The 60,948-nt window shown below is 41.2% G+C and overlaps 1 protein-coding gene across 3 annotated transcripts; it reads left to right on the top strand.

Moving 5' to 3' along the window:
• Window positions 1-25,788: 25,788 nt before the first annotated feature.
• Window positions 25,789-56,735, top strand: MOCS1 (molybdenum cofactor synthesis 1). 3 transcript variants are annotated; one of them, XM_056357127.1, is made up of 11 exons: window positions 25,789-25,952; window positions 33,574-33,706; window positions 34,451-34,618; window positions 39,448-39,612; window positions 44,373-44,434; window positions 45,633-45,744; window positions 46,057-46,169; window positions 46,855-46,965; window positions 47,773-47,893; window positions 49,264-49,311; window positions 53,420-56,735. In XM_056357127.1, the coding sequence occupies exons 1-11, from the start codon at window positions 25,830-25,832 to the stop codon at window positions 54,289-54,291; spliced, it is 2,028 nt and encodes a 675-aa protein (XP_056213102.1). In that variant the 5' UTR covers window positions 25,789-25,829; the 3' UTR covers window positions 54,292-56,735. The 3 variants fall into 3 exon arrangements, with proteins under 3 accessions (XP_056213102.1, XP_056213103.1, XP_056213104.1); XM_056357129.1 differs by having other exon boundaries at window positions 25,791-25,952; window positions 49,264-49,326; window positions 53,420-53,559; XM_056357128.1 differs by lacking the exon at window positions 49,264-49,311.
• The last annotated feature ends 4,213 nt before the right edge of the window (window positions 56,736-60,948 follow it).

A 60,948-nucleotide genomic window follows, 5' to 3' on the forward strand; every position in this document is an offset into this window, starting at 1 on the left:
TCTTTTAGGGAAATCGAGCAAATACTGCTTTTTTTTTAAATTTTTATTATTTCGTCTTTTTTCCAGCAGGCTTAATATTGATCCATAGGGTAAAGATTCTGTCCAATTCTTTTATGGTGTAACATCATGCCAAAATCTAACCATTCACCCCTTTACTGAAACTTCCCTCTGTGCCCTCTTCTTTTTTTAAGACACAAAAATTATTGAAAGTGCTGAAAGGGAGAGGGTTTTGCAGCAGACATGAGTGTACAATCTCTTTGGTTCTCTCCCTGATTGTCCTCCGATTTGCTGTGTTACTTTACAAATAAGGTGGTTAGATCTCCCTGTGCTTTGCTTGCTTCTGCTCTGTAAAATGGAGGTAATTAAAAACACCTGCCTCATGGGAATGCCTTACACTGATACTTAATGGATTAACATTTGTAAAGCTTTCTGAAAGCCTTAGATGTGGATCTGTATAGAAATTCAAAACATTGTTATCTTGCAGGATAATCAGGCATTTCTCAAGGCTGATCCTGCTTTATTCATAAGTGAAAGATGGTAAAATGTAGGGATAGATACATCACTATAATTCAGATAAAGCAAGTGGTTGTGCTTCTAATAATATCATCCTGTCCTACACGTCCTGCTTATATCTTAACCTGAGACCAGGAGTCCTAGTGCATGTAAGGGTAACCTAGGACTTAATGACACAAGTGCATGTGTTTGGGTTTTTTAAATTCTATGATACGTGTCTGAGAAAAGGCATATTCTGGTAAGAATCCAGAAAAAAATATGTGATTTTTCTCCATGCAGTGGACATGCTAAGAGAAAGCAACTTTAGCAGACTTTCTCCCCATAGCTGTGGCACCATGTCATCTTTCTAATTTACAAGTGATGTCCTCTCCTAGCCCCTGGCGCTAAGAACACTTTTAACTCTGGCCATCAAAGTTGTCCCTTGGTTCTGACAGTAAGGGCTTGTACACTTTAAAGGATAAAAGGTCTAATCCTAGTTTTCTGTTTATATGTAGATTATGTAGCAGGTTTGTCTGCTGTACAGGAAATAGGGAGGCCTTCACACAACCTCTTAAGTATATAACTGAGACCTAGAAGGTCAAATATGTAAATAGCACAGCCGAAGTCTTCAACACATGTCAGATTACACAACTGCAAAAAGAAGTAAACGCTGCATCATCAGACCATGCATCAGTTTAGGCAATCCCTGCACTTTCACGTAAGTGAAAGACACTCAAATTAAAACCAGATTGTCCTATAAATGTGCCTTGTGGCTCTTGGCAATATCATGATTTTGGAATACAGTTTTTTTAAAGATATGAACCTTTTTCATTCCTGTTCTAACTCTTCTGCTGCCTTCTTCCTTCCTTAAAACAATCATTCCATTCTGTTTGTAATCCTGCCTTACACAGGCAGATGAAGTGACTCAAGTCCTTTCATGTTTGTTATAAATGACAAAAATATTCAGCTAAAATGTTACAAGCAATCACAAAACCACTGATAATCTTAAAACCAATAAGATAGTTGTGGTGAAGAGCCTAAAGGAGGTGAAACAGAACAATCTCAGGCTGAGAAAATAACAACTACTAGGAAATATTCAAAGATTTTAATTTGTTTTCAACCTTTAAAAAAAATAAAGTTGAGAGAGATGAGCTTTCTAATGAATAAAAGATTTTCTATATATACCAAGGGAAAATGAGAAAAGTCGACTTTATTTTTAGCAGAGATTTAGATTTAATATAGAGTTGCATAGTCTAAGGCAGACTAATGAAGTGCTAGGCCAGGCAATCTAGAAATGTGGAATCAGTTTCATAAGTAGCTTAAAAGGAGAAGCTAAACAATCCAAGGATGGTTTCCAGCTAGTTGGTCTTGTATGGGAGTTGAAGGCTTGAATGTTTTTGGCTTGTTTCTAGCCCCCCCGCCATGTGATATACCAAAGAGAATCCTGTGTGTTCTTTTCAACAGTAAGCAGTACAACTGATGTAGGAAGTGTGATATTTGACAAAGCACATGAATCTCAAGACATGAGCAAAGATGCAAGACATTTAAGACATTTCAAGATATACTTAAATTCTTATTGAAATCACTTCAACTATTTCAGTAACAAACAAATAAGGGGAGCCTGTCTTTGCAATTATCTTCAGTTTTACTTTGGAATAAATGAATAATGCATATGGTGGGTTTGGGTTGTTTTTTTAAAATGATGTGCTGTGAAACATTTAGCCGTGATCTTGACTTCATTATAGGAGGGAAAAAGAGCACGCATTCAAGTGTTTTACTGAATGTTGCTTTTGTTAACTTATATACAAGCAGATTCAAGAGTATACAATGCAAAAAGCAAATACATATTGTCGTTAAAATAGATTCGATTGGGAATACCTACTCACCATAGTTCTGAGTATTATGGTAAGCCTATTGACTTGAGTAAGGAAACTTAAATCCTTAATGTTCATTAAATGTCTTACTGAATCACTGCCTATAATGAGAAGACTAGGAGATGCTTTCTTTCCTTTTTGGAAAAGGGGTTCTGTGAATTCTCCAGAGTCAAATGTATGTGTCCACTGAAGCCTTTGCAAACTATCTTTTGAATTTTGCACAATGATTTCTAACTCAGTTTTGCAAATTGCTGTGTATTACTCAGTAGGTGTGCATTCCTACCATTACAACTTGTGTTAAATCCTACTGATGTCACTGGACTTACCCTGAAGAGGAATTTGGACCAAGGGGTCAGAAAATAGCAGTGCAGTGTACTTGGGGACTTTGATCTGATGAGGAAATAATCATTGTTAGTTCTCTGGTGTCTTGTTCTGGTTGCATGCAGGTTTTGCACAGGAGTCATTCTGCTGACTGCATTGAACTTGGACCAGAATCAAACTTGTTCCTTCTCCTATTGCATATTTGGATACATTAATAAGTGTTTATTTTAGGGGGAGAATGTTGTTGAATTTCAGTCCCTTCTAAACTGTGGGATTCAATGGCTAACACGAGCTAGATCCTGGTCATGCAGAACATTAAGCAGTATGGGTTTAATAATAGTGTTAAAAATGAGTCACTTAACAAAGGCAGGGAGTGATTAGTATAGAACAGAATAAATGGTACTCAGCTAAAAATATTTTCCATTTCATTCTTTCAATTTATTTTTTACTTTACATTACATGGATTAGGGCACCAGGCTGATAGATTTCATCATACAGTCCCAGCCTGAATATTGTGGTGACAGATAACAGTGTAAGTTAAATATGTGACAACATAGTGACAAATGAGGCAACAAGTAACTCTACAGATACAAATTTAGAGTTGTGTTGGGTGAAAGTGTGCTTTGGCGAGGAAATTTTAAGTCATCTGATGGGAACTCCCAGAATACTCAAAAGTGAAATACATTCTCTCCTATGTATCTTTCTAATTGTGAGCTGTTTATCTGGAGACAAACAATATGGAAAACATCAGGTGTATTAACACAGAAATAAGGAAATATTCCAGACTTACAAATTTATGTAAGAAACTATCACATTTCCCATTGCTGTCCATCAAAGCTGAGTATTTTCTCTTCCTTCTAATTTTTAACATACAGATTGCCTTTATATATTCAGACTGTCGCACTTTGCCTTGCATTTCTTGTTTTCTGTCTAAATCTGGATTACTCCCACCCCATTCAGTTATGTCAGCTAGTCATTTCTTGTGCCATTCTTCTATTAAACTGAAATGTCTGGCTATTAGCAGGCTTCCTCTTTCTCTTATTTGCAGTTTTCATTTCTGCTGCCTCTTGCTGATTCTCATTACTGACAGCAGCTCACTGAAAACATTTTCTTTTAAATGTCAGCAAATTCTGTGTACTGCTTTCTTCATAATGGAAATATGGACCATCAAGAAAACAGGATCATGATCAAGGCATTTGGTCACACTAGTCTGCTTTCCCCATCCCCCTCGGGTTTATAGAGACATTCCTCTGCTCTCCACTCTGCCTCAATTCTCCACATCTAAAATGCAGATGATAATTGTGATCTACAGGGGGAGAAGGTTAAAACAGCTCATGGTTTGTTTCAGTCAGATGACAGGAGTTATAAAAGTACTACATATGGAGCAGAATAATATAAATCGCAACTGCGGTATGGCAGACAACCATAACAGAAATTCCTGGACTTGAATAATAGTGCTCCAAGACAAAGATGGAAAATGCAGTATAGAGTAACTTGCAAACTTCCCCAAACTACACAAAGCTTAAGCCACACAGACCAGTCCCCTCTTTTAAAAGTAAAATGCCATCAGTAGATGAATGATAATAGGAACACAAACAACTGCTTCTGATAAGCTTATTATGGATCCTACATACCCACAGGAACATTACAGCAAAAGAGAATGTGATTAGAGACAGCTGCCAAAATTGGAGAGTAGATGGAAACAGAACTTCAGACTTACGTAGGAAATGAGTGAATTGAAATGAACTAGCCTAGCTGAGATAATATAATGGTATATGCATTTGCCATACTTACAAATAAAACATTGACTTATTGCACTTCCAGTGTGTACAGATCCCAGGAAATTTAACATAGCATGATGTACGTGTGGGGGAAGAAGGGAAGGTCATATACAAAAAAATGTAATGCTGGAAACTGCATTCATGTAGTCTGTTGAGGGGGAAAGGAAAGGAAAAAAAACAAAAACAAAAAAAACCAACAAAACACCAACCAAGCAAGGAGCATTCAAAACCTGACTATAGCTCTTCTCTTGAAAACAAAATTCTAATCAGGACTTAGGCACAGAAAATGTTAGACTTCTAGCAGAGTCATTCAAATGATAGGAAATATAAGTGTTACTTTTTTTATTACTGTCTTTGAAAGGTTTCTATATCTTTTTCAATTTTTGTCACCACCTCAATCCATTGGAGCTTGATGTTTTCATTTCCAGTTGATGCAAACCTTCCTGATAAACAGGAGAAACCATCCAAATAATGTGAAGTCCCTTGCTGAAAACACATAAACCTTTGGAATTTAAAAAGCAGGTTGTTTCTCATTCTTAACTCCTGGTGTTGTAAAGAAGCAGAAACTAAATAGTGTATGTTCTAAATGGGAGGGTGGGTGAGTATTTGATGAATGAACAGAACATGAGCAGAGGTATCCTGTGGAGTGTCTTTGATGTAAATGTGATCTCAAAGTGTTTTATGAATTTAAATTTGGTAGAAAGATGGAGAAATTAAAAGCCAGGCAGGCGAAGAAATTAGGAATTTTTTTTTCAGCTGATGAGACTGAAAGATACAGACATGGTTTTAGCTGTCACGTGATGATAGAGAAAGGTCTTGTAATGAGGTAGTAGAGGGGAAGTTGAAATTAATAAAATAATATGAAGAGAACTTCGGAATGCATTTCAAAATGGCTGTATAAATTCCCTAAAGGTCTTGCACAGTTCATTAGAAATACAGGGTTCTAGTAGGAGGGAAAATAAAAAAGATTTTTAAGACAAATAACTTCATAGCCTCTCAGAAGGTGTGCCAGAAAGGCAGAGGATGATTTGCTGCTGCTTCAAAAGATTTTAGAGGACACAAAAAAAACTGGCTGTTCATACAAATTAGTTGTCACTTTCTATGAATCCTATCATGCAAGCAACTTCTAGTTTTTTCTGTATCTGTTTCTTTAGGGTAGTTTTTTTGGTTTGTTTTTTTTTTGTTTGCACACCCTCCTTCAAGCAGGAACTGCTTCTTGCAGAGTTTTGTTGGTCTTTTGAAGGACTCGACACACAATTGATTCACCTGTGTCTACCTGCTTAGAAGTCATTCTCTGAAGTCTTTCAATGACTCCATTATTGCTGACTTCAGATATTTGTCCTTGTAGGCAAAGGAGGACATGACAGGTGTGACATCATGTGCTATACCTGGATGCTGCCTGTTTGTACTGTATTCTTGCAGCCTAGAAATAGTCTGTGGAGTTTTGCCTTCAGTTAGTTTACCTTTTTATAACAGCTCCTTGGTCATCTTGACAGCTGCCTCTGTGTTGCGGCAGATAAGATGTGATACAAAGAAACCCTGTAGTCTGAATTCTGCTTATACTGCACAGTACACGATACTCCCAAATGCTGGATGGTGCAAGGGGAGCTACATCTGTCATGCCTTGAAGCTCTTACACTGGGGAAAACAAGCCTCTGGCACTCAGTTATATGGAATGCTCTTGTTTTTATTTAGAGGATCTACTTTCCAATTAGTGTTTGGATTGTTATCTATAGCAACAGCATATCCAATGTTAGGTATCTGCATATTAGCTCTAAAGGTTTCCTAATATTTACAGATACCTCAACCATTTGCACTGCATAAAGGAAATGGGTATTGCCTATTCTTATTCTGAAATGTCTCAATGAATTTGGCCAGCTCCACTAAAAATGAGTTAAAATTAATGTAATATACTAAGAGCAGCAAGGAAGGTCATTAACAGGGCATGTTGCCAAGAGTTCTCTGATCTTTTTTTTTAAAGAAAAATAAGCACATAATAACCATTATAGTCTGTTTGTTCTTGAGCACCTTGAACTGACTTTATAATGACAGCTGTACATGTACAATTAACTCTTTCAAACCACTGGCAAAAGCCTGTGCAAAGCACTGCATTATGAAAGACCAGGCATAACCAGTGACCCAGTCATCTGACCAACACTTGGCTGTATGATGATAGTGTGAAAACAATTCTGCTGAAAACCAGAGCATCATCCTCTGATAAATAACTGACTACAGTGACAAAGATGGTCCAAGAAGGGCATAATACATGCTTTGTTTGACACTTCATCAACCTACCACCTCAAAGATGGATGCTTGTATAAGTGGGCCTGGCAGGATGCTAGCATGCTGCTCAAGTGTGTGTTCTGGCCGTGGTTAGGCTATGCAAAGATAGCCTCATGGAGAAGAGAGGCAGGGCAGCCTGTGTCAGCCCACAGATACATACTCCATCCTACTGCAACACATGAAGGGCTGTGTTCTCAGGTTTGTTTGCACAACATCTCCAGAGGCTGAGTAAAAACCACTGGATCTGGCCTTCACTGAGTCAGACATCAAGGTACCTGATTGTCACACATTATCTTGCAAGTATGAATAGGAGAAACACTAATAGAAACCTTCCTCATTCCTATTGCTACCCTGTCTGGCTCAGGTTCCCTGTGATAATGGAGTTTCTAATGGCATTAGTCATTCCTTTACATTCAGGGAGTTTTGACTGGTAAAGGCACAAAAATAAACAAGAGACAGCACAGATCAGCAGTAGGTAACAATTTTCCATACAATTCCTCTGTACACATTTTCACTGCAAATGTCACCTTAAGAAAGAAGTATATAATCAAGGCACAAATAAGTAAAAAGCACAGAATAAACACAACAGCCCTCTTACTGAAAGATATACAACATGTACTTATTGAAGTGTAAAGAGTGTACTGAACACTAAGGAACAGATCACCTGCAGCAAGATAAATTGTTTTTCTTCTGATAATATGGTTCCTCATGATGTGGTGACTCAAGAGGAGGGAGGGAGGAAGGTAGAAGAAGTAGAAAGAGGAGGAAAGAATGCAGCTCTCCATCAGAAGATGAGGATGAAATGCTTGAACTAGTGAAAAGTCACATTAGCTAAGAAATTCAGTTGTGAGGCACATCTAGTGCAGAGGGAAGTCCCAGATTTTAATATAATCAATGATTTCAAGGTTAGACACTAAGGGTCCTCCTTGTGGCCCAAAACAGGGGCATAATTTCCAGGTAGCACTTGAGGACAGATTGTCTCAATAGCTCATTGAACCTTTTGGCACCTAAATTTCAGACAAGTCTCGATTCAGATGGAGTCCCATTCCTAATCTGTTAATGCACAACTTCCAAAGGGACTGTGACCACACAAACTCTAGTAAGCTCCAGAACAACAGAGAAAATGAGCCTGACTTCTAGAAAGGTGAAAGTTTTATAAAGAAAGAGATTCAAGAAAACCACATTGCCTAGTTCAACCGAACTCTGCCTTCTAGTAATTGTGTTGCTTCTCTTCAGATTTTGCTACCAGGTTCAAGCTGGTGAGCCACACAGTTTGAATGCTCTGTCAAACCCATTCAAGTAGTGATGATGCATTTGTATTCAGTGTCATTTATACTGTGCTACATAGTAATGTAAAAATTAGAAGTTGACCTCAAAATCTAAATTGTTAGGAAGCACAAAAAAGACTCAACTAAAATAGTTCTGTGAACCTCAGGAGCAGTATGAAAGTACACCATGTGGAAAATAAACCTTATAAATGTACTTAGCTTGCTGTTTTCCCCCAACTACATGAGAATTCAGTGGGAGTTTCTTAACAAAGCACTTACTAATTTTGAGGAGTTTAGGGGAGTCAAGGAAAAGTGACTGAAAGAACTGGGTAGCTATTAAAGGTAAAGAATAAAATTTGAATATAGTGATTAGGATGGGATCACTAAAGCATGTACTTCCATGTACACAACTAGCTAAAGACCCCAAGCTTTAAAGCAAATTATCAGCATCTGCAGTTTCTCCTAGGATTTCATACTGTTCAACTCTAATTCAAGCAAGACAATCTGCCATGTGTTTCTGGCAGATCTTATTTCATGTCTAGCACTTGTATGTGTGAATTTGATGAAGAGCTCATATACAGTTTCAGTATTTGTCAGGAAACACATTTCTTCCTCTGTCACTGAAATTGCCCATTGTTACCTCAATTTTGCTGCTCCACAGAGGCGTCTTGTTGTAATATCTATTTGATTTGGAGGGTGTCATGGGACAGGAAATAATTCTAAAGTGACTACTATTCCTGCAGGATTAAAGGCAGCAAGACAGACCCTGAAGCAGTTTCTGACTTCTAGATCACAGCCTGCTTTCATACAATATCATGTGTAGAATGGAAGTCGTTTATAAAGCATCACTGATTTGGTTGAGATTGCATAAACCTATGGCACCACCTAGCTGCAAGCACTTGGTGGTATTTTTATTATTTATTTTTTTCACTTCAAAGAACAGCTTTTTAATTCAGCTAGATTTAAGAATCGGGCTAAGTATTTACTAGATATCTACTTATTGTCTCATCTATGGCTCCCCAGACCTGTTCCAAGTCTTCTGAGTGTGCTGGCTTATCTCAGTGATCTGTTTCAGGATGGTGCATTAGTCCTTAGTTATGTGCAATGACTTGGTGGAAAGAACCCAGCTGCCTAGGTCTCACTTTTATGTACAAGACTGATCATCTGAGCCAAGGTCCTAACTCATATTTCTTCCTTCTGAACCACAACACATGCTGAAGTTATTTGTCTGTTAAATCACAAAACTGTGTTATCACCCCCAAAAGAAAAACTAATTAGGAATCTAAAACCAACCACAAAAAATATACTTACTTTACGGTAGGAACTGGAGCACTTTAACAAAAATATTGAAAAATAAGAGTACCAAACTGTGGTGTTTTGTGGAAACTATAAGTATTTGTTTCTTTGGATCAGATCTGGCAGTTTCAACTTCCCGGAAAGGAGTAAGAAATAACAAGCTTCCCAAATAGTCTCTTCTTTTGTGCACCTTCTCAAAAACATGACAAATGTATTTTTTGTATAAAAACAAACACCCATATTTTTCAAGTTTAAAGGAAAAAATAAACACAGAAATGAAACAAGGGGGTCAAAAGAAGTATTCTTACTGTATACAAAATTGTATTTTGTCTATTTTCTTTTAATAGATACTCATTTCTATGTTAATCTAAACCAATGTGCCTTCCTTTTCTTTTCTGGGACTTTTCTTAGAGCTGTTGAACAAAATCAAATACGCTGTTATTTAGCCAACTCCACAGAGCAGGCTGGAGATAAATCAAAATGTATGAATATCTTCATTGCTCTAGATATGTTTCCCGGAAACCTTGGCATAAAAGAAGTAGAATCTGATATTTACAAAATGAGTCTTTTATGAACTTGGTGGCCTTGGATACACTTAGTCAGAAAAAATACTTAAGTTGTAATGGAAAGGTCTTCATGACTGAGTGATCATTGCACCATTAATAGTTATTATATTTGGTGAAAGAACAGAAAGCTGATGTTTTTCTTTGCCAATGTTCATCTCGGGCAGAGTTCAGAAAAATGCCTTTGAGGAAGATGCAGTACATGCTTTAAAGAACAAAGAATAGTTTGAGGGTTTTCTTTTTCTTAGAGATGACATTTCAGACATTTCAGCTTCCTTGTCTCTTTGCAATATGGATGCAAAATTCACTTATGCCATTGCACAGAAGTACTTAGAATTAGAAACTGTACAGACTTTTTTTTCCTTATCAAAGTTGCTGCAGAAAAGTCCAAACGACAGCCTCAGCATAGTTGGACTAGTGCTTTCTCAGCATGCAACTAGCTCCTGCACACATGTCCTCTGGTTGGTACTTCAGAAGACTTATTTTAGAAGCTGAAGGAATGAAAAACAGGTGAAAAAGAGATCATAGTCCTAACACCTTAAATCTCATAATCCAGGCCTCAAAGAATGCTACCACAGACACTAGGAAAGACACAAACTTCCTTCCCAAGCAAGTTTTCTATTAGCAATTAACCAGAGAGCGATATGATTGTTATTAAGCATACTGAAAGGCTTTTTGCAGTATGGCAAGGTGATTTGTTTGAAGCAGAGAGGTAATGCTACCTTGCATTTCATCATTTCCACTGACTTGGAAATTCAGATGCTGATTCTTGAGTTCCTTAAACTGCTTTATACACAAAGGCTTTTCTGAAGCTTAGTGAAATTATTGCATTCTTCTCAATGCAAGATTACATCCTAACAGCTCTGGTACCCCAGCCCCTGCTGTTGAAGTGTCCCAGAAATAAGAGAACACATTCAAACAAGTCATGAAACCTTCCTTATCTTCAGGAAGGTTTTGGATGAATTTCAGGGCAAAGGCTTGGGACCAAATTCACTGTTCTTAATGGCTCACACTTCCAGACTAAACAAGTGAGGGTAACTGCTGACAGGCAAACAAGCTATTGCAAAATCTTCATGACTCTCGAGAAATAGGAAATCATGCCCTGGGTGGTTATTCATCATTCATAGCTTTTTTGCCCTGCCCTTCTTTCTGATGCATACTAAAGAATCTGCATGTAGTGCTTTTGCTGCCCTTTACTACCCATTACTTAGTACAACTGAGCAGGGCACAAACATTTAGAAAGCACCAGGAAATTTTCTTGTTAACATTGTATTCACTCATTTTGAAACGAGTCTCCTGGTTGTGTCAGCAAGGTTGTTCGTGGACAACATGGTGAGATGAATTGGAGAACAGATGTATGTTAAAAACAGCTTTGCATAAAAGTAAGAAAAGTCCTTGGAACCCTGGGTTTAATGGACCTTAGTGATATTTCTCACATAAGTCTGAGTAAAAATTTGGATGCATGAACAAAGAACTACAGCCAAGCAAATCTGAAAGGGGAAAGCATCTCAAGGGGAATGTAAACACTTTAACTTTTTCAGGCACCTTCACTAAATGTTTCTTAGGTATTTCTAGCATTCAGAGCTCCCTTTCCATCCACACCCTTCCCCATTATCCAGAACACACACAGCTGCTTCTGCTGCATGGCTGGAGATTGCTGTGTGATTCAGATGTTTTGTCATCTCACAGCAGAGAAACAGAATTCACAAAATAGTAATTTTACTTCCCGGGTCTGATTCAGTAAGCCTAATACAACGATGCTTATCTTTTTTAAAATAAAAACTGGGGGACAGGGAACATCTGGTAAATATATGCAGTTTATACCCAACCCCATTCAGTGGACAGGTGACAGGTGTCCTGGTTTTGGCTGGGATAAAGTTAATTTTCTTTCTAGTAGCTGGTACAGTGCTGCGTTTTGGATTTAGGATGAGAATAATGTTGCTAAGACATTGATGTTTCAGTTGTTGCTAAGCAGTGTTTACACTAAATCAAGGACTTTTCAGCTTTTCACACCACCCCACCAGCAAGGAGGCTGGAGGGCACAAGAAGCTGAGAGGGGACACAGCCAGGACAGTTGAACCCAACTGGCCAAAGGGATATTCCATACCGTATTGTGTCACGCTTAGTATATAAACTAGCGGGAAAAGCTGGCTGGGGGCTGCTGCTCAGAAACAGTCTGGGCATTGGTCAGTGGGTGGTGAGCAATTGCATTGGGTGTCACTTGTTTTGTATATTCTAATTCTTTATTACTATTGTAATTTTCCCTTCCATTTCTGTACTCTTAAACTGTCATTATCTCAACGCACAGATTTTACTTTTTTCTCCCAATTCTCTGCCCCATTTCACTGGGGGGGTGGGGGGGTGGGGCAGGCAGGGGCAGGTGAGGGTGCACAGCATGAGCAACCGGCTGTGTTGTGTTTAGATACTTGCCAGATTAAATCACGACAACAGGCTTTAATATAATTCTACATAAAATAAAACTTTATGGGTGAGTTTTGTGCACGGGGCATCTGCTTGCAACTCAGATGTCATTGCCTACTAAACATAATTATAATTATTAAATGTTAGAGTGGCAAATGGCAATCATGTTCCTCTCGTCACAGAAGGGAATGACTTAGCTGTAAGACTGAGGAGTCTTTTCCCCTCGCTAAAAAGCTAATTCTTCCATGTAAAGCACAGCATCTTCAACAGAGGTGAACTAATGGTGCTCTACAGGAGTATTCTGACTAGAGCATGGCCAAAGAGGTGTACTCCTGCCTTCTCAGGCAAGAGAAATGATGTGCCAGAACACCTTAAAAAACAGTACACTGTTGAAGAAAAGGGAAAGGGGAAATGCGTCATGTCCCTCCCTCCTTTTCCTTGCAATCAGTTGTCAGAAGATGCTAGGCACTTCATTCCTTCCATATTGCTTCACCAGAATCTCCATAAATTAAAACAAACAAACAAACCACCAAAAAACACAAAAGAGATACTTGGCCATGACATTGCAGAAGAGGTTCTGTAATTTTGAATCTTAGAGGCAGACACTGCCCAGAAAGTCAGAGTAAACTCCCCAAGGAAAAGAGTAACAGGACTTGAATATTAGCTTTTTCTAGACATTGCTTGATCAAATGAAGAAAAGATTTTATTATTATTATTTTTGTTCTTTTTTCACAAGTCCCTAAACCGATAATGATCACTGCTATTTAGGCTTGGGTTTGGTATGACAGAGGATCTTACTAAAGAATCCAATAACTGCATATACTGATCATGAGTGGATTAATTTAAAATCACAGTCCTTAGTTATTTAGGTTAATAGGACAAACTTAGTGATAAAAGAAATTTGCTGCAGCATAGGCATATAAAATACTGAAAAGGCAAAGAATTTCTTCCTATTATAAAAAAAAAAAAAAGGAGGAAGGAATTAAGGATTGCTATTCTTTCCTCTTGTACCTACTCCTGCAGTGCCTCACATGAAACAGTTGCTTTTCATGAGTTTGGATAGCCCTTAGCCAGACCACAGTTGCATCTGGGCTGATAAATCCTGTTATTTATATCCCAGTCAAGGGAGAAAATCTCTAAGGATGAGCTTCAAAGATAAGAATCACTTTAACAAGAATATTAGGAGTATAACAGGCTGAGGAAGAAAACCTTGACCTTAAAAGAAGGTAATGCTTTGGAGATCTGAAAGTGGAAGTACAAATCTAGTTGGAAAACATCAATGTGTGTCAGAGCTAGCAGGGTTTACAAAAATAAATGGTAAAATGTTGCTTATTTGTAGAAATAAAAACTAATAAATGAAAGAAATGGTGCTGCTATGTATGAAGGTGCTATGGACTAAAGATAACTGGTATATGAGCAAACAGTGAATAATACCTTGTTCTCTGTTTTACATACACATTCTTACTGAAAGTGCAGTAAGGGCAAGATTATTAATATGAATGAGTTCATAGATATGGAAAGTACACATTCAACAGGGAAATAACTGACCCAAGGCTAGTGGCAAGGTCATTTAAAAAGTTATCCTTTCTAGTCTTATATGGTGCCATGAGATTTGAGGATAGGTTATTGCATTTTCTATTTAGGAAAGGAGCAGTGGTGTGATTCAGACAACAACTGGTCTGTTAGTTTGACCTCAGCTGGTTAAATGTTATCTAAATATTACGAAGAGTATTTTGCTGAAAGAGAAGGCCTAGAAGGAGGTGGCTAGTGGAGCTCTTCAGGAACTGTCTTCTTACTTCTTTTGTCAAATATTTTCACTAATGATCTTGGCTCCAAAATCTGGGGCTCTGATGAATTTCATCGTATACACTTTGCAGTGATTAGCAAATCAGAGAACAGGAAAAACTGAATTACCATGGGCCCCTGAGTAATAGAAATGAGATGAAATTGAATAACACAAAACAGAAGGTCATGCATTTACATCCTACATTATTGCTCATTCCTTGGTAATGAAATGACAGAAGGTCCTATGTTTACTAGTTAGTCATAGCTTGCCTATTACCACCAACATGATATGGTCTTAAAGAAGACAAATACATATTGGGATTATATTAGGAAAGAGGTTTCCAGCAGCCAATGTATTGAGAAAAGATTAATTTCAATATATAAGGCAGAGTTTGGACTTAAGCTACTGGAAGGATGTATCGTAGAATGTATCTCTAGCCAGCCACCTGGGTGAAGAAAAGGATTTTCTTCTTTCTTAATACTGGAAAGGTGCAAGGAGAATGTTGGGTCACGCAGAAAGATGATCGATGTATGTGCCATGTCTGTGGCATTGGGAGTTTATATCATTGTTCTGCAGCTGAGGGCCTTCAGGATTGACTTTGCCAAAAAGTAGAAACACTTATTTGGCTCACAGCATCTAAAGAATAGTAAGAACAGATTTAGTCGCCCAAGAGCAAAATTAATTACAGTAGAACAAGTGCAGAGAAAGGTTTTCCATTTATCTGCTCACCCTAACAATGCATCTAATAAGAGAAACTAAACTTAAAAGAGGTGTGCTTCCTCTGCTCTGAGAAAGGGTACACATGAATGGGAAGCTGGTAAAAGAAGTATGTAAGAAAGAAACCAACCTGTGCATAAATTACTGAAAAAATTTTTAAGGTCAAAACTTAGAAAGTGTATAGCCATCAGAGCTCCTTGGCTCTGAACTGGCTTCCTCAGCAACAGTAAAGGTGCAAGTTTGTGATGTGGTCATCTGCAACAGCAGTGGACTCATCTCAATGATCCTCCAAGTATATTCCTGTCCTTTTAAATTTCTTTGTGAAAATTTCCATTCAGCGTTCCCCCTCTCCCCTTCATTTTTTCCCCTCTAATATATACTCCTGTGATTGTTGGAGGTCATAGCAATCTCAAAAGGGGATAAGAGTTGCTAGCAGGCAGTGAAATATGATTGTAAGACTCTAGTAATCACAGTAAGTTGGAGTCACTTGGGAAGGTAAGCTGAGAGAGTTTGAAATGCTGGTGGCTTTTGATTTGGTTTTACCTCTGTTGCAATATATCTGTTCTTAGAATTAATGTCTGTGCGTTCTCATTCTTCAGACTCTCAGTCTGCATGTGAATTCAATAAAGTCTTCGTAAACTTCCTCAAGACTGCGTTAATATCCTAATCATAAATAAATTAGGAGTGCTATGGCCATATCCTTCCTATTAATCTAAGGAAAAACTTTTTTCTTCATTTGAGCTGGAGCAAAATTGGATCAAAGGGCTCAGTACTCTGTAGCCTTGTTCACTCATGCAGTCATTTACTCGTACAAGAAGATTGCAAATTATTGTACAAGGCAGAAGTTAATGATGAAACAACTGTTTGGATTATATTTTCTATTTAAAGAAAGACTCTCTGTTCCCCCTCAAACATCAATTGAATTAACAGTGTGAGTCATTCAATGGTTTAGTTTGTCTGAAATTGCAGATGAACAGAACTGGCTACTGAATTACCTTTTTCCAAGGGGAGCATGTTTCACTGAAAATTTTTTTGAAGTCTAAATTTTTATGGGAAATTTCTGAGAAGCTGGTTAATGCTATTTTATTATATTTTGCATATTTTTTCATGTAGGCAAAAAAAAAAAAAAGAGGAAATATATAGCAGGAAAAATCTGCACTCAAAACCTATAAAGTGTCAATATGGAAATGAACAAACCAAATATTCTCTCAAGGCAATCAAGTTTACAGACCAAAGATGACAGATTAGAACATGACAGAGATCAGAATGTTTCGTTCAATCCTACAGCTATGTTTTGTCCTGATAAAACCAAATTAAGCCTATTTTACTTTGATTTTCCTTGCATATTAATTGCCTCAAAGGGAATGTTTTATTATGGCTGTGTTCTAGATTATAATTTTCTATGCCAATCAAATGTTTTGACAGTATATATTAACTACTGTTCATTTTTTTGTCATGACCCGTTATTAGCAACTTACAGAAAGTGGTGCCACTCCAGTTAGGTGGAAATACAGGGACTATCAACAGGTCCTGCAAGTTTGGAGCGTTATTCTTTTTTTTTTTTTTTTTTTTTCCCCATGTATACCTTTTCCCCATCTCCCTTGCCCTTCGCCCATCACACATCTTGCCAAGTCAGAACTTAGTTCTTCAGCATGGATACAGTCTCCTCTAGTATAGATGTAAAGGTCCTGGTGCCCCAGGTGCCTATAGGCATAGAGTGCTTTAGCACAAAGACTTTAATATGACTTTCCCTGTGAAGGACTTTAGTAGGATTTGTTGTGCTCTTGCTTGTGTCGTTTTGCTCATGCGGGAGCTCTGCATGCTGCTAGCACCAACCAAGGAGGTCAGTCTCTCTCTGTTTTCCCAGAATATGTCCAAGTAACTACTTGATGACAAGTACAGATCCACAGTCTAAGGACCCACAGGCTGATGTGTCATGGCAGGTCTAGACTGCAAGGTGATTAGTTAATTTTCCTCATGCAGGAAACAGAGTTCAGACGTGTGCATTCTGTTCCCTACCCTGGACTCATGCACACCTAGCTGTTGGAGCGTGAAGCATTAGGATACACCTTCACCCTGTGACAGTGCTGCAGCAGTTTCTCTTCAGCACTACTTCTTCATTACCCTTAGGAGCTAAATAAATGAAACATAGGCAGAGTTAACAAGTGGGCAGATGGTGTAGCTGCACTGTGGGCCAGGGACTGGAGAATCCCATCTACCAGTTTACAATGATGAGAGAAGGCAGAAGCAAGCGCAGGCAGTAAAATTAAACAAGTATTCTTATTTCACGTCCTTAAAGAGGGCTGTTTGGTCTATATTACAGCTATCTTGTCACTGCTTCCAAAATCACGTCAGCAGCAAGCACAGTGCAAAGATTCCCAGGCTAGCAGTCAGGTGGTAGCCCCAGAAGCAGAACAATTCAGCCAGTGTTCTGCTGCATGCGTGCAGATTATCTTTGTCAAGATGCAGGTGCTGTAGCACTATGTGTTTCTCTTGATCTGAGCTGGTACCTCTGCTGATCCAGGTGAGGTACCATGTGATTGTATCCTTCCATTAGCTTTAGCAGGGTCCTGGCCCTGCTGTGTTGTGCAGTATAGGTAGTTGTCCAGCTTGAAAAGCGTAGTTACTCCTTGGAAACCTTGCTGAGACCACAAGCTGTTTTTAAGCCAGTTATCCTTCTTAAGATGAGTAAACTGAAAAAGGAGTTTCTCTGAGCTGCCAAGAAATGAGGCATAGAGGTGCTTTTATATTTGTCCTAAAGTCACCTCTTGTTCAAAATTCAGTACTGGAGAAGGAAACTAAACGATGTAAGTTTCCCATTGTCCATAACTTTGCCAAAGACCAAAGAAAAAGTGCATAATTAAGGTCATACAAGTGGATGAAGGTAAAATAAATCAGGTTACTGTGGTGAAATATGAGGATTTGATCAGACAGATTAAATCAATGTTCCTTAGAAAACTGAAGGGGAAGAAGGGAACAAGGAAGGAAGTTATTTTGTTTAGTTATCGGTCTTTGTTGCTACAGTGAGTTAACTGCCATTGTGACTGGTGTACATATTCTAGCCTAAGAAAGGTACAGGGAGAGTCAAATCATTTCCAGACTGGAATTAATGTTGCAAGTGCAGCCTTCTGAAAGTACAGGTAATGAGGTTATAAACAATCCTTTTTGCCAGAGGCAGAGTTGCACACAAGGGAAAAATCCGGTTAGAAGAGCATTGAGAAAGACACATATATAAGGGAATAAATTAGGAGTGTGCTGAGATGGGTGCCAAAACTAAGGCTGTTTGTTTTGTCCCTAAGTACTTGATTTTGCAACTTTAACATAGGGATTGGCTGTGGAGGGGAATACTCTATAATTAAGGGAAGGTGGGCAATGGATACAAAAACAAAGGGGAATAGCACTATCCAATGGGGAGAGGTGTTGATTCCCAACACTGGACATCTGAAATTACAAATTACACAGCAGCAATTTAATCTACTTCCCTCTCTACCTTGGGACTGATGATCTTTCTATCACCTGTTCCCTTCCTGTCTTAAATACTCAGTTTTTCAGAGGTTACGTGTTCCACTGCAGAGACAGCTGTGGTTTTGTGAAGAAAACAATCTCTTGTTAAAGCACATTGGAAGTTTAATGGAACAATTACACAGTTTAATTGAAAAGGTGTAAAATCATTCTGGAAACGTAAGGTCACATATGTTTTAAGAGTGTTTGGCTCTAGGCTTCTTAATTGTAGGTGTCATTTTCAGCTATATCTGAAGTTTAAGGTAAGTACTAAAATCAGATATCTCTGTCCCAATTCTCTGCAATGTCCTTGTTTCATCCTTCTTTTTCTCTCCATTTTCTGCCATCCTGTGTTTAACCAACATGCTCAGCCTTTCTCATGGGTATCACGTGAATGCTGTGGTGGGGATGAAGAACTTGCAAAACAGCAAGATGCAGAATGACAGGCCAGTACTGCCAAATGTTGTTGCATGCCTTTTAGAACAGGAAAATTTCATCACGATAAACTTATTTTCTTCTGTCAGAGGAAGAAAAAAAACTTAAACAGCAGCAGTACAAAACCTCTTGACTCTAATTGCCAAGCTTAAAAAAAAAAAAAAAAAAAAAAGAAAGAAAGAAAAAAGTGAAGACATTCCACTGGGTAAGATGGAAAGACTTTCCAGCAACATTCAGGTCATCATTAAATCAGCCTGTTCCATTTTGTGTTTTATCTTATAATTACTTTTTGTTACACCTGCAGCATCTGAAGTTGAAATAACTGTCAGGAGACCAGATTTCCAAGGCTGGGATCCTAATGAATATATTACCATCCACAAGGAAAATACAAGGCCAATAATTCATCCTACATGCCTTTTTCCCATGAAAGAAAATAACCCATTTTCATTTTTCCATAACAGAATATTTAAGAGGCCCAGTGGTTAGCCAGTCACAAAGTCTGAGCAATCACCACTCTAGTGAGAGAAAAGCTTTAGAAGAGCAGCTACTACAGAAGATAAAGCCTATGACTTCTCAAATGTAGCGAGCATAGTTGTCATAACCTTTGAAACCTCCAGCCTGATAGGTTCTCTGAGGTTAGATTGAGTGCCATTGTTTAGACAGCTGCCACTCAAGGCCTTGATTTACTGTTACCTTACAGGTTATTTGTAATCATTTATGTGAAGGTGAGTGGCAGGAACCAGGAGAGCAGCATGCCCTTCTCTGAAGATAGCATCTCAGGCCCACTTTTCCATCACCTAAGTGACTAAACATTGCACAACAAATTAATGATCCTCTGTCCCAAAACTCATAGCTCTTCCAAGGCACTGTCACATTTTCATCTCTTTTGGAAACACAGACTAGAAACTGGCAATATGGGAAACATTGGGAAAAAGAGATGAGAAAACACAGTGAATCTGCAAACAGCTCCTTTCTGCCTCTCTTTTACAAGATGGTAGCCAAAGACATGAAAAAGGGAAAGATTCAGTGAGATTCAGTTTGCTTAATTGCGATTCTTCATTGTGATTTGCAAGAACCGAACAGAACAGAAGTGCCTAGGGGATCTGATATGACAGTGAGAGAAACATCTGTGGGATGCTAAATCTGGAAGTGACCTAACAGTAGCTGAAAAAAATATAGCCTGTGATATAAGCATTTACAAAACAAAAATGCCAACACCCATAAAGATGCCCTGATTTTTTTAACTATTATTTTGTTTTCTTTTGTGCCATTTTCTGCCTTGTGGTTTTCTAATTTAATAGTTCTTTGGATATAAATTAACTTTCTCAGACTTCTGTTTGTTACAGTTTCACTCGCCTTGATGGGATGCTTAACAGACTGGGAGTGGCTTGTTTCAGCAAAATAAACCAAGAAATAAGCAGAAAATAAATCCTATTATAGGTAGACGAAGAAGCCAGCTATAAGCACTACCACTAGTTTTGAAAGGGACAACATGGGTACACTTTAGAGCCTTGACAGAACTTGATTTCCAGGTCACATCAAACTGTTCCAACACAAAACAACAACCAAAAGTTTTGAAGGTCTTTGATCTTGCTTATTGTTTTCTTGGGATAAGGAGGGTTTTTGTTGTTGTTGATGAAATTTCTTGCTTCAAAGCAAATTAAATGGGAAATATTCATCTATTTCATAAGATCATATGTCCAGCTGTTCAACTAAATTAATTGCTATTCCAAATACAGGGACTGACCTCAAGACAGCACCTGTATTGGAAAAGAGACACTTTTGGCAATGCTTAAAGACAAAGCCAGTATAAGGCCATTTAGAGTTTATTTCTCTTCTCCCCATTTGAAGACCACTACTTTTCTTTTAGAGCAGGGAAGGCATAATTCCTTCTCTTAGAGTACATGAAGCCAAGGACTAGATCTGCCCTTTGAGGAAAAAGGGAGATCATGATTCATTTTGTTCAGAATACAGCTGAATAGTCAGGTCTGAGAATCATCCCACTGACCCAGTGCCTTATGCCTGGAGTATTAGTGGTGCTGATATGTAAGGTGCCATCACATACCACCCATACAGCTAATTTCACTCTGTAATGTTAAGCAGGGTTTCTTGAATACAGAAAGGAGGAATTCAATGGGAGTTACTCATGGGAGGAGAGAGGAGGGCATTGGGAGTCCAGGTTATCTGTAGGAAAGGAAAAAGGAGTCTCCTGGTGTTTTCTAACTTTCAGGTACCTCCTTTTACCATGTCCTTGAACTTTGTTCAATATGAAAAAATGTACACATGCTAACAGATTAATCCCAAACGCACAACTGGAGCTGCCTGGGGCAGAATAAGCCTGCAGAGAGTTAAGTTGAAACAATGCATGACTTTATTTAAACTTTCCTTTGGTTATGTCCGTGTCAACTGTATTAGATGGGGTTGTTCTGTGCCAGTATATTCATTCTTCTCACAGTTCTCAGGGTTTAAACACGATAAGCACCCAGTTAAACCAGCAACATTGTTGCAGTCACCCCATAAACAGCCTGTTTACCAGCAACATTGTGTAAAAGGTAGACCTGTGCAATCCTGTGCTAGACAAACAAAAGCTCAGCAGCTGTCCTGCACAGACCTTCTAGATAAAAACCAGGAGGGCACAACGTCCTGCTGTTCCTCAGTTGTGTAATGCTGAAAGCTTGATGATGATATTTCATAAGGAAGCCAAGACAGAAGGGTATGGTTATGCCTAAGTTATGTCAAACTCACAGAAAGTCTTTCTCCTCCCTTCCTCCTTCCCCATCCTTCCCTTCTTTTCCTCCTCCTTTTTTTCTCCTTTTTCATTTATATCGATCTCTGCTTTTTATGCATTTCTTAATTCCCTTTCTGTAGTGTGGCTGTGCAAAAGTAACATAGACTTAGCTTTAATATGTAGGATCAGTTGGATTCCTTGGTATTCTTCTACAGCCTGTTACTCCAGATACTGCTCAGAGAATGCCAAAAATTTCATCATTGTGAGTTTGGTAACTTGAATCATTTTTTCTTTTCTCATTACTGTGAGCAGAAAAACTGGATGACATTAAAAAAAAAATACAGAAAGGGAAGAGGGTAATAACATGAGGGAGAAGAGGGTTTCTCCAGCACAGAGAAGGTAAGGAGAGACAGGAAAAGACAGCATTGACACCTATTTTCTAACAGCCTGGCTGGTTCCATACCAATAATATTCAGACCAATTTGATTAGAATGCTGGTCTTGTTCTAATTTCTTCTGCATCTGTAAGAGGCTGTTGTTTTTGTGGGAGACTTGGCATGGGTATTTACAAAATCCTTATTTGTAATTCTGTATGGTTTTTGAAACATGCTTTTTAATTCCAGGGGAGCATTATGTCCTAGAGAACTGTGTGTTGTTTTGTGCCAGCTCCCAGGAAGAAACACCAGAAGGGCTCTCATGACTCTTTGTAATGAGGGAAACAAACTATAGCAGAAGCCTCTGCTGTATCAGCTCACATGGATTTCTCAAGTGTAGATAAGAATAATTATGCAGTGGTGTGCTTTGAACTGAAAAATGCTATGACACTCATGAGCAACTGTGAAATGTCCTGAGCTAGTCATTTGTACCTCACATATGCCCTGAAGTTTAACAGTGAAGCTCTAGCCTTGTGGTAGTTTCTTTAAAGGAGTGCCTATGTTGCTCACTAGTAACAAACGCAGAGAGGGACAATACAAGAAATAGACAAATCCATCAGCACATCTTGCAAAATCTAACAGTCATTTTGTGCTCAGTTTGCAGGAAGTTGGTCATGGAGGCTTTCTCTTGGCTTGCACTAGGCTAAGCGCTCCAGCAGTCTTTCCTAACTGCAGTCCCAACGCAAGCCCTGGCTGTATTCCAGCCACAAGTGAGGACAGGATCAGGTCTTCCACTTTGCCCTGTTTTTTCCCAGGCACGTTGCTCAAAGTTTCAGCAAGATGTTGAGAAACTCCTAACAGATGCCTAGTCTGGACAATGAGGCAATCATGGTTCAGTGTGGCAGATCCATCCAGCTCACATGCTGTTCTCTCCTGAGACTTTATCATTATTATTATTATTTCATTATGAACATAGCTTTAAAATCTAGTTCAGTGCTTTTCTGAAGCATGAATAGCATGGGAAGTAGTCCAGCACTTTGCATTTTCGTGTTGCTCTGGGATAGGCTCACAGAGGACACTGGTACATGGCCTGGACTCTGCCCTTCAATTGTCTGTGTGGATGTAATGCTCCTTGGCAGGCACACAGATTTTTATGAATGGCACAGTGCAGAGTCTTTTGAGGAAAGCTAGTCAATCCCTGAACGCGCAAGAGTACTGAATGAGACCTGTAAGGTGCTAAGCATGAATTCAGCAAATTTTTGAAACAAATAAATAGTTAAATAAGACATAGCTAATCTAGGCTGCCTGAAAGTCAGAAAGGAAGGTGACAGCAGGAAGGTCAGGAAATTTCTTTCCTTGGAATTTGGACAGAATTAATCTCTGCCAAACACAAGTGAATGTCTGCATAATGTCAAACAAATGAAAGACCAGTGGCAAGACTTTCTGTGGATCCTAAAATTGCCTTGAGTAACTCTTAGCTTCACTAGAGTGACAGTGGTCTGTAGTTACATAGGTATTATTTTGCCATGGTTAGAGTATCACATAGGAATTTGGTTACAATGCAAGGGCATGGTGTTGTGCAGCATCTTGGCCTAAATATACAAACCTCAAACCTTTAATTCTTCATGAGTACTAGTCCTTCAGAGAGCTACTGTCTCATACGTGCAAAAACCCCCTTACTCTTCATGACCTATGACATGACTCTATCCCGGTAAAGTTAAACCAAAATCATCTCTTATGCAGATGCTCTTATTCCATTACATTTATTTTTGTTTTATTTAATTCTGGGCAACTGTTTCTGTGAGACAGCAGTAGTTACTTCTGAGTAAGAGGTTGTCTTTGGAGGTGTAAAAGCTGATTTTATGCTGTTTTAATGTGATATGCCTATATTTGTACAATCTGATAAAACTGGAAAAGTACAAGGCTTCAATTATGCAAAGACATTGCATTTCTTACCTTTCCTGATATGCTTAGCCCTGCTATATATTCAATTGGATTACAGATGTAAGTTAAGCTTAACATAGCCTTTAAGTAAAATAAAGTAACTATAGAGCCATAGCACCAGACCCTTCATTATAAGAAAGAACGTTCACTGGAGAAAGATATTAAGAGAACCTGTGGATTTCTTTTAATGCTAATTACGCAAATGAGATTTTTTTTTTATTATTTTGAGATTCTACCAAATTTTGATCTTTATTCACTTTACATCTAATTAAACCTTTTTGCAACTGAAAGGTTCACTGAATCAAGCAATTACTACATTTAGTATGAAGCTAAAATGCTTTCTGTATTTCAGCCTTCATTATCACCTGCTGTTCAATTAAATTTAGGAAATCCTCTAATTATAGTTATTCCAGTCCTACAGGGAGAAGTGATGCTTCATAAAGCTACTGCAAATGCAAACATCAAGCTCGCTTCTGTATCCTTTGATAACTGTAATTAAAGTCAGTATTTTGCTTTGTTATTTTCTCTATTGTTTTGATCTGTATATATGTTACCTTGAAATCATACTGACGAGCATAGTTTCAGAATAGATATTTGGCCACATCACAGGTCATTGAAGTCTGGTTTTCTTTTCAAATGGCTTCAGCTTTGCGAGGGAAAAAACCCTAAACAAACAAACAAAAAAACCCCAAACACAAAGAAATGTTCATTAAGTTTTCCTGTTAGTTTCTATCCAGCCTAAAGAGTGAATAAAGTCTAAAGTCTAAATGCTTAAGACCGAATTGGACAGAAGAAGGTGTCTTGCTACACAGTAAAGGTTTAAATATAACCTGACTAAACGTTCAAATCTGTACCAGCACGTGTAACTATGTCTTGAAATAACAGCTGACACAAGCAATTATAAGGCCCAGTTACTCATATATCAACAAGTACTGCACAGGTCAAACGCTAAAGGATTAACACTGTGCACAGAGTTGTTAATGTTTTTACAACCATTAGTTACAAACCCAAATACCCCTGACACAGCAATTTGGTAACGGAAAACAAAATTACTTATCTAGAAGAGCTATCACAGAAGCAACATAGTGTATAAAGGTGTGAGTTTTACTCTTAACAGCTACAGCAGCTGCACAGTTCTAAGGCTAGAGCTGTAAAAATAATTTAGGAAGACACGTGTCTTTTGCAAGAGTAGCTGATGTGATTCAGGGAAAGAGATACAGGAAAATTTTGGGTGCCCGAGCCCTCCTTTTATGTGTGAAACAGGTTCAGAACAACTGCCTTAAGTTTAGCTTGGCAATGGGCGACCATGCTCTGCAGACCCATTGCCCAGGGGTGCACAGTGGGCCACCAGACACTTACTTCACTGTAAGGCCCCTTGTCTGTGAAACACTGAGAGCATATGGGAAGAGTATATCAGTCTGGAAAATGAACATACTGTTTTCTTATGCCTCATAAGACCCATTGTGCCCCATTTAGCTCCTGTGCCTGTTTTCTGACAATGTTTTACAGATTGTACTTGAGACTTGGGCAGGACTGTGGTGGAAGTCGCCATTTCCACCAGAAATGTTCCCTAGTTGAGGGTAACCGTGTTTCCTGGCCTTCTGTCCCTGCAGGGACACGTACCCCGTGTGTGAGTCCTTCAACACCTGCACGGCCCGGGAAGGCAGCCAGCAGACAGGGCCAGCCTGCAGGCCACGGGCCCTGCACCTGGCTTTTGGAGGGATGAGGCGAAGACAGGGCAAGGCAGGCAACAAAGGCTGCCAGTGCAGGTTTTGCCCTTGCTGCTGAGCGACGCGGGGCTCACAGGAGCTGCCCGGCTCCCCTGCCCCTGGAGGGCACACCGGTGCCGAAGGATCTGGGGCCCGCCACTGCCCGCCGCTCCCTCAGCCCGCCCGCCCGCCTCAGGGGAGCGGACTACGGCTCCCGGCGTGCAGCGCCGCACCTGCGTCCGCTCTGATTGGCTGCCTGCCCCCGCCCTCCGCCGCGTGACGGAGCGAGCCCGGCGGCGGCGCGGAGCCCCCCGCGTGCTGCGGGCCGGCGAGCCGCATGGCGGGGGCGGCCTGGGGGCGGCGCGGCGGCCTCGCGCTCCTGCGGGGGGCGCTCGGGGCGGCCTCGCGCCGCGCCTGCAGCTCCGGGGCGCCCGTGAGGGCTCCCTCCGCCGCCGCTCAGGTGAGGGGGGCGCGGGGCTCAGGTGGGGGCTGCGCGGGAGGCCGGCGCGGGGCGAGCGGAGCGTCTGGGGCCGGTAACGGGCCGGGACCGCCGCCGCCGGAGCGGGCGGGCGAATGGGAGGCGTGCGGCCGCCGGAGGTTGTGTGCGAGGTTTGGCGTCCCGGGCCGGTGCCTTGCACTTCGAATTAGGAGAACGTAGTTTGCGGAGGGGCGCTTGTGGTGGCCCGGGCTTGGCCTGGCGGGGCCCCCGGGGGCAGCCAGCCTCTGAGGGTTCCCCTGCCATCAGCGGCGGCGGCGCGGGGCTGGCAGCTGCCGGGCGGGCGGCACCGAAACCGCCCCCGGCTCTCTAACGGGCACCTTGCCATCTGTCCCGGAGCGATGGGTAGTTTCTGCGGTGACCGTGACCTGGTTATATGGGGGAAGGCAGAAGAACCAACAAAATGCCTACTGGTACACCGTTCTGTGTCCTTACTCTGTTAAAATGTCACCCTTACTTTGAAAGCAAGTAGGGTGTTCAGTCTCTTGGGCTGACCCAGTTCCGTGTTCTTTCCCAGTCAAAGAAGGGATTACACAATGCCGTTTGATCTGCCCAGGTGAAAATGGAGTGGTTTGGCAGCTTTCGGTGCCCACGGTCCGGGGGGTCACGCCAGCTTTGCGCGGGGCTGCTTGTTCTGGCGCCGGCGGGGAGCCAGCGCAGGTGCTGTCCAGATCTCGCTCCTCCCGGTTTAACTTCCAGTCACCCAGGTGGATTCAGTCTCTTTCCAAATGCAGGAGAAAAAGCTGCACAGGAAGGCAAAGGGTCTGTAACTGCCTAGCAGAAATAGGGCACGACATGCAGACTAATCCCAGCTGGGACATGATTTATTGATTTACTTGCAATTGCACGGCTGGCTTTAACAAGAAGAAAATAGGCTAAAGCTACTAGTGACAGTCTTTGTGTCACCAGAATTGTACGTGTTCACTAGCACTTATTTCAGAAAGTCACATGGAGTTGTGTGTTGCTTTATTCAATGCTTACCTGACTTGGGAATCTAGAAAGGTTATTGAGTTTCTTTTGTTTTTTTCTACCCATCTACTTTTTTATAAATGCTGATCAGAATTACTTCTAATGACTATCTATAAGTCGATTAGTTCTAACATATATTCAGGAATACTTTTGAGAGAGCTTGGTTACAACATCCGTTTCTGAAAGCCCTATTCCCTTAGGGGATGAAAGCTACAGTGGTTGGAAGAATGTGGTGAATGATCTGTGTGTGTGACATAGTAACCCTGACAAGTATGCTGGGGCACTGGCTGATAGTCTGCAGGGCCTGAGAAGCAAGCTAATGCAAAAGCAAAGGTGGTGCAAATGTAGCAACTGTACAGAGATAATATACCCATTGCTCCTTTCTCTTCTGTGTCTCTCCCAGATGTCATCTCTGGAGAGGAGCAATTAGCATTACAGACATAGGGGACAGTGAACCATGCTTTCAGATGATGGGATGTTAAAAAATTCAAAACAATGATGAATACTGCTGTTCTGGGTTGGATCTGAAAATGTTGGTGGGTTCTGTTTAGTTTCATGAGATTTCAGTTGGGTGCAGGGGGTGCAAATGGGAGAAGATAGCACTAGACTCTGTATTCCATCCCCTTTAAAATGGTCCTTCCAGCTGTGGAAGGAAGAACTCTGTAACTCAGGAGCTTCAGGAGACAACTGAAAAAGGCTGCATCCATGACCATCCATTGTAATTCTTTAGGTTAGGTTACAATCCATGGGGTCAGTATGGCTGCTGTGTTGGCATTGTGTGGTGAACTTAGGTTCAACTTAGTGCCTTTTTAGCCTGTTCTTACATGCTGTTTTTTGAGACAGTGGGAGAATGTGTGCATGCTATCTGTTCTGTATCCTGCATTTGCTGTCTGTAATAACATCTCCTATGAATGCTTGGTAAATGACTCCGTCCCCTAGAAACACATAGTAGCTTTTATTCACATTTTGAATGTCCATTAAGTCCTTATAATGTTCTCTATATGAAATATGTGGTGAAAATTGATGTATTTATAGAAGTGAAATGATATTGACCAGATAAATTTTCACAGCCTTCTATTTTCCCAGTCAGATTATGTCAGTTTTGAAGGTGAAATCAGGCATACCTGGGAAACTGATCCTAAATTGTTCACAAAAAAAAAAAAATAGAGCTTGATCTGTGCATTATTGGACTGTGTATTATTAGTCCATATATTTGAGCCTGTTTGTATCTTAGTATTCTAGATAGAGTTGTCAGTCTCAGAGATGTGTGCAGGGTGGAGTCCCTTTTTCAAGGACTAGATAAGGGCAGGTAGCAATAGGCACTCTGAAAGCAACGTTTCTATGGTGGATCGACTGTGTGCAAGTATTTCTTGACTAATTCACAGTTACCAAAGGGAAGTCTGATGCCATCCTGTCATCTTGAACACATGATGATACATGTTCAAATTATGCTCTTGAATAATAGTAAAAAATCTTATAGAATTATATATTTCTACTACAAAACTGAGTATTTTTCAGTAGAATAGGAAAAGTAATTTGTACTTTTTATATTTTATTTGATTGTAAGCTGGAAGTTAATGCTAAAACCTCAGCTTTTTGAAATGAAGGGGGAAGATGAACAGACTCTTAAGACAGTGAGGCTTAAGAGCAATAGCATTAAGGAAATGAGCATTATTCTTTTTATATCCTACTCTAGATGTATCATTTCCAGTAAAGATCTTCTGTATCCTGATACAACTTTCATTTTAGCTTCCTCCATCTGTTCATGTAGATCCCATAATTTAAACATAACCACCTGAAATTTTCTATGGCCTCAATGAAGTCGTCACCAGTGGGATAATGGGGAGAGGCCAGCTTGTCTAGAAAGACCTGATATGGTCCCTTCTTGGCCAGTCATGTCTGAAACTGTGTCCTGGAGCTCCATTTTATGAGTAGCTGGTCAAGGTCCCCGAGCAGTGCTTTCTGTGCCAGTAACCAGAACTGTAGCATGTTGTTTGAGGTCAACTGCTGGGCAGCAGCTGCTGAGCCCTCAGAAAAACATTTGTCTTGGACTTCTTAGCTCAGACCTCATTTTGGCACTTGGCCTATTTAGACCCATTTCAGCCTCTGTGGTTGTCTAATTTCCAGGTTGAACAAGGACACTGTCACTACTTCTCTACAGACTAAGTTATTAAAGACGAGGCATGAAACAGAAGAGATTTGCTGAGTTTTGCCCATGATGCTGGCACAGCAGCGTTAGGTACTACAGTGAGGCGGCAGTGCCATTGCACAAACCCAACAGGACTGCAGAAGCTGCAAGAGCCAGTGGGTGCAGGAGCAGCACTAACAGTGTCATAAATACACAGGTTGTGGTGGTCCCTGAGGCCTGTGCAGAAGTGTTTTCAAACATTAATTTCATAGTGCACAAATATCACTGGGGTATAAGGTGAAGGTGGAAGGGTGGAGCAAGTATAGTACTCGATCTTCAGTTTGATAAATAAGTAAGAGCTCTGTTCTCTTCCCCCTTGTGTTCAACTGAGCCTTTCCAGTATCTGTCAGTTTGTTGTGTTCCTGGTGGTTGTTAATACCTCTGGTGATGGCCCCCAATTTTACTGAGTTGTTAGAAGAGTTCTCCTGGAAATCACGGGTGAATTGGCAGGTCTGAAGTGTTGACAGCTTGTCAAAATGTAGCCACTAGGTGCATTCATCAAAGCTCTGATTCTTTCAGTACTAGTATAGAACATAGGAGTGACAGCCCAGGGAGTAAAACTGTTTTTTTCATGGATCAGATAAAGCACGCTATGTGACAGGGTGTACTCCTCTGATGTGCAGAAGTGTCTTCTGTCAACTATGGAGAAAGGAGAGTAGGGATTTTGGGATTATAATAAGCCCTTTTGAGTGAGAAGTTGTGCAGTTGGGCATTGATACATTAAAATACCAACGATCACCCATCTTTTCCAACTGCAAGGAACTGAATTACCCCGGTAGCCTGGGGACTGTAGCAGACAGCTTTTGCTTTCTCCCTGCTCCGATAGCTCCCACACAGGCTGCAAGTGACTAGGTCCAGCCTCCCCCTGTTCTTCCCCTTTGGAAAATCCTGCTTCAATGACTGCCTGAGAGAGTGCTTCGGCTTGCCCTGAGTTACCAGAAGGCAGCTGAGTTTCCATCTTTGATATTTGGCCTTCCTGTGGAATTGATAAAAATATGAGCCAGTGCTGGGTGCAGTGGCTGTTTTAGTAATACAGGTTCTGCTCCCACTGGAGCTCAAGCTGATGCTGCTGAACTCCTCATGGGTGTCTCCTAATTCCTCCTTGCTGACATCAAACTGGACAGAAACTGAAATAACAGCTTAAAAATTCCATCTCCAGTCATTCTTCCCTCCCAGACAAACCCATCCCTGTACACAACAAGAAGCTGATGGAAAGAATCTCTAGAGCTCTGGGAAAACTTTTTTCTTTTCACCATCCCAATAGAAGTTATTTTGCAGCAAGAGAGTAAAAATTATTTATTTCCAATAGGAACTTTAAAGTATATTGACACCAACTGCCTGCTGAGTGCCTGTTCTTTTAATACTACTTCTTGACAGTTCACTTCAGAGTAATTAATGAAGGGCAGTTTTCCTTCCTCCAGTAAGTCCTCTTACAGGCAAGGAAGCTAAAGTAACAGCCACTCAGATGGCAGACAGGGAACAGAACCATTGTGTCCTGCGTCCAACTGCAGTGCTGGCTCCTTCCTGAAAATAGGAAATTACTTTAGGCATATTACTGTCCTTGAAAGGATGCAGTTTTGGCATCCATTACATACAGATATTAAAGTCTCCCTCTCTTGCCTCCTTTCTCTCAGGGAGGACAACTTTTCACTTCCCTCCCTGTAGTGCGCACTAAAATGGGGATGCAGCAGGTTCGTACTGCTCTGTTTTCAAGTGAAGTGGGTAAGGAATCCTGATCCTGAAAAAGATTTAAGAATTAATTCTTGAGAAAGCATTAGGAGGTGAGTGCTTCTACAAGAAGGGTTCGAATAACTTCAGTAAGAATGGGAGTACTTTCCTGGTCAAATGTGAACACCTTTCCAAAATAACAGGAAGGAGAACATCAGAAATCCAACCAGGTCAGAAAGCAGTGCAGTTTTCAATAAAAAATACTTTTGTGTTGTGTTTTTTCTCCATTTGGTAGTATTTAAAATATCTTCAGATTAGTCTGTTTAGAGATGAGTTTTCTGACTGGGTAAGAAGCAGAAATGAACTCTGGATGTTTAGCTGAGCTCTTTGACTTAACCCTGCCTTGTATTCTGAGAAACTCTCACAGTAAGTGCAACAGAGTTAACATTTCTAACAAAGCAAGCTCCCAGCTTGGGATTTCTTGGGGAAACTAAAGCTGCGCAGAGCTCACAAACAACCTTCGGGTATGCAGGCTGCAGCATTTCCCCAGGGGATTAAAACCCCGATGACCTGTTCTGCCCAGGAATCTTGAAGAAGAGGAAGATGTAGGAACGTGTGTAGGCGTGAGCAGCACGTGTGGCTGTGGAGGGGCTACCACTGACACCTTTGGTGCTGCAGGGAAGGAAGGCTGGCCTTGCACCCTTTAGCTCTCTGCTGTTCAGCAAGCTATGAAACAGAAACTGAAAGAGATTGCTTGCTTCTGGCTGAAAAGCATTACGTTGAAACTAGTGCTGTTTTATCAGGGGTAAACAGATGTTTTCTGGGCTTTGAAACAGCCACTTTGTGTCTCCTTTATGTTCTCTAACCCCCTCACTGTCAGGGATGTTCTTAAAAGTTCTTGCCTAACCACAAAGCTGTTTGGATCAAGAAGTGTAGTGGATTGTTTAAAGGCTAGTAGAAAGATTGTGCTGCCAAGAAACACTGCTCCTGCTCATAAGTTAGCAGCAGCCATGGTGTTAGCACAGCTGGAATCAAAATTGCTGCAGCTGCTGATGGCTGAAGTTGGGCCTCTCCCCAGATAACCTTTGCTGTCTGCCTGATCTGGTCATTGAGGGTGTCCTCTCTGTCTTCCACCCACCCCCAAATCTGTCCTACAAATGCTTTTAGAATAAAATGTTTTAAGAGAGCATACCTGAGTGGTTCAACATTTTAGCTGACCATTACCAGACTTTTTTGCAAAGGCTGTTTCAAAATACTGTGCAGGATTAACTACTGTGGTTACTGGCGATGACTGGAGCCAGGGAGATGATGGCCTTGGCTATGTGTGTTTCTGCCCAGTCCCTTGGCATCATCCCATACATGCCAATTTTAGTATAGCTGGAGATACCACAAGTCTGTTTTTCACTAGATGGAAATAATGAGCTTTGCTCAGTTAAGCAGTTTGAATACTAGCTAATGTGTCATTTTGTCTGGTTCCTCATTCTACATCTTAAATTTATGTCAAAACTTTACTTAATCCTTTGCCTGCTGCAGCCTATCAAGATTAGCCAGCATGATTTTGACTTGAGGCACAATTCTGCAGCTGATTTCCTCCCCCCACTCACTTTACCTTTGGGACCACCATGTCTCCAGAAATGGTTTTGTCTGTGCTTTTTAAGTGGAGATGAAGTTCGCTGCATGTTCAGGAATCTTTTAGCTTTCTTCCCATATTCTTAGCTGTCTATTATTGTCTGTATGTGGCTAACTAACAAGGACATGGTGAAAATAGTTCCTCTAATTATTTTTATCCCATTTTCTGTTGTTGGCAGTAGTGATGTTTTAAAGATGCTTGGTATAAACTTGAACTGTATTCATTTCCAGTAGCAGCTACTAATTTGGGATATTTTGTTTGACACCTAAAGTGATCAGTCCTCATTCTGGAGGGCAATACTTCCTGAAAACTGTGTTGCTGTAGAATAGGTTACACTGTGCTTTAAAAAACCCAAAACCTGTAAATAGAAATCAGTTGTAATATTCACTTAATAATAGTTAATAAAGACATTATTAAAATTCTGAACTTTTTTATGAAGGCTTGAACAGGTGTAATTTCAGGATCGTACATTTCCTTTCCAATCCTACTGACTGTGCCCTGTATTATGTATTGTCTTTTAACCAAGACAAACTTTTTGGAAGTATTCTGTTGCATGGATTTGGGCAAGAAGACCTTGCTGGAAATTTCTAGAAACAGGCATGAAAGTTATTTCACACAGCAATAATTTGGTTTTGCTATTTATAAGATGTTATGTCTTGCATGTGAAAGTTAGTGGACACATAAGCAGATATGCAGTGTTTCATCAGCTTTTGGTTCCCTTGCACTGAAGTGCAGGGAGGGACCCTTCTGTATGTTTTAATTTATCTGAGGGCTGTGGTGAGATTGGGTGGTCCTGGGTTATTACGGAAAGAGCTTTGTAAAGAGCAGATTTGTAAAGCTGCTTAGTATTGTACACAGGAAGCCTGAAGCACCTGTGGCAAAGAGGCTGTATCTTTAAACGCACAGGGAAAATTGTAGTATAGTTCCATGGAATTAAGTAGGGTGTGAAACTTAATAAATGGTCAGTTTTGACCATAAAGACAAGTCATCTTTTTTTTTTTTTCTTGTGCAGTTGTCTCTGTGGGGATAAATGGAATAATAATTACCAGTTGAGTTCAAAATTAATATTTATACAGCAAGTTGATAGGATAACTATTCAAATATTTAGCACTTCCTTGTTTTCGTTGCAGGAATTGCAAAGCTCAGGAAGAGGACGCTTTCTACTGGAACATGCTGCTCCCTTCTCTGCTTTTTTGACGGACAGCTTTGGGCGTCAGCACAACTACTTGCGAATTTCTTTGACTGAGAAATGCAACCTCAGGTGTAAGTGTCTGTTGCACACAGCTCTTATGCACCATGTTGTGCAAAGGCCAAGAACTGAATTAGGGTACTTATCACTTTGTTGGCCCTCTGCTCTTTTTTGTGTTCACAAAGTAGTGGTAAAGGATAGATAAGAGACTGTTTTGGGGCTGAGCTGGTGATGGGATGGGGAAGCAGGAGCAAGCCTAGGGATGTGCCAGACAAATGGGGGTGACAGGTCTTTCATCAGACTTGGTGTGGTTTGGATGATGGTGCTTGTGGATGTTTGTATGCCATACCCAAAGTGTATGCTGAGCATGAGAGCTCATACCTAGGTATTTCCACAATTATGTCTGCAAAGTCTGTGGCAATCACAGACTGGCCAGGGTTGGAAGGGACCTCTGAAGATCATCTAGTGCAACCCCCTGCTATGTTCCAGTGCTTGCTAGTTCGGTTTTGTGTGTCTGTTTGAATACAGGTGAGATAGACAAAAGATCAGGTTTTCCTTCAAAGTGGATCCATTGTAATTTTGAGACCCATCATGAGTCTTGGGGTTTCTTCTGAAGAAAAAAGTGAGATTGTTAGGAGGCTGCTTGTAAGATTTGGTGTGCGGTCTTATCTGTATTTCAGAAAAGCAGAGTCATTTGACACCCATTAAAGACAGTTGCACATGGTGCATTTTGCTCATCAATATTAGATTAACAGCTGCTGGCTATTCCTCCCCCCCCCCCCCCCCCCCCCCATGTATTTCTATATTCTTTGTTTCAGGTCAGTATTGTATGCCAGAAGAAGGTGTTCAACTGACCCCTAAATCAGAGCTACTTACTGCTCAGGAGATAATCACTCTAGCCAGACTGTTTGTGAAAGAAGGTGTAGAGAAGATCCGACTGACAGGAGGAGAGCCACTTATCCGTCCCGATGTGGTTGATATTGTGGGTGAGTTACCAATAAATACGGTGTGTTTCAAAGTGACTTGCTCTATATTGACCCAAAATCTACACTTATAAATATCAACTATTAGAGTTCAGCAACCTGAAGAATAACTATACATTAAGTGAGGATGGGTTTTCCCAACATTGTGAAATGCATGTTCCTTTCAGAAAGCTTCCAGTTCTGCTCTCCTGTTTGGATGGAACTTATGTCTCTTCATATTATGACAGCTGAACTAGCATAATTTTCATATTCAACATCTACTAGAATAACTTGCAATAATGCAGCCTTGGGGTAAAAAATCAAGAACTGATGTGACTGTCTTTACTGGACAGGAACAGCTGATAACATGCTTGCAAACAAAACAGGTTTTCTTTTGGATTTTTAGGGGGTTTTGGTTTGTGTTTTTGTTTTGTTTTCTTGATAACAGGTATCACTTGCTTGTCTGTGTCTAGTAAAGAATGGTGGAAATGCCTGTGTGTTTACAGTTACTGATTAAGACTATTACTTTAATGGACGATAGACTTCCAACTATTACCCAGTAATTTATCTCTTTTGACTGGTATTGTGTTGCCTGACAGTGCCTGTTTTTTTTTTTTTCTTGAGCCAGGTACTTTTTTTCCTTGTCCAAAGTCTCATATGTTATGGACATTACAATAGCTTTGTGTAGTGGTAATGTATTCAATTAAGGCTATGTAGGTGGGTACACCTTGGTGGATTGTGGGCAACTGAACTTTTCTGTTTCTGCACATACACTCTTATAAGTCCTGAAGATGATAAAGGGTTAATATAGAAGGTGAAGGTCCTGAAAGTAGAGTAACTGTCTACTGATACGCTGAACTTTGGTGGAGAAAACAGTTGGCCTCTGCTTCTGCTCTGTTTTGTTCAGGATTTGGAGGACCTTTATGGTCTTTTCCAAAGGAAGCAGCAGAACAGTGTTGCATGTAGAACAGACCTGTTTATGGCTGGAAAAGGTACGGTTAGTGAACTAGCTTGGCTCTCCTTGAACCTTGATGGTGGGGAGTCCTGAAACTGCACTAACATCTTTTTGGAACTCTGGAATACCATTCTCTGGAGCATTTTACCCATACATGATAGGTTATTTTTTATTTAGGATTGGGAGTGCTATGTGCCTTTCAAGAAGGCAGTCCCCATTTCTAGTAATAATGGGTATAATTATTTTAGCTGCTTTTGCCAGCCGAAAGGGGGGCAGACTTATAAAATAGGTTATGTTTTTAAATACAGTAAAGCTTTAAAGTTCAGCATATAGTGTTGGCATGAAAATGAGTTGAAATTGACAGTGTCATCAGTTCAGTGCAGAACTTTTTTTCCTAATGTATGCACCTTTTTGATTTATTAGCAGTAGCTGATGGCTTTTTATATTCAACAAAACTACTCTGACATTGAGGGTGGAAGTTGAGTAGCCAGGTCACTGCAAAATAATTATCACATAGCTGCGATTCTGAAGTATTGATATTGGAAGGCTAGAAAGGTGGGTTTTTTTGGTTTGTTTTACTGCAGGGATAGAATTATCAAAGGTTATTTTTGTGGCTAAAAGAGGGAGATGGATCTTTGTGATCCACTGGGCTTTCATTATTCTGCCTGTGTTCTTCACAGCTGAACTTTGACAGATTCATAGTGATCATTTTAATGGATGACAAGAGAATAGTGATTTGGGGGTAAAGTTAATGGATGTTAAGAAGATTGTCCTGTTGCATTAGTTCATTGTCATGGATTTGTATTAGCCTGGCTGGTTTTTTCTAAGGCATACTGAAAAATGGCAAATTAAGCCTATAGACGCTTTTCTGTCTTCTCAGGCTTTGGTATTACTCTATGTTGCACAGGTTCAGGATCAAGAGAAAAGTCTGAAAACTGAATATCACATGTAACAACTATGGGAGAACTCACTGAAGGGGAAACAAACCCAAAAATGTCTTGTGCAGAATTTGAGTTAGGAACCTTTATTGAAGCCATCTTAGTACAAGGTACTGGTTTGGGCTGGGATAAGATTCATCTGGATTTGTAGATGGTTTATAGAAACTGGCTACAATATCTGAGGTGCTAAATAGAGTGGAGATTTAAGTTAGGTTTGTTTTTGGCAACCCTTTCCCTTGACCACAAATGGTTTGTGAAATATCAATACAGCTCAAAAGCATTAATGTTGGATTAATATTATCGTATTTTTCCAATACTCAAAACTTTTTTTTTTTTTTCAGTAAACAGATATGATTTGAAGCTACTGTAGGAGACCATGTTGTTCAGAGACTGGCTACAGTTGTTCAGATTATTTTAAATCTTTTAATGCATGCACATACATAAACTATGAATCAGCAACTAACACTTGCTGAAAGCTAAATCATGTCCTGGAGACTGCTGAAAGCATATATTTGAGACTTTTCTGAAGCAGCTGATAGTAGAATATAGAATCCATCTCCTTTGGGATACTTGGAGTTTAAATTAGCACTGGATATGCAACTGTGTGCTGGCAGTTTATTAATAGTCTGAGAAGTACACATCTCCACTGAAAAAAGTATTTTCCATGGGGTAGACAGTTGGATGACTTTTTTCAGCATCATACGTATTTCAAGACTTGAATTACTACTGTATTAGGAGATACACATACCTTTCCAGGACTCAAATCAGGAAAAGCGCAGCTGAAACAATTGGAGGAGAATATGTAAGCGACTTGTCTATTTAAGATGATGTGCCTCATCCTAAAGGAAAAAGTAAATGTAAAAACATTTACTTGATAGCTTGAGCCTGTCATGTAAGCTGTTAGTTTCATGTTACTGATTTATAGTATCCGTTCTGTTTCCTTTTCTACTTGATAGTTTTATCAGTTGCCTTTGCTTGTGCTGATTGTTGCTAAAGCAGTGACCAAAGGTCAGAAAAGAGTTTTAATACAGGCACAAGGTGAGTTGCAAAGTTATGAAATCTCTTTAATCCCTTTTGAATTTAGAGATCAACAAGCCAAGAAACCAAGCAACCACAATGTTCTTCTTAGCTTGCACAAATAAGGCAGAGTGTACCAACTGGTCCTTTTTAACTCATTGGTGTTAGTGTTAAGTCTTCATCTCTAATTTCTCACAGTTGGCTTCTATCCAATTTGTTATTACAGGTGGTTCCACATATTTGTGTCTTTCCAGTGCCTCATCATGTACCTCATCCTGTCTGCTGAGGAAGAAGATGGACTGAAAACAGCCGCTGCCTGCACTAACTGACCTAATCAGCTGGTGCTACTTTTTTAATTTTTTCCATTTTAGGCTGCAGTGTGGCTTTGGTTTCATTAAATGCCTTTATGCATTTTACATTTCTAACAATAAAGTCTGTATGGCAGCTAGTCTTTTTTTTCCTCTGTGGTGTTAGGAGATTGAGCAGTCTGTGTGTTGCGATGCTGTAAATAAAAGTAGTGGCGTTCCTCTGACTGCAGTGTGTATCCTGTGCTCTCACAAAGACTGGGCTGCTAGTAGTTGCTAGTGTTGAACAATCTTTGGCAAACTGGGACCAATAGCATTCATCCTCTAGCAAGAGGTTATTCCTGATCAGTGGGGAGGATTTTGAGAGATGAATGCCAGAAAAGTCTAGTTCATAATAAAGATAGCTTTTTTTGTTATAACCTCATTTTCCAGATGTCTTCACAGGGTTCTTAATCGTGTTGCAAAATGCTGCTGCTGTAAACTTCAGCATCTTTGGTGTGACCTGGCTTGTCCCATTGGGCGCAGCTTAGTGTGAATATCTTGAGAATAGCTGGGAAATGAGTAAAGCAGAAGTAAAGCCCTTATCAACATGAACAAATAGAAGTAAAATAGGGAGGGAAGAAGGGACTCCAAAATATTTGTGCTGTAATCAAAGCTGCCTCAAGGGTAAGGGTTCTTCAAATATTTCTCAACTAATTAGGGTGGAGGCCATGAGAGAAGGGAGGAAGGAAAATAAGAAAATAAAATTACTTTACCATGGCTCTGCTTCTGCAAGTGGTTTATGAGGGTTTTTCCCTATTTGTTATTGTATGATAACTGGAGGTTTGAAAGCCTGCTCTCTGGAGATCTGGTATGCTGAGGATTTCTGGATTTGGCTTACAAGGAGTCAGCTATTTTCTAAAACCTAGTCTCATGATATTAACTGTTTCTTATGTGGTTTTCTTCTGTTAGCCGTTTTTTAGTGTCTTGCGTAAGTGCTCTTCCATTGGCTGGGCTACCACTGTGGGTAATGGAAATGTATCGGTTGTCAAGTGCAAGTGTTTTGTCCATTGGATGTCACTGCCCTGGATTCTCTGTAGTGGTCTAATATGTTGACCTTTTTCTGTTTAGTTATGAGTATATGCAGTATTTCAGCAGTTTAAAGTTGCTACTGCTGGCAACTACCTCTGGATTAGAACTGAGTTTTGGTAAAGCATAGTAGGATAAGCGTTGCTAGATAAAGGCAGCTAGTTCAGGTGTAAAAGGGATGGCTTGCTGCTCATTGTTATTGCAGAACACTGAATTCGGTTTGCAGAGCTAGACTGAGGAAAAGAAGGAAAACAAAATCATAGGCCTTCTTCCAACAATTAAGTAGCTATTTACTCTAAGAAATGGAGAATAAAATTAGTCTGCATTTTCAGTGTTTTTTATAACCAATTTTGCTTTCAATAAGCTACTCTTTCATACCTTTTGAAATGGATTTGTGCTAAAATGGGTCTCTTGAACCAGTACAGCTGGAAGAAGGCTGAAGCACTGAAGTGTCCATGTTTTCCTCGCACCCTCAGTTATATTTTTTTGTTTGTTTCACAAGTCTTTTGGTATTTCTGTGCAACTTACAGTTGAATTACTTCTTTTAACGTCATCTTTTTATTTTCCTAGGTCAACTGTACAAGCTAGAAGGGCTGAAAACCATTGCTGTCACAACCAATGGGATCAACTTAACCAGACTGCTGCCCCGGCTGAAGGAGGCAGGACTGAATGCCATTAACATTAGCTTGGATACTTTGGTCCCAGCTAAATTTGAGTTCATTGTCCGCAGGAAAGGTACAGGCTTGTCTTCTAAGGCAACTGTGTTAATACTTACAGTAATGCTGTGGGCTGTTTGCTATGTCTCTCACATTCAGTTACTTTGGGAGAGGAGTGAATTTCCATCTGTCTGAGGCTAGGAAAAGTCATCTGTACCAGCTTATTTGATAGTGACTTCTTCCTTCTTTCTACACCCCTTAGGCAGGTAGAGCCCCTTTAGTTGGAGCTGGTGAAGTAGAAGATGCTCAACGTGCCACAGTCAGTGGTACTGTGACTACAGCTGCCAGTAACTGGCTGACTACTGGTTAGTCATGGATATCAAGAGGACTCTCCAAATCTTGTGTTGGTCTTGTGTGCTGTTTAATACTGTGCAAAAGACAGATGTTCCTGCCGTAGCAGCCAGGGACTAAGTTACCCCAAGAACTGAACTTCTTGTCATGAATAGCAGCAGTTTCTGGAAGTTAGATGTGGGGCATACTAGCAGTGGCCTCGCTTGTAATTAGTGATGTTCCCTACTTCCACTACTTTTTAATAGGAATAAACATAAACTGGGTCTGAAATCATTTGAGGAGGGCTGCTGGCTGCATTTGTAAATTCTCTCCAATTGAGCTAGTAATTCCAAACAAAGTTTCAAAAATGCTTGGATGTGCCCAGTGTTACAAATTCTTTTTTTAAATGAATCCTAAAGTTCATCATAAAGTTCAGCTTCATGGTTGGGCTTTCTTCTAACCTAAAACTGATTTGACCTTGTATCATTCTGTTTGTCCAGTAATGTAGCTTTGGCAGTCTGTGAACTTTTAATTCAGACAAAACCTCCAACTTCCCACTAGATGGTGCAACAACGTAAGGTAAATGTAAGGCAAGGGATGTGGAAATCTGGGGTGCTGTGAGAAGGGATTTCAACGTTTGAATCACTCGGCTATCAAATCAAAGTTCTGTTGGCAGGTGCAGAAAGGTGTCCTTGTCTACAGTCTCTCTGGGAGCATTTCTTCAGGTTTCTACATCATGGTGCAGAAATCTGTTCCTGTCATAAATCTGACTGGAGCATTAACCTTCCATTGTAGGCTGTTGCATTAATCTGGTTGTTTCATGGCACAGTTGGCTCCCAGAGAAGTATCTGGGAGTATGTAATCAGAAGCAGGTGTTGACTGTGCTCTGCTCTTTCCTTCTGCTCTTTGCATTTGCGTATTACCTGGTTTGTGACATTCACTGGAAACAAGCCCTTTCTTTGCTACTGAAGGGGCAAACCTGATCCTCCAGCTTCCTGAATTATACGGCCACAGCTCTTCCTGTCTGATTGGAAGCTGTTAGGAATGTGCTGCTTATAAAGTAAACTAAAAGTTATTGGGGGGTGAGGGCAATTTTTATTTATATGTATGTTTTCTTTCCCTCCTGTCCCTTTAAAAAAAAAAAAGTCTTTAACCACAAAGAGAAATTGCTAGCTGAATAGCATAGAGAGCAAACAGGGAAGTTTCTATGACTCAGTATTTTTAAGGAGTTGAATAAAGTTTCCAAATCATAGGTAATTTTTTTTAATGGATTTCAGGTAAAAATAGTAACGCTGAGTTGGTTTTTTTTTCTTTTGTTAAGGGCTGAAATTATGTAAAAATACTTTTTTATTGTTTTTGAGGGTTTTTTATTTAATAGGAGATTTCCAGGTATGGAATGAGCAGAGAATAGAGTGCCTGCCCTACTGTGCTACCCTGTCTCCTGTGGCAGTTCCAGAGGCAACAAGATATAGCTCTGTTAAGGTGAGAGGGATTCCTGGTCTTAGACTCCTACAGGCTGGTAACTTCTGTGGAAAGTAAAGGTGGCATTAAGCAGGAGCTCAAGAAATTACGGAATCAGTTTTTCTTCTCCTCTGGAAACTCATTCTAGGGTTTTAAGAAAAGACTGGAATTTTGTATCTTTGGTGTAGGTGACCTGCATTACAGCTGCTTTTATTCCCAAATGGCTGGGATAGAGGGAATGACTGAGATGATCAGAGATTTCACCGATATATGAAAGCATATATAGAGGGCTGTAATATTTCTACTTCTCCCCACCTGCCACATTCTAAGGGATGACAAATGAAAAATACTTTCTTGCAGGTAGCCAGTCTAACCTGTTTCACAACCTGTCCCTTCTTTTTTGTTCAGTACGAGGAAAATGAGATAATATTGTACTGTAATTGAATCATTAAACATTGGCTTGAAGCCTTTCTTCTTGTAAGGATTAAATGTTGGGAGGTGTTGTCCCACATAGGATTGTTCTGGATGTATCTAAGGTTCTCTGTGCTTTGAAGTTGGCTAAAGTTATGATTTCAGAAATCTAAAATTAGAAAATATTGAAATTTTTCATTGTGTGGAAGAGGAGAAGGGTTGTCATTTTGAAATGTCAAACAAAAACTTAAAGGACTTCTGAGCCTTGACAATATTTCCTGGCACAAAGACATCTAGTGTTCATTTCTGCTCTAATATTTTGAAATGTTCTCGTTTTATTCTTTTTGTCGTTCCATTACCACACAAGGACTTTGATTTAGTAGGAATGTTTCAATAAGTATAACAATACAAATGAGCTCCTAATAGCTTTCCATAAAGAAAAAAATCATAAAACTTACTGCATTTCATATTTTAATGTTTACAGATTTATTTTTTTTATTTTAAATAATAACTCTGCTCCCAAAATCTTTTAGTGGAAACAAGCTCATAGTTGTTGTTAATCAGAATAGCTCGCACTGGGGTTTTGTTGGGTCTAGAGATTTATGATAGCTGTTCTAAACCACACTGTTGTGCTAGCATGGCAGGAGGTAAGAGGCAGAACTGGGAAGGACATTAAGTTAGATGCATTGCAAGCTGTAATCCTATTGCTTGCCTCTCCAGTGAGCTTGCAGAGCTTTTTTGATCCCATTTGTGGCTCTGGGATGTGCATAAGCAGTGTATCACTATGTCTCTTGCCACATTCAGCCTGCAAACTTGGTTAATTGGAATGAAGTCTGTCACCAGTGCTGCAAACTTCCTGGGCACGTGTAAAACAAGTAGGTGATGAAGGAGAAGGGTGACAAGTCACAACTTCAAATGGTTCCCTGCAAGAGTTATTTCACCATCTTCTCCTTGCTCTTCACCTCTCTTTTTGCAGCATTAGGACTGGCTTATAAAAGTGGTAGCATCTCCTGCTTTCCTATGTCCGTTCTTTATAATGTCTTTACCAGCCAGAAAGCGGTTAGGTGAAAGTTTCATGTCTGTCCTTTTATTTTTTCTTTCTCATCCAATGTTAAGTATGCACAGACTATTACTGAGTTATTGCTTATTTCTGGTAAAGTTCCTACAGATTAATGAGGGTATAAACTTTTCACTAGAAAAGCTGAGTTTCCCGTAAATAAAGAGATGGGAAAGAAGGGTGACGGACCTACACAGAAAAATGTAAGACTAGGAACAGCACGGGGACTGTCAGCACAAACTTCTGGAAGATACTGCCCTTTTGCTAGCATGTGTAAAGTATCTGCTGTTGAAGACTACAGCTTTGGAAGAAGGAGCCGAGTCTCATACAGTGGTTTGTCTTTCATACCTGAGTTTAGAGTGCAGAGCAGGACAGGAATTTTGTCTCTCCTACCCTGTCAGTTATTGGACTTTCACAAACACAGTGCAAGCAGCTGAGCACACCCACTCACCAGAAAAGCATACCCAGCGCTTGGTAGCTTGCTGTCTTATTCTTGATATTATCACCTTGTTTCTCTGCCAGCTGGTGAGTGTGGCAGGGAAGGAATAATATGTCAAATCTAGAATTGGTATCTTGATGAAAGGTTTTAACTTTGTTTAAAGTTGACAGAAGCTGTGGCTTAAATGAGATGATTAAGAGGCTTTCCTAAAGGCCTTTGGAATTCCGAAATTGCATTGTTGCTTTATTTTTCTTCCAAATTTAAGAGGTACATGTAGGGGTGAAGGAAATTGCCCTAAATTAACTGTATCTCTGTCTGGGAGCAGCTGACAAGTGTAGGCCACACTAAATGGTAGGGTGAGGCTGGGTACTTCATTCCTTAAAGTCACTGCAGTTTTTGACATTTTCATTTGCTTTCAAGGGTCAAAGGCCAACTGAATTTCGTTCCTAAATGCTTAAATCCCCCCCACGTTATGCTCACCAATTTCACGTTTAGTCATAAACTTGATGATCCTGTAAAATGCTGCCTGTGGTCTTCAGACTAATGGATAGTCAGTAGCTTTGGGAAGCCAATTACATCTGTAGCCAGGGATGAATAAGGAATCAGTAGGCTTTTGTTTATTCCTAACTCCACTCCCCTCTACAGTCAGTTCAGAAAGATCCTTTTAAAATTCACTCAGCAATATTGCTCTCTGACTCAGAACAGTGAGATTCTGCCATTTTAGTGAAGACATGTGTGCCATTTTATCAAATAAATGTTAATTTATTCTTTCTTCATTGTATCTGGAGGCAGTTCACAAATGCATTCTAATCCCTTTAAGAATAACGTAACACAAGGCAAAGTTGATATATGGGGAAGTGGAGAATTATATGGTAATGATACGTGGATGTCCAAAGATGTAGAAGAGCATACCATTACTTCTGACTACCCAAACACCAGTTAAAAAATTCATCTCTGTGTCTTGACCACAGTAACACCAGCAGCCTTTGCAGGATGTGTGTGTAGAATTAAAGTCTCTTTACTTGCAGCCCTGTCTACTGAATCAGATTGTTTTTTATTTGTTATCTTTCTGTCTTGTAGTTAACCTCCTTTTGCATTCTGTTTTTAAACAAGAAAAATTTTTGTTCTTTTTATATCTTAGGCTTTCACAAGGTAATGGAAGGAATCCACAAAGCCACTGAACTTGGCTACCGTCCTGTTAAGGTAAAGCCAGTGTTTATGTACTCAAACTGCTGTGTTTTACCATAAATTGTCATAAAAGATACAGCTCACCTGATACAGAATTTATTATCCTAGACCCCGTGCATAATTTTTGGTAAAACTGAAGAAAAATTTTAGTAGAATGAAGATCACATCAAGAGGTAATGGGGCAGATTTATATAAAATCTCCTTGCACAGCTGAGTGTACAGGTTCATACTGCCACAGAGCCTATCAATTGCCTACCTGCAGGCTACAGGGCAGTCCTGTGCTGTACTTGCCTCTTCCTATCCCTTCTGTTGATTTGGCATTTGTCTGACCCAGCTGTGAACTTGGCCAAGGGAGTTAACAGGCAGAAAACTACCCGGCAGAAAGGTGTTAATTTTCTCCTGGTTTATCTCCTTCAACTGCTTACAGCAGACTCTGCTGTTTGCAGTTCTGCAGCTGTGCTTCCCTTCATTTTCACCGGTGTTTTGGAAGATCTATTATGTAAGTGGTTTAGGCTGCAGAGCTATGAAGAACACTTGAAATTAGACTAGCTTTTAGGCTTTCCTGAAAGATCTTAAGAACTGTGATGCACGATGCTTGGACATACAAGTCTGCCTTAGTAATGGAGTGTTTTAGCAACTGCACAGCTATCTGTAGTTACTCAGATAAAGCACAGAGGGTCTGAGGCTCCAGTGTAAATATTGTTTATGAGAAATGTACGGAAAACTAATTTTAACCTTTTTTTTGAGGAAGGCAGAGCTAGTCATCCTGCAGCCTATGGTTATGAAGTGTGCTGTGAACACTTCCTGGTCTGGGGAATTTGCCTATGATCCGCTGTAAAGAGCGTTACAGAAGGTACCCTGCCAGTGCTTTTACAGAAGCTATACAGAGTAGGACTGGGGAGTGGAGTTGTCATTTTAGACGGTAAAAATTGTAATACCTTAGATGGGTAAGACGATGCCTTTGTTACCTAGCTTTTTAATAAAAGCTATTTTCCATTTAGCAAGGCAACTTTAAGAACTGTAGTTAGGTTGGATGCAAAAACTTACAGGCAAGTTTAGCAGAAATGATCATCTATACTATTGCAATCCTGCCAGCTTCTCTCATCATCTTTTCTTTATCCACGATGCCTTCTGCAAGGACTGTAAAACCTTGTGTAAAAGGGAAGAAAGTCATATTCTGCTTACTAATTTTGGGTGTCTGCTTTTCCTGCAGGTCAACTGTGTGGTGATGCGAGGCTTCAATGAGGATGAACTGCTGAGCTTTGTGGATTTCACGAAGGATTTGCCCCTTGACGTGCGGTTCATAGAATACATGCCCTTTGATGGTAAGCAGTCCTGCTTTGAGATTTTTCATGGCATGGAGTGTGCCTCGGTCATAGGTGAACCTGGCTGGTGGTTATTCACCCCAGGGTCCTGTCTCTGGAAGTTTTGGTGAGCTCTTTTTGGGAATAAGGAATTGCTGTATCTCTTGCAGCTTGTTTATCTTCCCTGGATAAGCTGGAGAAGGATTAGTAGCAGTATTAGTTGGGGCTAACTACAGAAACTGAGACTTATGGAGAATGTGAAGGTGGTTCTCTGCTAATTGGAAAAACAAAATCCACAGTCTAATAAAGTTATGCCGGTTTTGTTAATTCTAGGCAATAAGTGGAACTTCAAGAAGATGGTGAGCTACAAAGAAATGCTTGATACAATTAAACAGCGATGGCCTGAATTGGAGAAATTGCCCTGTGAAACTTCCAGCACAGCCAAGGTGGGGTTAGAAACAGAACATGTGAAATGTGCCGCATTCTTTCCTTGCCCTAAATCCCCAAATTCTCCTAAGTTCAGCATTTATATTTGACAAGCAGAGTGAAAAATACTCAGTGTAGTAACTCTGGTACTTTGGTCAAGCTGGCTGCCTGTGGTTTGACTTTTATTAAATACCAATCATAGTCTTTACCTTTAGAAATACAATGTGTTTACTAGATGCCTCAGTCAGATATAAAGAATGTCAGGCTGTATCCTATATTTACAGCCTTTGAAACTTTTGTCAGTCTATGTCTGCGTATGACCGCATGTTAAGAAGCCTGATGAAACAGTTGTTCAGTGACATAACAGTATTGCTTTGGAGTGTGCAGTGCCATATGGGGGATTTCTAGCCTATGGGAATCTATGACTCATGGCTACCTGAGTAAGAACATGCCTACTGGCATCCGCTGTCAATTGATAACTACAAGAGCAAACATTTAACAGGTTTGTGAATTTCCAGGAACAGGGCAAAATACACTGGAACCCCTGACAAAGCTGATTTTTACTTTATTTTTTTTTCCTCTTGTGTAACCTTAGAACTGAAGAAAATACGTGTTAAAATGTCTTCTGGTCTTTGGGCAAGTGGAGCTTTAAAAATGAAGAGACTATATTTGACTCTTCTTTTTTTCTCCTCTGCGTTTCTTTAGAGTTTTAAAGTGCCACATTTCCAGGGGCAAATCAGCTTTATCACCTCTATGTCGGAGCACTTCTGTGGATCCTGCAATCGTCTGAGGATAACAGCAGATGGGAACCTAAAGGTTGGTAGTGAAAAAGGATCTCTGTGTTTTTATGCAGCGAAAGTGGTGCAAAGTTCTTCCCTTAGAAGTAGCAGGGATGTAAAGATGCTAATTATTACCAGCTACCTCCTGTTTTATCTCTCCTATATGTATTCTTGTTCTAGCTTGTTGAGCTGTTAGGGAGATGTTATATCACCTTTTTTTGGTTTCTCTGTTTTGCTAACATAGTTAACTTCAGTTGTAAAACACTGTTGCAAGGCCAGTAAATATAAACATTTATTTTAATCTTTGATTCAAAATCATCTTAAACATGTGACAAACAGATGATTTCCCATTAGAAAAGGATCCAAGCAGCTGTGAGGGCCTGGCTTTTGTGTTCCGCAAGGATCCCGTTGTTTCACCAAACATCTTTTTGCAACTTTTCTCATTCAAGAGCAGCCTGTACAGCTCAACGGCTGTAGAAAGGGGAGGGATAACCATTTCCTGCCACGTTGAAACTGGCAGTTCCTGGGGGAAAATTACAGTTTTCAATTAAAAATTGGCATTTACGTGTTGTCACCTGATATTGACAACAGCTGTGTTGCTGTCTAATGTCAGATGACCAAGGCAGCCTGAAGGCCCAACAAGCTTAGGTTACATAAACATCCCAGGCTGTCCATGTGTGTACAAGAAGAGAGATGAAGAAAACAATCTCCATAAATGTTCTCTTTCTTCAGTAGGATAGGCCTCTTCAAAACTTTACTCTGAAGTTAGTACAAAATACTTGTAAAAGCCACTTATTTTATTCTTTCTCATTTTTCCTCTTCTGTTTCCGTGGGTTGGCTGCAGGTGTGCCTTTTTGGGAGTTCAGAAGTGTCCTTGAGAGATCACCTACGGTCAGGTGCCTCAGAGGAAGAGTTGGTTCAAATCATTGGAGCAGCAGTGGGCAGAAAAAAGAAACAGCATGCTGGTATGTTTATCGTAACTGAGAAATAACAGCAGCGACTAGGGAGAACAATGTCCTGATACTGCTGTGGGCTGTGTACTGGCTTGCCAGGAGAAGGAAGGAAGGGAAGGCTTCTTGAATAAAGCTGTATTAACTCAGGAAAGAATTTTCCCATCTGTTAAGAGTATTGTCTGCTAGAAAGCTAGTAACGTACCAGTCCTGTGTTGCCCCAAAATCTGGATGTCAGTTTTGAGTCTTCTGAGAGATGCACTGCTCACAATAACAGCAGCAAAGCGTAAATCTAAGCAAAATTTGATGGAGTTGTACTTTCTTAAAATTAGTTTGCTGTCAAACAAGTACTAAAGCTAAATTAAGCTGTCTCTCCAACTACTGCATTAACATGTTTCTAGATGTGACAGATCTCTTTTGAGTATGCAGAAATTGTAGCTACTCATGGTGCTCTGTATACGATCATGACACAAGTTCCGTGATGATGCAGTCACATCTTCAGGCTATGTTAGTCTTCTGAATTTATTTTGATATAAACTCTATTGCAGTTACATCTGAACCTAACCATATTTTTGTAATCTGGCTGCAGCTGGGAATGCTGATCTCCTGTATGTGAACTGGCTTGATGCTCATGGAATAGTCCCCTTTACACTGAAAATATGTTTTGGCCCTTTTGTTCTCTTGCAGATTCTGCCAGATTGCTAACAGTTGGGTTTGCCCTTTTTTCATGATGTATAAAACAAATTTAAAGGAAGTTTTTAAGTCTGAGCATAGACTAATTTGCAAAGTACATTGGTCTGACCCAGCTAAAACAGTGCCTTGTAAACGTAAGGGGAGGTGTGCAGGGATTGGTTCCTTTACTTTGAGACCCTTCATTGCTGAATTTCTGATTTAGGGAAGTGGAGTGGGGAGAAGAGTGTTTGCCCCTCTAGTAAAGGCATTTTGCAGTCAGCAGCACTTACCTGACTGTCCGTCATCTTGCAGTTTGTGTTAATCCTCATATTGTCCCTGAGCCTTCTGTGATTGGACTACTTTTGAACTGGAGTGCTGTTAACAGCTTATCCATAAGAACTACTATAGTTAAATGCTGCTGTTAAGAAACAGGATAGTCTGTAGTAGGTAACTGTAATTCAGATTATGGAAGGCTTTCTGGAAGAGGGTTCTGCAGTGTGATAGACCTGTAGCAGCTGGATGCCTGGAAACTCTGGCAGCTATGGTTTTAAATAATACCATGCTAGATTCCCCCTCCTCCAGCTCCCTTGGTCTTTATTGAGCTTTGGTTTTCCTAGCATGCAGGTTGCACTGTGAAGAGCAGAAAACTAAATACATAAACCAGATGCATGACTTAAGCTAGGATTTTTATGTGTTCCTTATTTTTTTTCTAGGCATGTTTAACATTTCCCAGATGAAAAACCGGCCAATGATCCTGATTGGTGGGTGACAAATCAGTACGTAATAAACATACAATGATTTTGTTTGGGTTTTGTCTTTGGGGGAGTATATTGGATTGGGCTTTTAAGTCTAAATTATGTTTGGTTCTGGCTTAGGTTTAGGCAAAGAAATGGATTTTTTAAAAAGGCAGTTGTGATTAACATGCTGAAGTGGAAGAGGAAGAAAGGTTTAATGTCCCTACCAAGCCTTATCCAGTCTTCTGATTGGCAGTACTGGTTTTGCTTTCTCTGATTTTGAAAGCTCTTAAATTTTTCAAAGAGATCACTAGCTTTCCCATATCATTTCCTATCTGCTTCCTTTGTTCTTAACAAGAGTGGTATAGTAGCATATAAGGCAGTTTGGGGTGAGTTCTGTGAGATTGACTAGACTGCCATATAGGCATAAAGGGTGCAGGATGGACTTTTATCCCTGGATTAAGAAATTCAACTTTGCATATAATATATAGTGCCAGTAACCTGACAGAAATCCAGGTTTTCCCACCTCACTACTTCTTTACTTCAGAATCTGAAACTTGGGGCTTCGTTCTTTCAAAATATCCTCTTACTGCTGCAAAGTCTCAAAACATAACCATGAAAACTGGTATCTGAGCAGCCTGAGAGCCTTTCTTCTCCTTGTTGTATCTCTTGAAGATGTTTGCTGGCTCCCTTCTGCTTGAAGCTCTGTTCATGAGCAATGTGGCCCTGCTGGGGTGGTCTCACTGATTTTTCGTATCTCCTTCAGCGTGGTTTTACCTCATCCATGCCTATGTTTTACTGTTTTGTAAGATAGCTATCTCCTAAAATACCTTTTTTCTTCCTTAGAATTAAGAAATGCTTGCAAGAATTAGCATTGTGAGATTAACTAGAAGCTGTTCTGTTGTTTCTTTTCAATGAGGAGGGGGAAAATGCAGCAAGGGTGGAAGAGATGAACATTATGTTTCAAACCCAAACTCTTGTCCTCCCTCATTGATGCCCTGGAGCTGGTTAGCTGCTGTGCAGCTTAAAAGACAGCTTTTAAAACAGGTACCCTTGGGGAGGGTAACATCCGTTAATTTGTAGGTCTTTGCTAACTCATTTTAAACAAGAGCAAGACCCCCATGCTTGTACTTCAGTTCGGTTGCCTTTATTAGGAAATAGGATTTACAGGTGGTCTTAACATATATTTTTACTAGGAATATTTTTCACTTGATGTTCCTCTTTAAATGGCTGTCATTTTGCATGTTGAGTGGTGCAAGACTGTCTCTCTGAGTTTGTTTTTACTCTTTTGTATTTGGCCACTGCTGCATTGTGTTCCAGGAAAAGGAGAAGGAGGACCCATTGTTTAAAGTGTGAATTGACTTGCTGAATGAGGAAAAAAAAATGGTCTGTTTTTGTTGGTTGTTTGTTTTTTTTTTTTGAGATGAAAATACTATATTAAATTCTTGACAGCTCACTGGGACCTACATAATTTTTCAAGATGCCTTAGAAAGAATCCCCATACTCCAAATTAGCCTTCCTAGCAATGTTTGGATGTCTACGGATCAAATCCATCTAATTTTCTTTTGAAACTTGCTTTAACATTGTCTGACGTACAGCAAAAGCAGCAGCCTGTCCAGGTCCTCCCCCAGCTGTTCCATGTCCCTTCAAGACGTAACTGCTGGCAGTAACCGCATCAATGAAGTCTGGAGAGGAGTGGAGAGTATCCCACTGTGACACATGAGGAATCATTAGGAAATTTCCTAATTGTGTTTTGAATTACTTAGTTACTGACTTCAAATAACGCTGGCGTGCAAGCAGTCAGTGGGGGGTGTGTGTGTATGGAATTAATTTAATGAAACTTAATGAATGCTGTGGAAATTACTAATTGGTTTTGTTAGTCCCAGTAAGCCAAACCTGGCTTCTTCCCTACACTGCTGTTGTCTGGATCCTTTGCTAGATGTTTTGTATCCTAGTTCATCTTATTTCCCTCAATCAACATATTCCTTTTGGCAGGTTGTTCTCCTCATGGGTTCGCTTAAATTAAGGAGGAAATTCCCATAACTGAAATATGTCCTACCTTCTTCTCTCCTCCTGAGATTGTGCTAGTTGGAAGCTAACACAGTTAAATTTCAGGTGCAGTAATGGGATGTAACGAGGTGGTTTGTCAACTGCTTTCAGTTGTATTATTATATGTGCTGTAGAAAACAATTACCTATTTTTTTGTAGGCATATCAGCAATCTGGGTTAAAACAGAGATGAAGCAGGTTGTTAGGAAAAGCAAAGATGCTTTACATGCATTACTGTCTTGCTGTCCTTTTATTTACTGCTCTACTTGAGCAAACTGTTCCTCTCTTCCCTGCTCCCATCCATGTGTGTTTATAGTGTGGAAGTACTTGCCTGCCTTTGCAGTCCCGCTTCTCCTGAAGACAAGACACCTTGCCAGGGGTTTAGCTTCACCTTTAAAGCTAATCAAGGAATCCAGAAGAATATAGTACTTTGAGTTCTGGATTTTAAAAGGAATATTCAGGTTAGGCCCCACTGTATGAAGAGAAAGGGAAAGAACAGAGGAATAAGCGCAATTTTCTGTGCTCTTCTAAAGCAGAGCAGCGTTGCAGTCAAAACATTTAATGTCCATTTAATCCCATTCCTCTGAGGGTAAACACATCACCAATTAACATGCAGGAATCTTAATTTTAGTGGATAGGCTATCAGCTGTAGGTCAAACAGGACCTTTGCTTGAATATAGATTACTGCAGTGACTTAAAAAAAAAAAATCATCATGAAACCTATGGTTGACTTCAGCTTCAGTAATGGGCACTTTCCGATCCATGTTTGGAGGGTACTCTAGATGAAAAAGGTGCTAAGTGCATCAGTCTTGTTATAGCAGAGGCTGGGACTAACAAGGAAGAGATCAGTTTGTTTTTAAAAAAAAGAGGGTAGGGGGACACAACCAATGCTTTGTCCACACTATGTCTATTATTGTCATGTGGACAGTCTAAGGTGATACCTGTAGCGGTCTGGGCAGCAGAGGTAGCTCAGCAAGGTGCAGAGGGGCCAGGAAGCTGTTCTGATTTACCTGTGGGCACTCTGAAGACTCACGAGTAAGGAAGTCCCCGAAGAACACCAGAGCTACCAAAGGAGGTTATTGAGCAAAACCAAATTCCAAGTTTCTCAGAGCAAGAAGAAGAGGAGCTCCAGGAAAAGAATAAAACAAACAAACAAAAAACCAACGAAGAAACATGCTTATCAATGAGGCTGTTAGACTAGGGCCTAGCCACTTACCTCTGTAGTGCTTTCTCTTTACTTACAAATCAAATCACTTCTTTTATATGAAAAAGACGCCTTCTGTCTTGACACCTGGCACTTAGCCCTGTGCAAATGCCAAAACCAAGGGATTAAATGGTGAAAAGGGGCAGGAGGGCTTATTACCTCTCTGCCAACTGGGAGCTCTGCCAGCTCAACTTGGAACATACTTCTGAGCAGATTTAAAATCTCTGTCAATGAGAGGAGTGTGGTTTTTCCAGTGCTTAAACTTCAGCTGTCATTAATGTGGTGAGAGCTGGCAGTAACAGGAGAGATTCCCATCACGGAGCCACCTTCTGAGCTTGTAGACGGTGCAGATGCAGTATTTCTGGTTCCTGCTGTCCTCAGGTGCTGGCATGACCCTTCCCTGCAGAAGGAGATGAAAGCAGGAAGCACACCTGCTGAGAGGAAGGTGTTTGGAAAGGCAGAGTTGAGAATTAAAGTGCAAGAATTTCCTGTTAACCCCCCCAGGCTTTCAAAAGCAGACAGGTACTGGAACAATCTCAAATGGATGCTGAGATGCTATGACTTGCTTTTCTTCAGAACTGGTGTTCCTATAAGCTCTTCTGTTTCTCAGTAAGTGTTGATACTTTTTGATAATCAGTTGTTTCTTCTTGTCAGGGACCTCTAAACAAATGTTTTGAGACTTGGGGTTTGGAATAACAAACCAGCAAATGCAGGGAACTGATGAGAGAGAAAAGAGAAAGAGCTTGAGGAGAAAAGTGGATGTTTGCAGGCTTATTGAGGTTTTTACAACACAGAAGGTCCCAAGGTTCTCAGTTACTGCAGACTTAACTTAGCTTTCCAGTTCCTAAGATGTATGCTCATATTACTTTTTCTTCCCCACCAGAGCCTGTATTGATGTCACTCCCACTGTGCCGAGATGCCCTACAGAATCCCCCAAATTCAAAACAGTGGGGCCACACATTTAGCCATTGGCTGACTTCGAGAGCAAGTTTACCCAAACAAACAGGAAAAGTATTAATGAAAAATAAGCTCACAAGACAACTTTTCCTGCCAGGATCTTACCCAGAGCAACAGCGGCAGATAACGATGGGAATTCTACAAACCCAGCTCAGAGGCTGCTGTGTCTTCCAGAAGGACCCAGACTCCACATTTGACACAAAGTGCCTTGAGGCTTCTCCTGTTGGCCAAGTTTCTGTGGACTGTCAGTCCGAAGAGGCGAGTTCAGGATCTGAATTCTGTACCAGGGATTTGGGATCTTGCACCACGGTACCTCGTGCCTCTGACAACTTGACTCACACTGACGAGGAAGGACGGGCCACAATGGTTGATGTCGGAGGGAAGCCAGATTCAAAAAGAATTGCTGTTGCTGGTGCTGTGGTCCGCCTGGGTGAGAAAGCATTTGGGATGGTGAGGCAGAACCAGGTGAAGAAGGGAGATGTGCTGGCTGTAGCCCAGATTGCAGGAATTCAGGGAGCCAAGCTGACAAGCCAGTTGATCCCATTGTGTCACAACATCCCCCTCAACCATGTTGAGGTGTCTCTGAGCCTGGATGAGTCCAGATATGCAGTGGTGATTCGTAGCTCCTGTCAGACCTGGGGGAGGACAGGTGTGGAGATGGAAGCTCTAACAGCTGCCAGCCTGGCTGCCCTGACTGTGTATGACATGTGCAAAGCAGTTACTCATGACATTGTGATCGAAGAGGTGAAGTTGCTTAGTAAGACAGGTGGACAGAGAGGAGACTTCTCAAGGGCCTAGATCATCTCCAGATCCCTCCAGGTGACCACTGCTTATGTTCAGCTTCTTACAGAACTACTTTGTTCAGCTGGTAGGCTTGGAGACCTCAGCAGGTGTACTGTATGACAGCCCTACAATTCCAGTTTTGCCTTACCCTGTCAGCTTACTGCTGGGTCAACAAGGGAGCCACTTATCCCAGTTGATAACCGTGTGTGTTTTTTAGAGGATAGACTTCGCCACTCACCCTATACCTTCATTTCAGTGTCCTCACCATAAGATTGAGCAAAGATTCCTAGTAATAACACAGAAGTTTTTTTTCTTTTTCCTGTGAAATGCAGCTGCTGTCATCACACTATGCAACTGTGAGCTCTGGAAATGAGACAAGTGCTGTTATTTGGCAACCATGTTTAAGACAAGGATTAAGATTTCAGAATTGTGTCTGTCCATCTGTCCCGTGACCACCTCAGTTGAATTTAGAAGGTGACAGTGATAAGAACACAGTCTGGGAACCTTACCATACAGCAGAGATTGTAACTGTGGAACAGCCAGGGTCAGAGGGGCAGCTCCCATCCCTTTACATTGCTACCACTTAACTTGCCTGCAAGTGGAAAGTCTCCACGTCCCAGTTTCAAAAAAAAAAAAAAAAAAAAAAATGGCAGCTGCCCAGTTCTCTGCCTAAACACTCTGTAAAACGTTATCTAAGAGACAGAATTTCTGGATTTGGAAGAACTATTTTGCTGATCTGAAAGATGCCTTTTTACAACGTTAGAAGCATGTTCCAGCATTTTGACCTTAGCACTCAAATACATTGAGGCCCTATGTCTGCATGCTGAAGGGCTTATTTGTACCATGCACCGAGGTAGGTGTCAGCTCTCCCTGATTTTAGAAATAGGTGTCACACCAAACACCAGAAAACTCCCAATTTGTTAATCCTACAGTGCACCTCCTAGCAACCTGCGTAGTCCTGACAGGTAAAACAGACTTTAAGACTAGTAGCTACTTGGAAGAGTAAGGTAGCTGCTTTTGCCTCGGCCAGAGTGCTTTCCTGCATGTTTCTCTGATTTGCTTTCACAAGGTCTTCTGGCCTCAGAGTACTTAAGTGTCCCCATAAATGTACCAGTGGCCACTGTCATGTAGCATTAAATAGCTTTGATAATTGGCTATCCTAGATAAGAAATTACTTGATGTTGTTAATACTGATGGATCCTTTTCAAATATTATTAATTTAAATGCTGTAAACAGGGTGTTTCAACAAGTTTGGTTTACTTGTTTTCTAGTGCTTATGGCTAATGTGAAGTTGCATATGATTCAGGGTGCTCCCTCTCCGTACGCACAGAGAGTTGAAGACAGCTCTAATAATGTCAAATAGGCTACTGAAAAAGCATCTTAAACTTTGCAAGTAGCAGCTTCACATGAAACCAGGTTTAATTACTGTGAGCATCCAGTAAAGCACACACCACAGAGTCACGCACATCCTGCTCACGTAAAGTAAGCACAGATGAGGAGGCAAACAGGTCCTTTACAAATCTCATACACTAGCTACCACAGAAAGCACTTTTTCCATTGCAGGTGAATTCTTTGTGCATTGAATGACACATGGCAGCTACAGCTGCAAAGGGAAGGAGTCTGGAAGGCTTGGTGCCTGAAATCTGCCAACATTTGTACACTACATTCAGTGTTACAGTCCTGATTCCCTTGACATCACAGATCTGTCTGTAAGGTAGCAGGAGAGGCAGCCCTGCTCCTGAGAAGGAACACTGCTGTACTGAACACCAACACTCCCTCCCGACCCTGCAAATACAAGGCCGTGCTCATCTGTGCAGCTGCTGTGCCCATAGCACAGGAGTTTCTTTAGCTCAGTATGAAAACAAATTGCCAGGAAAAGGAAGCATGTGTGTATCCTGCTAAGTTACCTGATTTACACAAGCACTTAACTACCACCACCACGCACAACACACCCTGCCCTCCCTGCCTTCACCCAGTTTCTGGATAGTTTAGAAAACTTAAGAGGAAGCTAGACATACTCAGTAGTAATAAAATGATGCTTTGGAGCATACGATTCTTTGGCTTCTGAGAAGTTTGCTGTCATGCTGTAAAGCTCACACAAAGCACTCAAGACCGTACAAGGGACTACAGAGTACATGCATGACTGCCACGCACATCTTGCTGCTTACGCACATGTCACTACTTTCTTGGGTTGAGAGTGGCTGGAAGCTTTGGGCAAACAGGCTTTGGTGCCATTTTATGGTCATGTGACATTATCAAGTCTTGAAACTATGCACATTTATAGATAATGAACCAAGCATAAGTCAATAGAACATTCTGCGAGAAATGAGCTGATAGCACCGTATGTTTCGGTGGTGCTGGGTGGGTAGTGCTGTAATATATGTTGATGAATTGACTACTTTTTGGAGGCTTGCTATTTTTTGTCCACTGCGTATTTAATAAATATTAGTTTTAATGGAGTATGTGTCATATTACTTTGAATACCCTTTTTATTCATTCAAATGAACATCTATGTTTTAATCCATGAGCTCCTGTGAATAGTTAGCTCAGGACAAGCAACAAGACAGACATTGTAAGTTGCAGTGATTAGTCAGCAGTTTACAAGGGATTAGTCACAATAACTTATTACTATAAGGAATCTTACTTTGTTGAGTGAAACTCATCTCTAGTTGGCTGTTTTTAAACTGAGTAATCCTATAGGCTTTGCATCATACTTTATCATCTTTCATCATTATCTCAGCTTCTCCTACAACGCCTGTTCCAAGTCAATGGCTGTGTATAACCACACTGCTTTGTGCTGTGGAGTAATAAGGAACTGGTGCTTCCAGAGCTCTCCCTCTTAGTCTGAGTGACCATGCACTAAAACTTGAGGTCCAGGGAAGTGACTGTATAGAAATCCATCCCTCCTGAATCATGAATAAAGGAAACTCCCTTTCTGATCCATCTGAGCTTCCAGGAAGGCTCTCACCACTTCTACTATCAAGAAGGCCTGTTTCTACCTGAGCAGTTTAGTTGATCGAGCTGTTCACTGTAACCAGCCCCAGTGCAGGTGCTCTGCAAGAGGGCAGAGACAGCAGCTGTACCGCCAGAGGCTCTCTTTCTCCCTTTCCAGGTACAGCCTCCAGGTGCTGCCAGTCCTGGGACAAAATAGCACAAAGCTTTACATTCTTTTTCTAGCAGCTGCTTCCCAATTTGGAACCAGGTTTTTGAAGATTTAACAAGAAACAGTGTAAAGGACCAAGCCCACGACCTCCTCTCCTGAAGGGTGCCATAAGAGCACAAGTCACACCTCGAACACTGCCTCCCAAACGTAACACAAGTGCAAATATTGCAGATCATGGCAGCCCTCACAATGCATGCACAGTATAGCTTGTGCCTGCTGGAAACTCGCTTGTCCCAGCTAATGTCCCTTTTGTGTGTTACTGTCTGCTCACTGCTAATCCAGCCTGTGTCTGTTGCAGCAGCTCAGCCTCTCTTTCCTTCATGGCCACATCCTAAGGCTACCTACCCCGCCCTCAGACTGCCCTGGAAAAAAAGGGATGCAGCACATAAAGGAGAAGCCAGCAGAAGCTGGTCACTAAGTAGTCTTAAAGAGATTAGATCTATGTCAAAGAGAGCAGTGCTTTCAGACAGTGCTGGGGGAAGAACAGTGGGGGATAGAGGGAAGACACAGCTTGAAATACCCTGGGAAGGAACTTCTGATGGGAACCACTCAAAACCAGGCTCTAAAAGCAACAACAGCTGAGCACTGAAAAGAGGAACGAATTTTTTAGCTATTCTGAGCAACCGGTGACCTGTGGTAATTCTCTGTAAGTCACTGATGTTACTCAGCTTCACAGAGTATGTGACTGAACAGAATCTGGCCCTTCATCCCACCCTTTCCTTGGCCCTTCGCTGGTTTGCAGCTCCTTCTGGCTGCCACAGCAGCAGTTATGCAGGCATGTAAACAGCTTAAAAATGGCTGTAACATCATGTGTGCTTTGGCCAAGACACAGGACCACTAATTAGTTAAATGGAAACACAGTTCACTACCCTCCACTTACTAGAGCCTTCCTGCACGAGCAGCTCAGCGTGTCAGGGAACCCAAAATCAGTTGGAGACATTGGTGGTGGCAGTGGGCTGAGTAGGCTTCAGGTTAAAGCCTCAACTTGGGTCTCAAAACCAGTGGATCTGAGGAGCACTGCAAAGCTGTGACAGTTGCAGACAAACCCCTGACACGTCTGGCACGCTCCCCAGAAAGGCGCAGGGTGGAGCAGCCAAATCCTTTCTCACAGGCTGTGCCTGAATGGCTTTGGGGGAGCTCGGTGCTTATTTTGGGCACAACAAACTTGGAACAGTGATAGCTGAGACACAAATCCACCTCTCTTCTACCTTCCCCTGCCCCTGCATGCTGCCAGTGCCATGTTTAGAAAGCTTTCAGTTTAGCATGTCTATTTTTATAGTTACCCTGTTGTTTGCTCCTTTGGGAAGCAGAGGGTTCCCAAGATAACAGTTGTGAGCTTGCACTCAGCTGCACTTCACAGGGAGGGACAGGTGCCCTGGGACACTGCTGAGCTTTGCTCTGACGGAGCAGCGCGACAAACCAGGCATTGCTCAGCCTCACGTGCACAACCTGACAGCCACGGCGCGGCCACAGCCAAGCAAGCTGCCTAGTGTCCATGGCTCTCCAAGGTGCCATACACACAACACTTGCTCCACGGAGCAAAGCCCCGCACATCGTTATTGCTTAAGGGTTGCTTCCAGAACCCCAGATTAGCAACAGTGTTACAGACACAGTTGCTTCATCAACAGGGAGGACATAGAGCTTATCCTTAAGTTCTGGAGAGCCTGCTCAAACCCCAGAATTCTTAATACTGGTAAGCTGTTCCTGCATGGAACACATGATACTTCCAGGGTGCAAGCTGAAAGGACACAAAGCCAGCAAAAGCAGAGTTTCTAGTTGCAATGTCATGGGCACCTTGGCTGCAGTGTGACAGGAGTGGCAGGGGAGGAAGAGAAGGAGACAGCGGGCGGGTCAGGCAACTGTAAAGTTGCGTTAATATCACGCTTAGAAAATAACACATGCCATCAGCTACACAGCCACTCCATTAGTAGTGCCCTAAGTCAGTTACAAGCCGGTACACATTGTGGCAAAGTTCCATCGACATCGGCAGAGCATCGCTGCACCAGGCGGAGACCCGTCCTGTTGCATCTGCTCCTGCTGGGCTGGGAGAGAGGGGTTTCAGCTGCACGGCTCTGACCTGCCCCTACAGCCACCTGCCAAGGCCTTAACAAACTCCTGCTTCACTAACAGGGTCAGTTCAGCACTCAAGCCTCCCCGTGTGCAGAGTTCCAGCGAGGCTGGAATCAGCTGCTGTCTCCAGGCAGTGCGTGGATCCACATCATCCCATCCCATCCCATCCCCTCCCGCTGCCCCCACAGCTGCCACCCACAGTCTCCGCACTTCGGAGAGCTGTGCTTCCCCACCCTGGGCCTGACGCTGAATGGAAATGTTTTAGCTCTGTGTGGCTCATTTGGCTTCTGCAGATCAACTCCTGGGGCCATCCTCAGCCCAGATCCAAGAAATTAGCTGAACTGAGGGAAGGGAATAATTTCTGCTGCCCCTGAAGCCTCATCTCTCCTGTTGCAACTGGCAGCTTGAAAGACTCCATCCTGCCAAGACTGAATCTTAATTGGGATCAGTGGAAAAGACAGGCTGCTGCCAGGGCCGCCCTGATCCTCAGCTTACACAGAATACGGGCAGAGCTTGCCTGGCCCCACAGGAGCGGCCCTTCACTAGGCTTTACAAAAAATTAAATTCCCTCTAGGCCTGTGGTATCAGTGGAAGCAGCAGGCTGAGCCAAGGAAGAGAGGAGGCTGCTTAGCCAGGTAGTTTGCAAAGGAGGAGCAGGCAGAACCATACCGCACGGAAAATCCTCAGGGGAAGCACCAACAAGGCCAAGGGGCAGCTTGCAATCCCCAGAGCCTGCAGCAAATTCAGATTGTACAACCAGCCCTGAACAAACATGCAAAACTATCAGAGTCTTGCCCAGAAACCTTTCCTCTGCCAAGGGCTATAGGAAGAAGGACAAGGTAAGCTCACCTTCTTATGAGAGAAAGACCAGAGCAAAATGTCTTCAGACACCCAGTCTGCATGTGGCACCAGGGTGCTACATGATGCTCTCTCCAAGCCACAGACACTGATTTCAAGCTTGCTCACTACAAAGACTGTTGCCAGAGCTCACTCATACCTCCACGATTAGGCACAGTCTAGCCACCCCTTTGGCTTTGAGGAAGCACCCAGAAGCACCACTGCCAACTTGTAATGCACCCAAGATGGGTGCTCCTGACCCGATTTCCTAATAAGCACCGTGTCCTGTCATCTCAGCCACTGTCTTGTCCCAGCGGCAGCAGAAGTGTGCAGCAGGAGTGGAACAAAGCAAGTAGTCAGCAGCCTGGGTGGTTCTGACACCATGTGTTCCATCCTGCAGATTTAGGTGCATCTCTCAAGTCCCTACATCAGAGGAAGGACCCTGTGGTAAGGTCTTGCTCAGACTGGAAACCCTGTAAGAGCTCACCTTGCTGACTCAAGGGGCAGGGTTACCAGCAGCTTATGCAACAAGTGCCATGCAAGCATCCCAATGCTGCTGGACCCAAGCAGTAAAACGGGCTCTTGCTCTGGTAAAATGGCTT

This window comes from Falco biarmicus, chromosome 12 (assembly GCF_023638135.1).
Source record: "Falco biarmicus isolate bFalBia1 chromosome 12, bFalBia1.pri, whole genome shotgun sequence".
NCBI classification, from domain to species: Eukaryota; Metazoa; Chordata; class Aves; order Falconiformes; family Falconidae; genus Falco; species Falco biarmicus.

What these genes read in the sequence shown, in the direction of transcription:
- MOCS1 (XM_056357127.1), top strand. Translation starts at nt 25,830, where the DNA reads ATGGCGGGGGCGGCCTGGGGGCGGCGCGGCGGCCTCGCGCTCCTGCGG. An exon ending in CGATGTGGTTGATATTGTGG is followed by an intron (nt 34,619 to 39,447) that starts GTGAGTTACCAA and finishes TTATTTTCCTAG; the next exon opens with GTCAACTGTACAAGCTAGAA. An exon ending in TTGGCTACCGTCCTGTTAAG is followed by an intron (nt 44,435 to 45,632) that starts GTAAAGCCAGTG and finishes CTTTTCCTGCAG; the next exon opens with GTCAACTGTGTGGTGATGCG.